The sequence below is a fragment of the Diachasma alloeum genome, unplaced genomic scaffold, assembly GCF_001412515.2.
Source record: "Diachasma alloeum isolate Michigan unplaced genomic scaffold, Dall2.0 Dall_scaffold_00419, whole genome shotgun sequence".
In the NCBI taxonomy this organism is placed as follows: Eukaryota; Metazoa; Arthropoda; class Insecta; order Hymenoptera; family Braconidae; genus Diachasma; species Diachasma alloeum.
Window position 1 is genome coordinate 57,577 of NW_021680558.1, and position 72,089 is coordinate 129,665.

A 72,089-nucleotide genomic window follows, 5' to 3' on the forward strand; every position below is an offset into this window, starting at 1 on the left:
CTAGAATTTTCGAGATGTGTAAATCAGTTTTTAAGCTTGAAAACATTATCCTCACACACTTGTCCATCTACTTTGTTTCGACCAGTCAACTAGCCAAGCCATTCTATCTTAAATTCTCAAAAATTCAAGTGTATCAAGAAGCTATGGACTATATTTCCAACAATAATCCTCAGTTGTATATTACGAAGGTACTCATAGCTCATCAAGGATAGCAGAATAAGGACGGGAAATGCCGTTTTTGAATTATATTAAGCCTGTGCTAACAGATTCTGGTCACATTAGGACTATCGGTCGGACTGATTTTTGCATGTTTGTTGACACTCGCAGTAAGTATATGAAAATGACCAGGGTTTAACCAAGAACTGAATATGCAAAAATTTGATGGTGATTAGCACGCGCCGTTGTCTGGGTAAAATTAAAAATATGGCGACCACGACGAGGGGAGGAAGAAGGGACTGAGGATGAGTGATTTCAGAATAGCTCCATGGTTTCTGACGAAGATTTACTCCCTGGACAAGGACTTGAAGAAGTAATGGAGGACGTAGACATTGACGATATTGAGATGGAGAATTCAGAACGCGAGGAAGATGGAGATAATTCGGAAGAAATGGATGTGGTGGAAATGGAGGGAGAGGAGGATGTAGAGGAGGAGGGGGAGTTGTAATATCTTCGTAAACAATTATGCCCATCACGAGAATGCATCCATTAAATTATGTGATACTGAAACGAAAATAATTAAAGCCTTTTTCATTTTTTGGATTTATCCTCCGAATCTAAAAAACCCCAGATTTGTCACCGGTCGATAATGTGGCATTTCGTGTCACCGAATGAGATTGTCAAAACACCAGATTTAGTGACAAAATCACCGAAATGGCAACACTGCTACTGAGTCTCATAATTCATCCTAATGGTCTCAGGTTTTCCAATATTTATGTGCATTCAAAGTCCTTCAATCAACCCAAATATCAATTTTTACCAAATTTACTGGCAGGTCTGCATGACATGAAGTATTATGCATTCTCAGAGAATGAGGAAGTTGTCTCGGTAGATAATGCAAAAGAGCATTCACTGTTCATATTCGACCATGTGGCATGTGAGAAACAAAATAATATCAAGGCATATTTTTGTATGGGAAGACATAAAAATGTTGACAGTTTTTATTTGTGTCAGTCATATGCTCGCATCACAAAACATTTGGTGCATGACAATGTCAATTTTATCGTATTATTTAAACAGAACAAAATGAATTTGAGACATATTTATAATGATCATGTGAACACAGATATGTCATTCGAGAAATTCAAAAATTGTGCTCAGCCTGTTGAAAAGACAATTATACTTTTCCAGTTATCGATAAAGACAGTGACATTGATGGGGGTCGATATAGGAAAAATTTCGATTGTTTCATTCGAATAAATAACAATTGTGAGAGAAAGAAGTAAACAGTTGTGAGACAGATTCCAGCGAGTCAACATTCCTCCCCACAAGGGTGAATTGTCCAAACAACAAGAGCTTTTACGTCAAATTTCCAATGTACGAAAAGCTATTCAACGAAAACATAACCTGTTGAAATTAGGCACAGAGAATGTCGATGAAGCAATGAATGAAATTCTCAAACCCATTGTGAGACCGCTTCAGCAATTAGTCGCTCGAAATGTGAACTCATTCGATGACAATAGACATTAACTTGAATTGCCTGATGATAGAAAGCAATCCATTGATTACAAGAATCAACGAAAACTCAAATATAGGAGTACCCCAAAGACAACAAAGCAGATGTTATCGAGTAGAGATGCCTCTGAAGACAGTTATGGGACTACAGCTGACGATTCTTCATTTGCTTACACTTTGAATGAGACTATCATTCCATCCTTAGGAAATTCACATGATGCTACTATACTTCCAGCCATTGGCAGCTCACGGATTCTGAGTAAAAGTTCAAAGGCCAGCACTGAAGGATAGATACAGAAGAAGATGCCAACACTCTTGCAGGGAAATATTTGGCACAAATCAACACAACAAAATGGGACAACTCAAATTCGCAAACTTACACATAATTTTATAATTGGACTCTCCCATATTTTTTGAGGATGAATTTATGAAAGTGAAAACAATGAAATACACTTGTGCTGAGGGATTATTGGAGCTTCTCTTAATGAAAAATCCTGATAACACTCTAATTAGTGAGAGTAATATTGATGCATATAAGAATATCATACTTGCAACTAATGGGTACCAAAAAAATTATAAATCTCGCGGAGGCATCCGAGAACTGAAGGGTGAGAAATAAGATAAATATATTTCACATTTTGCTGGATCAAAGTACTCTGGCATGGGGCTTCTACCTACCTTCATGAGAGCTTAGCGACCCAGCACAGTGGACTACATTTATTGGGATGATCCAAATGAACTTGTGGTCTTCGATTACTAGTCGCATCACAAAGAGCTGGAAATTGGAGTCATGATAATGAAATTATATCAATTATCGAGGAACTGCGTGAGGCTGGAATTATATATTAGAGTAAGCCCATTGCCATCTGTTGTCATTTGCAAAATGAGTGTTGACGTGTTCGGTCGTCACTTAACCTCCGATAGTGGCTCCTACAAACGAGGCCCACCCGGCGTTGGTTATAAACTAACTGCAGATGGCAATTATAATCTTCAGGATAAAAGACTGAGTAATGTTGCAACACCAGTGGACCCACACGATGCTATAACACTAGAGACTCTAAATACAAAAATTAACAAATTGCAAATTGATGTAAAACGTGAGCGGATATAAATAGACGAATTGGTAGATTAATGAGAATACTGGAAAGAACACCAAGCGATTCCACAAATGTCGGAGAATAAATTGGATGTTATGGCCGAATTACATCGTCCAGCACGAAGAAATTATCCTCAGCGATGAGTCAACATTCATGATCTGGATGAAACATGGCAGGCAGATTTGGTTGATATGACCACTTACGCAAAAAGCAATAATGGAAATAGATTTTTGCTCAATGTAATCGATATTTTTTCCAAGTTTGCTTGGACTGAGCCGATAAAAAGAAAAAATTCTCAGGATGTTACGAGAGCTATGAGTTCTATTCTTCAACGGGGGCATGTACCGAAACATTTGTGTGTTGATGGGGGGAAAGAATGCTACAATTCTGAATTTCAAACATTAATGAGGAAATATAATAACAATTTATATTCCACATTTAGTAATTTGAAGGCATCTACAGGGTGTCCCATAGGAATGTGTGAAAATTAAACTCATCTGCCGACTCATCCAAAATAACCTTGACTCTCTACGTTTGTGTTAGGTTTACTAGGGGCCAGTCAGTTTTATTCTAACTGTGGCAGGAGCCTTAGTTTATTGTCAGTAATGAGTGATTTGACAATTCAAGAAAAAAGATATTTCATCGAGTGCTTCTATTCGACAGGGAATAAATACTGTGAAGCTTTTAGGGGGTTTCGTACTAAATTTGGATCCAAACGAGTTGCTAGCGAAACCACTTTGAAGAGGTTGGAATAAATTTTGTTTCATACTGATTGTGTGACACAACAAAACACATTACAGATTTTCGTAGAAATCCCGTTGCTTTCTAGTTATAATAATATTCTTTTTCTAGAATAATTGAAAATTTCGAGGAATACGACACTTTGGATGATCGTAGAGCTACTCTTCCAGGTTCCTCATTCTCTGCTGCAACAGAGGAGAAGGTCGATGTAGTTGGACAGTATTTCAAGGCAAATCCCAACTCGTTCATTCGGAGAGCCGCTCAAGATTTGAAATTGACCAAATAAATGTTGCATCGCATCCTCCACGTTTTCTTTGAAACTTCATCCATATAAAATATTGATGTGTCAGCGTTTGACAGAGGAGGCGATTCTGAGATGAAAGGAATTTTGTGAAAGAATGACACAAATGTTCGAAAATGGCGAGCTGCATGAAACAACAATTGTTTTTTCTGATGAGGCACACTTTTGGCTAGACAACTACGTGAACAAAAATAATTTGAGTGTTTGAGGATGTGAAAAACCCAATTTTTTTGTTGCGAAATCTGCTCATCCACAGAAAGTCACTGTTTGGGCTGCTCTCTCCATGAAGGATGTCTATCTACATTTTTTCGAATTTACCGTTACCGGGAATGAGTACAAAAGAATGTTAGAAACAAAATTCTTCCCTCATGCGAGAAAAAGAGGGCTTGTCAATGGGTTTTATTTTATGCAGGATGGAGCAGTTCCCCACCGTACTCACGAAGTTTTTGAAATTCTTAATACAGTTTATCGCGGTCGAGTTCTTGGTTTCGGATATCCAAAATTTTGTGGAGGGAAAATGGATTGGCCACCCTATTTACCAAATTTGAATCCGTGTCATTATTTTCTGTGGGGTAACATAAAAGATTCTTGTTACGCAAGCAAGCCAAAAACAATCAAAAAATTTGATAAACAACATTAAAAAGACTGTTCACGGTATTCCACGGGAAACATTAGAACGTGTATTGCACGGTTTTAGGAAACGTTTGGATTATTGCGCCAGTGTTGATGGCTCTCATTTCGAAAACATTTACTATTAATCGCACTTGTCACCTACAATTTTTGTAAGCTACTATTTTTGTTGGGTGAATTACATGTTTCAATAATGAATATACGGTGAAATAAAAATGATAACTCTCCTCTATCAGGAACTGCATTCCTTCTCTTTTCCCCTGTTTCCAGTAAAAAAAAATAATCAAACAGTTTTCACACATTCCCACGGGACAGCCTGTATATGTGAACGATACAATCGAACATTGAAGAGTAAAATGTGGCTAGAGTTACGTTTGCGTGGAAATTACAAGTGGATTGATATGTTACCAGAGCTCATACGTGAATATAACAATAGAAAACATCGAACTATTGGTATAAAGCCTGCTGATGTAACAACAGAAAATGCAAAAAAATACGACTTATTTACACCGACTTTCCTGCAAACAGTAGAAGACCGAAATTTCGCGTGGGTGATAAAGTTCGTATAAGCAAAGCAAAATATGTTTGCGAGAAAGGATATACCCCCAATTGGGCTACGGACATATTCACTATTCGAGAAATTAATTACACCAATCCGATCACATATAAGCTAAAGGATTATAAAAATGAATTAATTAGTGACAGTTTCTATAAGGAAGAATTACTGAAGACGAAACATCCAGATGTATATCTGGTGGAAAAAGTCTTGAAAAAAAATGGAAACAGTCATTATGTTAAATGGCTGGGATTCGATAGCAGTCATAACAGTTGGATAAAAATTGAACAATAAAAAAAATGGGGGGGGATAGCGAGAGCTATATCAGCCTTCGCTCATCTTCAAAATCATCAGTTTAGTGTATTTGTTGAGCTAGACAATATGATTGGGAAGGCTATTATGTTACAAGTCCTTGCAGTGACTCTCTGTCAGGTTGGGGATTTCTTGAACACGGAAATTCATAGCCAAAGCGGTTTGCATTATGAAGTGGCACTATTGCAGAGTGGCGTCTTGCAACCTACATTGAATTGAGAAAATTCATTTCTCAGAGACCGTTGGTAATACGAGAAATGCTTGAAAACATGAATCAAATATGTAAATACCATGCTGAGGATGAAAAATGTGTCACCGTTCTCCAAGCGGAAAATCTGTTGATGAAAGAGGAGAATGCGGGAAAATAAATCAACCAATTCCTCTTTTTCATGAATGAATCGATGAATGAGAAGAAATATGTACCCTCAGGATTCCTTAGGATCATATCAGAGTCTTTCTTTAGATCATTGAATGAAACTCAACTTGATTATGGACAAATAATAAATAAAACAAATGATAATTCTCGACCACATATAATTCAAGCAGGATTGCACCATCTGCATCATGAACTTGATGAAATGAACAACCGGAAGGCAGTAAGTCTCACAGCTCTTCATGATGCTCTCAAGTTAATTGAGGAGTTAGCCGAAAACGGAACTTTTCATGGTCAACCATATTATACTATGATGAATCCAATGAGAGATTGGTCTGATCATTTGATAATGGAGCTGGATAATTATCAATATACTTTGCAGACAATCATCGACGCTGTCTATTTAGCAAAGGCGGGAGTGGTTCACCCGGAATTATTCACATACGAGATACTTGAGAATGCTATCAATCATTTCATCACAACAAATTAGGATCGATCATTGGTTTTTCCTCTGTCGAGTGAACAATTGCACTCTGAAAAATTAATGAAAATTTCCAAGACAAATGTTGGTTTTGAGGAGGGAAAAGTGATAGTAGTTCTGAATATTCCATTATTGAAGCCAACAGTTTACTACCTCTACAAAATGTATCCATATCCTACGGCTCAAGTGTTCAGCCACCGCCAAAGGTCAGCGTACATTCAACCTCGGGGCGACTACCTGCTGCTTAACCAATAGCATTATACCATGGCACGCTCCAAAGACATTGCCGAATGCTTGACCACAGATGATCATCAGTAGATTTGTAAACTGAAGCACCCATTCTATGATGCTACTTCTCAACCAATTTGTGAGGCTGCAAAGTTTATGACTGATAGACAACTTTCACCTCTTGCTAATTGTAGTATCAAACTGAGTTCTACCTTTGCGTCATATTGGAAGCAAACTGAAAAGGGGTGGCTATACTCAGTACCCGAGAAAGAGGAGGTTAATTTTTCATGTGGAGGTGAATGGAGAGATGCAATGGATATCTCAGGCACAGGTATTCTTTAAGTCAAGATAGGATGTGAGGCTTATACATCATATGCAACCATGATTGGATATCAACCATTTGTAGAGATATCAGCGGAATATATCACTGTTAGATATCTCAATGTTACCCAGATGGTGCAAAAATACGTTGAATTTCTCCCACAATATTATTTACTACTAGATGAGTTTTTATATGAGTGTAAAAAAGATGAGCAATCATCCGTTGCTATAGTATTTTCAGCAACAGCACTGGCAATATTCGTTATTTGGCTTATTGCACTATTCTTTTTTCTAGTAACAAAAGAATATGGAACTGGTAGTGTAATCGTTGGGTGGATTAAGAAGACACATGCATGAGAAATTTTCTTGAATAAAAAAATATTTTTTTCGAAAAAAAAAATTTTTATTTTTATTTTCTCACCTTTTCTCCGTTACAAGTTATTTATAATATCACTATTTTTTAATCCATAAGGAAAAATATCCGTTGTATTTGGCAGGAGAATGCGCTTATCATCATACCAACTCAGAGGTAGTTTTGTTTGATTAATTGTGAACACATCATGTTTGATGGATCTGATCATATTTTGCGACATCCGAACATTTTTATGCTGGTCCAGGCAGGCATTATAGTCGTCAAATGTGATACGCTTCAACGTTGATTTTTTCACTCCTTTGGCCCGCGATTTTCCCGATCTTCACCAGACACGTTAAAGCTGTACATTTTCGCGCGAAGACCCACGAACCCAGTCATGACTTTACCATGATTCTCGTCTTTCATTAAACCTAATTTCTTGTTATTCTTTAGAAGTATATTATATACATTATTTATTGTATAATTTGAAGTGTCGAATTTATCGATATCATTTTTCAGAATTTCATAAATATCCTCCACTTTAAAATGATAAATAAGACTATCAGTGTCTGTGTACAATAGTTTTTCATTATCCTTGAAAGTATTTTTTATATAATTATAGTGAAAATCGTAAATGTACGTTTTAGAAATCTCTAGTTTTACATCCAGATGTTTCCTAACGTTCTCCATTGTTTTTCCAAAAACGGAATTATTCATTAATTTAGAAAAAAAAATTTCAAAGTCATTCTGGGAATTTTTCCAGTAAGTTGTATTTAAATCAATATATTTTTTTAACCATGAGCTCTGAGAGAACTTCAAGATTCTATCAATTCTAGTAATGTTCAAGCCCAAACTACAATGTTGTTTTAAATTCGTATAATGAATGACGTAATTTTTTTTTGAGTTTAACGTCGTCAATAATTTTGGTAACTTTGATTGACCGATTTGGGGGGATTATATGCTCTGGGCACAATGGTAAATCTTTATGCTCTTCATGCAATTCCTCTGGGTACTCCAAATCAACTTCCAAAATGTATCCAGCCTTTGAGACATCTGGAATCGTCAGGACGTTGAGGGATGACCAATCTTCCATCCAACAGAAGTTCCCATTCGGCAAACAATGACTCATTGCTGCTCCATATAAGTTATTGGCATCCAGATACATGAAATACGATTTTTCTTCTTCAGAGTTATACTCATCAGCTCTCATGTAGTGGTTATTTGCCCTTGCATATCGGTTTGAACACTGCGACAGTCCCCCTCTAATGCCTTTCTCAATGAAAAGGAGCATCTCAGGATCTGAAAATAATTCCAATTGAACTTCAGTATTTTTTTAACATTTCATCAAACGCCAACCCTGGCGCTGTATAATAATGAAGGGGATCCAAGTTGTATGAGGCGAAATAACTCCATCGAAATTTCTCGAAAATATCGGCCAGCAATAAGACGACAGTTTTCAGATATAAATCCGCGTATTCACCGAGTGTCTTGATGCGAAAATTCTCCATACATCACATGCATGATTGTAATCTATATCTGATATATTCTCATCATTCAATCGAGAATAAAAGTCTTCTTTCCGAGGTAATTGGCGTTCACTTAATTTCTCCCATGTATCTAAGTATTCGTATGGGAAAAATCCTTTGTGTGTAACGAGTTCGAATTGTCGTTTTTGGGGGTAATGACTGGCTGTGATTCTCTTTTTTTCATCCTCTAAATATGACGAAAGTTTATCAATGCTGCTTGCCATAAAACGGAATGAGTCAATGAATATCAAGTGGACCCGTGTCAATTTAACCGATTTCGTAACGGGAATATATTTCTCTTTATTAATTGGGAGTGATATCACTGAGCCATTGAATTGTTTCGCAAGAGATGTAATAAAAAAATGTGAATCATAACCTGACAAATTGTGAAAAACTACTGGGATTACACACGATTCCGTGTAATTCGGAATACAACCGGGATGAGCAGCACCACGATGTTTGCCTGTGAAGTGGCAATGATCCCGATGTTTCACTGCTTTTTTGGTGAATGCTCTGTCACAAACATAACAATTTTTAGCTGCATTAAATGGTCGCTCCATTTCGCTCCTATTCATTTTCACTCTTTCATACGCATCCTCCAATGACCTCAATAATCTTATACACGCGTTAGGATCCATGTTATTCACAATAAAGACACTAAAGAACCAGTGGAAAATCAAGGTGAACTTTGTTTATAGAGATACATATGTGGGTGTGCCTACGCTTGTACACTCTGTAAAATTTTACGTGATTAGTTGAAAAAGAATCATGTGATCATGGAAAATTATTAACAAAATAGCAACATTTTTTGTTCGTGGGAAAAAAAATCTGAAAAATGTACTCGATAACATTGCATCTTTGCGGTGCGATAAGACATCAAACGGTCCGAAAACTCTGCTCCAGTTTGTCAAACATCATGTTCTTAGGGATGTGAGTACAGGTGCGTTCCCAGACAAACCGAGAAAGTCTATGTAAACAAAAGATTGCGTTTGGACAGCTTCCAATGCATTTTCCATCCTTATCAGTTTGCAGCAGATGAGGATTTTTCGGAAACTCTGCTCCAGTTTGTCAAACATCATGTTCTTAGGGTTGTGAGTACACGTGCCTTCCCAGGTAAAGCGAGAAAGTCTATGTAAACAAAAGATTGCGTTAAGACATGTCCCAATGCATTTCCATCCCGGTCAGTTTGCAGCAGATGAAGATTTTTCGGAAACTCCTCCTACTACAACGTGTGCTATTTGTCGAGGACTATGCCAAATTGGTGAGGGTACCTAAGTTTTTGGATGACTGATCCTCTACCTTTGCAGACACAGTGCTATCATCAATAAAGTGAAGAACATCTCCAAAAAATCTATTAAGATGGATCTTGACCGTGAAGAGATTTTGTAATGGTGCAAGGGGGTTATGTGGCTGTGACACAAAATAAGTGGTGTCCTTGGGAGTGGGTTCAGCGAGGTGGTACTGCATGGGTATTGGCCCAGGTCTCGCGTGCAATAGCCCAATATTATTTGGATGCCCACATACGGAGGACTGGAGCAGACCACTTCATTGCTCTCAACCTGCAGCCGGTGGGATATCTTGTTGTTGAAGATCCGGTGAATAGACACATCTTCCTCCTGAGTGATCATTTTTTTGGAGCTGCGACCCGGGCCATTATGATGATCCACTTGGCCCCTGAGATGATTGACTTGACCGTCAATTGAGAGCCTCCTGCCCTCCTCATCCCAAATGATGATTACTATTGGTTCCGGAGAGAAGAATAGGATGTGGCTCCTATTAAAGGATCATTGTATGCAACGTGTAAAAAAAATGTTGCAAATACAAGTTCAGTGCCATTTAAAATCAGCGCTTGTTTAGTTCAAGTGTATGTATTGCTTTTTGGTTCCCTTTAAAACGTGAATCACCCGCGAGCCGCCCATTAATTAACCCTTCCATGGAGGTGCATTGACCAGGTCGTCGATAGAGTCCCATTTGAACGGAAAACCGCGAATTAAGTTAATTGGCCCGCGAATTAATCAATCGATCCGCGAATTAAATGCGACCCTCGGATCACACCGCGAATGACACGGTGACCCGCGAAGTAATCAACCCTTTCACCCACTCCCTTGTGGGGGTTGATTGACAAGTCATCAATCGAGCCTCATTTGATTGAAAAAAACCGCGAATCAAATTAATTGACCCGCTAATCACACCGCAAATTAAATTAATTGACTCGCGAATTAAAACCGCGGGTCCGCGAATTAATCAACCACCCATACACCCACTTTCATCTGACCCCCCTACTGGACCCAACGACCAGGTCTCCGCTAAAACGTTGCCCAAGAACTGGCATTATCTGTCTACATGCGCTAAGATGTATATTTCCAAGATGACTAGAGATTTTTTCAAGAAGGTTCTAATTTTTAATGATTATCCCATCAATTTCATAAATCGGGTTGTAACCCAAAGAGTGAATGACATGATGGCTTCTTCCAGACTAATACCTAGAGATGATTTTGCTGAGGGGATTAACCTAAAAAAAACAGTATTTTTACTATATTCACAAGGCTTGTCCTCCAAAATGAAACGCACCTGTGATAAATATGATATTAAGACTATTCCCACTGTAGACGATAAATTGAGCAAAGTGGTCGGCTCAACTAAGGATAAGTTATCAATTGATAACATGTCTAGCGTTATTTATAAAATACCATGTGATAACTGTGAGAAGTGCTATATAGGGCAAACAAAGGGGTTTTTCGGTGAACGAAAGAAGGAACACATAAATAGTGAAAAAAATGCAAAAAGTTATTAAACTGATCTTGCTAAACATGTAGATAAATTCAGACACGTCATAAATTCAATTTCAATGGTTCCCGAATTTTAGGTACAGGACAACTAATCCATGTAAGAGGGAAATTCTTGGGATGATTTAGATTAAGAAGTTTAACGATGTCACAGTGAACTTTATGAACGCTTGCTCAAAGTTGAGTGATGTTTATGATCAGGTGATCAAGTTTCACTAGGTTTGAGGGATGGGGGGGGGGCGGGTAGTTCAAACCTTCCGCTTGACTTTTATAACCTTCAGGTTAGTTAGTGCTGTTGTGTTCTGAAGGTTTTTTTATTATTTTTTCGCACTCATTCATTAATGCATCACCCACTTGGATTTTTGAGTGTCGATCCTTTAAATACCGACAATGAACTTATAACATGCTAGTTTGAATTTGACTGGCGTGTTCCCTCTTTTGACGCTATTTTGAATTAGAACTAGGGTTTTCCCTCTTTTGACGTTTTTAATGCTCGGGACATAATTCCGAGGATTTTTTAGCCTTGGCAAATGGGTACCTTTCTGGCCTCACTTCGCCGCGATCTCAATGATACTAGGTTTGTTCATCTTCTGACTTTTCACAAACTTACAATTTCACTGGACTAACTATTTATTTATATCGCTCGATATGTCGTTTTCGCGTTTTTCATATGGGGAAGACCTTGGTTTTGTTTTTGCCCTCGGGACACATCAGCAAGCGGACATTGTGCCTATAGTTTAGTGCGCACGATGTGATGGATCTGTTGTGCAATTTAGAGTAGGTTTTATTTTTTCTTTTAGCGTGATGAATTAAGGTACGATTGTCAAAACAATTTTTTTCATATATTCCAATAGTTATTGCAATAGTTTTTCATTGTTTGCTATATGTATTATTTCGTTTTTCTAGAGCAAATATATGAAGCACCTGAAGAGGAGTGCCTTGAGCGCTTGCAACTTTATGCAATTTGTCCACATAATAAAGTTATTTTGATTATTGTTTATTATTTTCATCCTCATCTGACCGACTGTGGCTGAAAACCGTCACAGAAATTGGATCGCCCTAGTCTTCTCAAAAACCAAGATGCCACCGCTCAAACGGCTGACAATCCCACGGTTAGAACTCACTGCCACTCTTCTTCTTGCTAAATTCGTCAAGTATGTTCAGGATCAACTCAACCGAATGAATGTTTCCACCTATCTCTCACGGATCGCAATCTGTCGAAGTTTAATCGCTCTGCTCAGGAGAGTTTCGAACTTTTCTCTCCATTATCGACTCACTCTTGGTAATCTTGAAAAGGCCCGCATTATCTGGATCAAGCTCACTAAGGCCGCTCACCTCAAAGACGAACTCAGGACCATCTCGCGAGGTGAGAGATTCACCGAATCTGACCCTCTCACCAAGCTCACACCCTTACTTGATCACCAAGAGGACTTAAGAGTTGCAGGTCGACTCAAGTTCGCTCACATCAACCCAGAGAGCAGAAATTAGGCAATCCTTCCGAAAGAATCTCAACTAGCTCAATTAATTATCGGACAAGCTCATCTTCGAACGCTCCATGGAGGCACTCAACTCACGCTCAGTCAGCTCAGGAGGAGCTACTAGATACTCGGAGGCCGGGCAACAGTGCGCTCCTTCATTTTCAGGTGCGTGACATGCGCTCGTCAACGTGGAGCACGTGCTCAACACCTCATGTGTCAGCTGCCATCAGCTAAACTCACCCCCGCTCACGCTTTTCTCAACAAGGGAGTCGACTATGCAGGCCCAGTGTCACTCAAGTCATGGAAAGGGCGGCGTCACAAATTGTACATGGGCTGGCTGATAATCTTCGTCTGCATGGCCACCTCAGCGGTCCATCTCGAAGTCATGTCAGACTGCTCAGCGGAAGAATTCATCGCAGTCTATCGCCGGGTTACCAGCCGTCGTCGGATCTGTAAATCCTTGTTCAGCGATTGTGGGACCAACTTCCTCGGCGCGGACAAGGAAATCGAATGGCTTTTCTCTCTAGGATCATCAGAATCAAGACAGCTCCCCCTCCTCATCAATGATGGCAATCAGCGGCTCTTCAACCCTCCCGAAGCACCACATTTCGGGGGGAAATGGGAAGTGGCGGTCGAACATCATCTCACCCGAACAATCGGTGAAGATCTGCTCACATTCGAGGAACTCACGACTTTACTGGCCCAAATCGACGCTATTCTCAATTCTCGGCCACTGAAACCGCTCACTGATGATCCTGATGACTGCTCAGCCTTGACACCAGGATATTTTCTCATCGGTCCGGCTCCCACAACTCTTCCAGAACCATCACTGGAGCAGCTCAACGTCTCTCGACTCTCCAGGTGGCAGTTCATTCAACAAAGACTTCAAGGATTCTGGAAGAGGTGGTCTACTGGATATCTTTAACAGCTGCCATCAATATCCAAATGGCATCACTTATCTCATCGAATCAAGATCGGCTCACTGGTTCTACTCACTGACGAGAGATTCACACCAACCAAATGCCCTCTCGCTCGAGTGACTGCTCTTCACCCAGGCCAGGACGGACTCACCAGGGTTTTCTCCATCAAGAAAGCTCAGACGACGCTGACGAGATCCATTGCCAAACTGGCTCTCTTACCCATCTCATCTGTGAGGATATTTTCCCGGGTTGTTCACCCAGAAAAAATCCAAACTACTATTTGCCGTCTCTATCGCTCTTATGTTGGGCGCCAGCCGAACTTTCCCGGGAGGTTCGACAAAAACCGGCCCCTGAGGCTAACTCGTCTACCCAAGGGAATTCTCGGGCTGGACAATGGGTTGCCCAGCTAATATCGGCGTGATACGATAAAGTGGGCGAGGTCCACCAGGAGTATAACCACCACATCTGTACGGGCCTTTGCAAGCCGTGGATTATCCCTCGCAGCATAATTCCCATAATGAATTAACATCATACTTCCTCCGGAGGATCTTTCGACCCCTCCGGCATACTTTCTCTTCCCGAGTATTTCTACTCTGGAGAGTTTCAGAGTTATCTGCGAATCTGCCGGGCCTCCGCAGAGCCGGGGACGTTGAGAGGCTGATCTGACCAGGATGAAACTACGTTACCCACACTACGACCACCCACACTCTCGACCACCAGTTACCGCTTCGATCATCGTGCGTCACTGCCTCCGGGTAGTATTAAACTGTCGGGGCATGGTCGGGTCGATAGGAGGATTTCTCTACGCCGAGACTAGATAACGCCAGACACAACAAAGTCGTCACTTCGCGTTCCGAATAAATAATAAATAGTCTGGATATCTCGGCGACGATAGGTCATTCCGTTACCCTATCCCCACCAATCAACCCGAGGGGATCACGGAGCTGCCAACCCTTTCACCTGGCTACGTTGGTCCCTAGCCTACCCCGACACAGCCTTTAGAGTCGCCCAGTTGGAACGCCTGTACGTCCGGCCACTTTCCCCTAAATACACCTGGGCGAGTTTTAAAAGAGCAAAAGTCTAGTAACGTCCTCTAGACTTCCAGGGGTCGCGGTTCCACCCAAAAACCGCTATGCCTTCAGCGTTTTATCGATCTGTCGCTCTTCTCATCCAGTCGCGGCTCGTTCAGCCGCCTCTAGATGTCTCCTTCTGTCTCTTTTCAGAAATTTTTAAGAGATCAGATACTTTTTTAAGCGGACTGCAACCCGTAAAAAGAAAATCTCGTAACACATCATACAAAAAGTAGAATCAGGTCAGCTCACCGACGAAGGCCCAAGAACCTTCACATCTGGATCTCACCAACCGCCATGGATTTACGCCCCAGAACAACGGATGACGTTCGGAAGATGAGGAGATCCGAGTTCGGACAGGATTTACGACCCTTATGAACCTGGAGATTCTCATGCTTGGCCAGCTACCGATCAGCGGACAGCTCAATGGGTAAATAAAGTAAAGCATTATAGGGAACCTTTGATCTTTTCTTTATGTTACAGCTCACCTTCATAGGTCATCTCATCAGCCAACCACGGTTGGTGATAGTGGAAAAGAATGTTTGAAATCGGTCGATATACCTGGGCCACTACGTTCAGTTCAGCTCGGGGTAATATTGGCGCGGTGGTAGCACCTGACGGGATGACTGACCGTTACCGACCGATCCCACACATCTACGCATTTCACACCTCATGGTCACTATCGTTCCGGGAGTGTTACCGTACACCACGCGTATATTTTACCGCTCGGTTACATAACCTGTTGGCCGCTCAATTGGTTTATCACTTATGGTTTGGCTCAATATAATTTCGTTGTGCTCAGCTCAATATTCAATCTAATTATTGTACTTCATTTTGAATCTGAAAAAATTTACTAGGGACAATATATTGTGTTTCATAGAAACCACGTGCGTGGAGTGATTTATTAGACGCGGTCACCCACTCCCGAAAATCCATTATTATTTCATCCATCTCATATTCTACCATTTCCAAATCTCTCAGTAAACAGATTGCATTCCTCGGCTTCACCTCGGTCTGCAAACCTCGCACTCGTCAGAATAATATATGTCAATATGAGTGAGGAGGAATATTTTCAAGTGTGAAGTTGGGGGCCCGAGACGATGTCGAGAACTTTCAATCACACGAGCTGAGAATTTCCGTCTGACATGTGTCGAATAATATTTTTTTACTGTGATGTTACGTTCAACGAGTGCCCGAACTGTGCCTTTTTCGTTTACACATAAACGAAAAGGCATATTATTTATACTGTGACATAATTTCGAGAGGTTCACGGAAACCCTCTTTCCATTACGTAGCCATTTAACGCACAGCTTACCCGAAATATAGTGTATGTTGAGGTCATTAGTCCTCAGAATGACCACTGGAAACCAAAACTTCAACTGGAAATGTGACTAGGTAGACGAAATAACAAAACTAAATATCTGTCAGGAAACTTAAATTTAATTCAAAATTTTCTCAGACTCGATACATGTTGGAAAAAGAGGTCGCCAGCACCCGACTCTCCAAACCACGTGATATAGACTTTTACTCTGCGCATGCGCGCACCTCCCCTGCTACTAGTTACACACAGAGTGTTCATTCCGTTGTGGTCGTTTGATGAGACAAGTTATTATCAAAACGTTCTGTTCTAATAAACTTAAACTATTTCTGTAATACACGGCGTCAATTTCATTTGCCGACATTCCCCAATAATCCCAACAGGTTATTGGCCTACAGCACACTTACTGCGCAATTTTGTAACGCGTAGTGATTCATAATTGAGAATAAAAGTGATTCACGAAGAAAAAAAAACAGGAGAGAAAATTGACGTCATGGTGAAAATCGACGAGAAATCTGAGAACAGAGAAAAGGAAGAAGATTCTCCAGGCTGTAAGTAAAGAAATTATTTATTTGGTGAAATAAAAGTGGCAAACTGAATTTGCGAAAAGAAATCAAATAAAAATAAATAAAAATAAAATAATCAAGCCACGGGGAAAAACGTGGTCGGCAGGGGACGCAAAAATGGCGGACAAGGGCGCGTGGTTGCCTCGTGATTTGTGGGGCCGGGAAAAATTGATGAAATAAAAGAAAGAGGATTGAAATTTTCGGACATTGAAATCGCGCAAGGAATAATTGAGATTAATATTCCAAAAAGGAAAAGATTTTGAAGCCCTAAAGTAAATTTATTGAATAATACATTGTGGAAAAAGAATTAAACAAGCTTGAGCGTGCAAAGAGAAAGAGAGAGTGATAGTGTACGAATGAAAAGAATAATGTCCCGCTGGCGGTTACTCGACGTGCGTGCGCGCACATCGTATTCAAACTCGGTGGGAACAAGAGAAATTGGTTAGAAAAAGAGGGTCGATGGGAATGAGAGATTTTTACGAGAGTTAAACGAATAATATTCACACAAAATTGAATATACCTGCACGGTAAAATAAGAAATTTCTAAATATAATAAAATAAATTAAATTAAACACAGGTGATGACCTGCAGGAGTTATGGAAGAAGTTAAACACGGAATTCTTCCTTAACACAATACACAAGGCACAGGAGGCTGTCCTTGAGATGTTGGGAGAAAAACTAAACATTGAAGTTGGCAAACAACATGTTTATAAGGCCGGTGAGTTTCGATGAGAATAAATGTCTGAAAGAAATATGCATAAAAGAAAAGTGCAGTTGTCAATATTAGCTAGCAAATATTGCAACATACTATTAATTTAAATTTGCACTTTATCTCATTAAAACTTTTTCAAGTTTAAAAATTCTAAACTAGTTTGAAATAGCTCCAAAGAGTTACTCGGCGGAAATTATACTTGTGTTCGGTATAACGGAAACTGATTAGCTATAACAAATATAGGAAAAAAAAATTTTGTGTTCATATTTTGACTATATTTGTTCAATTCTGGGAATCGGCCATATTTGTGTTCGGTCAACCGATTTCCAGAAAAGATTCTTACAAGGAAAATTAATTATTAAGTGCTAAGAATTAATAATTGTCCCTACAGATGAAGAGATGATGACGGAGAATCAATGGCAAGCACTGAAAATTTGGATAAATAAAAAGATCCAAAAAACAATGAAACTCCAATTATTCCCAGAATCATTCTGGAGTAATCTCCAGTCACTGCAGGGGTGAGGACGGATGAGAAGAATAAAGAAGCAGGCACTGGTGAGAACGAGAGACATAAGAAAGAGGATGAGACGGTGGGAACGAGAGTCGATGAGTTGGCCAAAGGGAGTGATTCTGCAGAGACTGGACAATCACAAACAGTCACAGGCAAACCTGCTGTGATTAGTAATGTGCCTACAGAAGCGAATGATGTCATTGTGGAAAAATCAACCGACATAAAAACAAATCACAATAAAAACATAGTCAACAAACAAAATTCCAGCAATGTCACAGACTCGAACAGACTGGACAAAGTCTGTGAAAAACTAGATCTCATGGCTGACGTCATGAAGAAGATGATCGACGTCCAGAAGGATACCAACTCCTGGATGTTCGATAGCATGAAGGGCATTAAAGCTCAGCTGGAAAAGGCCGAGGATCGAGCCTGCAAATCAGACACAATTGAGCACACTCTGTCTAAGTTGATGATTGATGGAGATAACGAGAGTCAGGTGAGTGCAGATGGTATCAGGGTAGAAAATAATTTAGATAACGGTGGGATAAATATCGATGAATAAGTAGCTAAAGCAATTAAAAATGAATTAGCTAATCTGGACCTAACTGGTATTACACAGAACAAAGAAAGCCCAAGTAATAGCAAAGATAAAATTGTGGCTGAAGAGACAAGGGTAGAGTATCAAGACAAAGGATTATCCATCAAAAGAAATTACATGTTAGATGATAAAGTCAGATTCGAGCAATTTTATGAGCTGTTCAAGTGTGAGGTGAGAAACCATAAGTTAACTCACGTTATCGATGAAAAGATTAAATTCAATGGTGATGAGAAAACACTTGAGGAACATAAGTTCAAAGTGAAAGACATTTTGGTCAATCACGTCGAGAGAAGCTATCATTCTAAAGTTATGCATCTAGATGATCCACTTGAGATCATGAAGAAATTACGAGAGATAAAGAAATTTGGACCAAAAATATCATATTTTTGCTGTCAGAAAAGAAATAGCTAATATGATATACAACAAAAATAATACTAGTGCGGTAGATTTTCTTGAGAAGTTTGAAGAAGCTATTCGTACGTATGAAAATTCAACTGATGCTACTCCCCTGTAGAACGGTGAAAAGAGAGATGCATTTTATAATGCTATCATGCTAGCCGTACCGATGGCTCAATACCTTGAATCCACTGCAAAGATTAAAGGTGAGGCTCCCCCTACATTTGAACAATTAAAACTTGTAGTTATGCAGGAGAAAAATAACAGAAAAGCTCATGCCAAAGAAAAGACTGAGATGAGGGCAGCCAACATGACCGGAGTTTCACCCAGATGTTATGAGTGTGGAGACACGGGACATCTTGGGAAAAAGTGCATCAACAAAGGAAAAGGGAAACTGTGTTACAATTGTACCAACTTTGGTCACATATTGGCTGAGTGTCCAGAGAAAGCAGGAGGAAGTGGTGAACGAGGTAAAAGATCCTATGATAAACCTAAGGGGAATAATTAGACTCATAGTCGAGGAAATAAGAGTCTGAAAAGAAGGTACAATTATAACGGTAGGCATGAGAGTAGAGGTGGGAAAAGGGGAAGATTTGTAGTAAATAAATCAAGATCATACTACAACACTTCAAGATCGAAGAGTAATGTAAAGTCAGGGTCCAACTCAGAGGAAAAGTGAAAACCTACTGGAGACGACAAGAGGAATCAAAGTAAGTTTAATCAGAACGAATTGAAAGTAGAATCCGAGGATTGCATGTTGATTAATGATGATACGAGTGTAAAAAAAGCAATGTTTATGAGTTCCTTGAATTGTAGTAGGGATGAATTCATTACTAGAGTCTTAGCAGATTCCGGTGCTACAGAACATTTGACAAATTCTAAGCTAATTTTTAAAATTATCGATGAGTCAACCACAGGCGTGATTAAATGTGCGAACAAAAATGAAACAGCGGACTTCAAAACGGAGGGAGTAGGAACGGTTAGAATTCAAGTAACGGATGGAGAGATATTTGAAATTGATGAGGTAATATTTGCGGAAGCTCTTCAAGCAAATCTATTGTTAAGGAAATTTGCTGAAATGGGAGTAGGCATTTACTTGGACGATAAACAAATTGACATTTTCGATCCTGAATCAAATGAAACATTTATCTCAGGTGTATTTCAAAAGCCATATTGGATAATAGATATTGAGATAGATAGATCGAACTCTGCAAGTAATGAAGGGTCAAAATACTTTAGTCGAAAGGTAATTGCGAATGTAGCTGAAGTCGAGTCAATAGGTAAACAACATATAACACGAAGTGTTACGGGTAAATTAACTGAAAAATCACTTGAAAATATTTCAACCAAAAACACAGAGAAGACAATTCCGGTAGAAACTAGTCAAATTAGAGAAGCAACAATAAAAACAGATGAGACTAAAGTCAACGACGAGAAAAAAAAACAAACTATAGATCATTTAATGCAGTCAAATTTTGATGTTTCAATCTGGGATCGAAAATTCACTAATGTAGATGAGATTCAGTCAGAAGAGACAAGAGAAAATTTCAATTTATTTGATCAAAAGGATCAGAAATTTCAGAAAATAATAAAGCCATGTTATGACATGTCAGACTTGGACATGCTTCAGTCACGTATTTAAATGCATTACAAGTCAAGTATCCAGAAATTAAAGACCTAAATGATGCGAGTTTTGATGAGTCAATATTGGACTGTGAAGTGTGCTTGGCTTCACGGTTCAGTAAATTACCATTTCCTCAGCTCCGTACTCGAGCAAGAAGTCTGAATTTGTTCAAATTCTGAATTTGAAATGACGATTATCGGTGAGCCTAAAGAGTTTCTTAGTATTTCCATTGAAAGAGACAGAGAGAATAAAATAATCAAACTGAGTCAAAAAAATTATACAAATAAAATTCCAACAAAGTACTGTTTCGAGAACTCTCATCCACAAAGGACTCCAATACTCACTACGGAGGTGTCCAATCATGAGCGAAGAGAATCAGACGTTGACGGTGAGATTTACAATGGACCTGATGGGAAACTGAATTGTCCATTTAGAAAAGTTGTAGGAAGTCTGCTGTACCTGGCAGGGACAAAAAGACCAGACATATCTTACACAGTCAATGTCCTAAGCAGACATCAGATCAATCCTACCGAAGAGGATTGGCTTATGGTTAAACGAGTGTTCAGGTACTTGAGAGGAACAACAAACTAAGGTTTGAGATACACCAGTGAGACTGACGATGTTCTGAGCTATTCTGATGCTAGCTTTGCTGACTGCAAGGGCTCATTCACTCCTTGCGGGTATTTGATTAAATTATTTGGTGATTCAATATCGTGGAGAACTCGCAAACAATCGTATGTGGCATTGTCAACCTGCAAAGCTGAGTGTGTCAAGTGGACAAAATAATGAATGAGAATATTTAATATTTTATTTATATATTTAGGAAAGAAGAAGTAGTGAGGGGAGCATCTTTGGCGAGGAAAAAAATCAGGAGAGACGAGACTCGGATGCTGTCGGGAGGGAGTGTTGGAAAAGGAGGTCGCCAGCTCCCGACTCTCCAAACCACATGATATAGACTTTTAGCTTGCGCATGCGCGCAACTCCCCTGCTACTAGTTGCATACAAAGTGTTCATTCCGTTGTGGTCGTTTGACGAGACAAGTTATTTTTTTTTTACGGCCTCGGAGTCCCTTTTCGAGGCCCATTCGTCAATCTATCCAACCCTATGCATGCTGCTGTGGATTCCACACTATACCGCATTCGCACTCCTATAGAACATGGAAGTAGCATGAGGAAATCACAGAAAACCCATGCCGGTACAGGCGGTTCCTCTATTAGCAACCTCCCGCTCGCCGGAGCCTTCCGTTGAAAAATTCGGTTCCACGGGGAATCGAACTCACAACCTTTCGAACACTAGACTTGCGTCTAATCTACTCGGCCACCGACGTCGGTCCAAACAAGTTATCATCAAAACGTTTTGTTCTAATAAAGTATTTCTTTAATACACGACGTCATTTTCATTTGCCGACATTCCCCAATAATCCCAAAAATACAAAACAAATAAATTAATTAATTCTCTAGAGTCCCTTTTTCAGTTTAGCTTATCGTTCTAGATATTAATTACGATTACATTTATTGACAAGTACCACATTCATTAAATCGAATAGATTAAGAAAAGAAAAAGAAACCATAGTCACAATAAGTCAAAGAAAAATAATGAAATATCAAAGGTCAGAATCAAAATAAAATTCGAAATAATTCATATGAGACAAGATATCGAAAGGACGGCTAAAAATAAATTGCCTATGTGATAAGGGGAGCTGGCGAATGAACAATATGTAAACATCCCAACTGGGAAGAAAAGCCAGCGAAACCCCAACAAGGTGACAGGACCCGTAAATTCTAGAAATTCAATGTCCTACAATTGTACCGATAGCGAGAGCGTTCGTCTAACTCGAAATCCCGTTAAACGTAACACCAACATTTATTCAAAATTATCCAATAATAAATCAAAAGTTACAGGAAGACTCGATACATTCCAAAATTACCCATATCACGAAACAGATAGAAATGATCGGGTTCAGAAGAATCAAAATATATCAGACCCAAAATATAATCGAACGAGAGAGAGAGAGAGAGAGAGAGAGAGAGAGAGNGAGAGAGAGAGAGAGAGAGAGAGAGAGAGAGAGAGAGAGAGAGAGAGAGAGAGCCAAATAACCGGGCCAGGGTTTCATTCGGTAATTCACTCCGAAAAACTCCTGTCCACGACACACAGAACAAAAGAATGCACGGAAAATCAGCCACCACGCTCACCGCTGGTTGAAGTCCAGATCACGGAAAAAAAACTCTCAGGACACTCCAATGACTCGATTTACCCTCAACAGACTTTCCAGGCCTCCAAAATCATCCTCCGGATCACGCCAAAGGCCCAAACGGTATTACAGATGGCAACCACCCAAGGAACCCAAGAAACCACCCACGAAACTGGTCAGACGTACGTTACCACAAACTACCAAACGGGAAGTGAAGCTCATTCCCCCGTAACACGCCACGCTGCTTCCAAAACGCGGTAACGAATCTCATTGATTCTCGTTCCACACAACTCCTCCAATAAAACTCCAAATTACTAAGTTTCCCTAGCAAGTAATCAGCACATGGCACATCCCATTTCTCTGGCGCATGCGCAACGTAACATCATTCTCATTTTCAATCCAGTTAAACATAATTTAACATAATTCCAAATCGACAGACTTATATCATTATCTTAAATAATCTCCCAGGGATCCAATCCATCCCTCAAGCATGTGACGCAACAATAATTATTTTCCTTGGTGTGATGTCTAAAACCATGCGTTCTCAGGTACAGCTGGGTCTCTACATCACTTCCTTCCTCAATGTCATCCAGGAAGTGACTCCCTCTTGGCGATCCGAAGACCCAACAGGCTCACCTGAAGGCTCCGAAGATGTCCCGATGTCTCTCGATCCTCCTCGGTTATTCGATGTATCCCGATGTAGATGGCTCCACCCAGATGAACGTGGAAGCGCGATATTCGATTCAAAATGAATCAAAATAAATGAAAACAAATTACCCAAGCTCTCTCAAAACACTCGCTATCCGTTGGTGACTTCCCATCTGGTGATTTTTCAGTTAAAACAAACACACGCGTAACGATCGCCAACGAACCATTACCTGCGACGAATTTATCCCGTCACAATACATAATTGAATGAAATTGACACATCACATTTGAAGAAACCATCAGAAAGCTCACTTTCAGAGAAATTCATGGAAAATTCGAAAAAATTTCAACAATCTTCTTAGAAATCAAATCACCCAATATAGCTATCATAATCATCTTTTCACTCCGACTTAATAGCATTAGAACAAACATTCTAAGCTATAACTGAATTCATTTAAACCATGATATCCAAACATATCCCGGGAATTCTCATTTTCAAAAAATACTGAATTTTTGCAAATTTTCAAATATTAGGTGTGTGAGTTAATTTTTACAGATTTATTCTTTGAGCTTAAAATTATATTTAAAATAGAAATATATTCGCGGTCTTTTCTGGTTTTGAAAGGATCGGACAAAAGGTTTCAGAACACGGAAAGACAATTCTATGTAAGTTACATAACCTTTCAGAATAGCAGAGTTTACGATGGCAACTGATGAACAGCACATTCGGCACTGCATTTTATACGAATTCCAACAAGGAAAAAATGCTTCTGAGGCACGGGAATCAATGTGTAGTGTTCTTGGTGCCGACGTTGTATTTTATGAAACGTGAAATTATTGGTGCAAACGTTTTAGAAGTGGTGATTTCGATCTGAGGGACCAGCCGCGTCCTGGACAGCCTCGAAAGTTTACAGATGCGGAATTGCAAGCTCTACTGGATGAAGACGCAACGCAAACCCAACAAGAGCTTACAGCTCAGTTAGGGGTCACCCGAACAGCTACTTCTAAGCATTTGCTACAAATGGGAAAAATAAAAAAACTTGGAAGGTGGGTCCCACATGTGTTGGCCGAACACAACTTAGATCAACGTATGAACACGTGCCTTTCACTGCTTGCCCGGCAACAAAAAAAGGACTTCTTGTGGACAATTGTGACGGGTGATGAAAAGGATATTTTTTACAAGAATCCCAATCATAAAACGTCGTGGGTAGATCCCGGACAATCCATCACATCGACGCCGAAACAAAACATCCACTTAAAGAAGATTCTTCTGTCTATCGGGTGGGACATGAAGGATATTCTTTATTATGAACTCCTGGAAACAGGTCAGACGGTGACTGCGGAACGCTGCAGCCGACAATTGAACAAACTGAGCGAAGAAATTGATCGGAAAAGGCCATTTACTGGGCAAGAAAGTAGGCAAGTCATACAGCTGCATGACAATGCTCGACCTCTCGTTGCTCGCGCGACTCACAAGGAACACTACCCAGGTGTCCCCCTCCGATTCCGATGAAACTTAAATATGTTACAGGGGACCCAAAACTAAGGGACACATTTTTTTTTCAGCTGCCCATATTGGGTTTTAGGGGGTGAAAGTGCTCTCTGAAGTTGACCAGCTCTCGGGCTCATTTTTCGATTGCACACATAAGGAAGCTTTTTGAACAACTCTTTCGCAGAGTATCATGAAGGTCACAAGGAATGATGAAAATTCAAATTAGAACCGTCTCCGGGGGGTGAAATATGGAAGGTAAACTACCCTTGTGAAAATTCATTTTTCTCATAGAAAAAAACTTTTGATGGAAATCCCATGGAATAAATTCCATTTGAAAAAGTAGAAAAAAATACAGAATACCTGCTTTGATTTTTTTTTTAATCGAAATTTAAAACTTAAAAAAATCGATTTTTCGTGAATTGCGAAATTTCAAACTTTTTCCTGTACAAAACGAAGCTTACGGTTAATGATGAGGAAAACCATTGGGACAGGATCCAGGAGTGGTGTCGGGGAGGTTAACCACCCTTGGGAGGGGTGGGGGAATGCTTTTAATAAGGGTGAAAAAATATCGATGAGAATTTTACGAAACACATTTCGTTCGAAAGCATGAGAAAATTTAAAGCACATATTTAGGATTTTTTCCGCAAATTAGAATTTGAAGATAAGAAACATCGATTCTTTAAAAAATTATGGGTTTTAAATTGTTTGTTATAATAGACTGATCTCACACCGAATGATAAGTGAAACAATTGNGGGGATTTTTTTTAATGAGGGAGAAAAAATATCGATGAGAATTTTACGAAACACATTTCGTTCGAAAGCATGAGAAAATTTAAAGCACATATTTAGGATTTTTTCCGCAAATTAGAATTTGAAGATAAGAAACATCGATTCTTTAAAAAATTATGGGTTTTAAATTGTTTGTTATAATAGACTGATCTCACACCGAATGATAAGTGAAACAATTGAAATAGTCTTCGGGAGTGAAACTTGAGGGTTTAACAATCCTCGTGGTATTTTATCGGATCGATCGGACAAACCTCATTTATTTTCAAAAGGAATCAGTAATGACCATGAATCTAAAAAATTTCACCAAAGGCCAGAGTAGAGATTCCATTAAATGGCTTCCATTTCCAATTTGAAAAAATGAGTTATGATGAAATATTTTGAGAAATTCAAATTTTCATCTGTATATGAACGTGGATGGGTGGTGCAAAGAAGAGCCGATGATTTTGTATAGTAAATAATGTATCGATGATAAAATGTATTTCGGTTGCTCTTATCGCTTCGATGTGATATCGTTTTCAATGAGACGTAAATGGCGACATATGACAATACCATTCTGTTTGATAATGCAGAACCACAACTGAAGAATATTCGGGAGTTGTAAACATATTGATGCAAATGGCTCATTTGTTATCTGAGGATGAAATTACTCTGATCAATATAACTTATACGATATCAATGTTTTTCATTTCCATCCATCTTGTGAATTACAATCAGTCTGTGAACATACATCGAAGAGAAAAGTAGTTTTTCGGTGAGTGTCGTGATCTATACTTGTTCTACCATGAAAGTTAATCCGATCAACGTTATCCGACTTCTGATGGCAACATTTGAAGTTCTCAATCTTGCTGAAACACCCGTGAACAACGAGGAACGTGAATTAGCAGACACGTTCGAAAGGATATTGATTCAATCAATGGAGGAATATAATGGAGTTGAAATGATCGAAGAAACATCCCTGGATTTTCAAGAGCCTTATAAAGATATCGAAATGATAGCGGTCGAGGATAAAGAATTTCAACCACATACAGAAGAATCACCTGACAGTTGTTCGGAGGATGAGGAACCTGTCGATTTCGAATATGAAAAGAATGCCGTTGACTTCTGGAGAAGTGGAAAAAAGAAGAAGAATCTCTCTATAGTAACTGTTTCCCATCGATTCAGGAAGGTGAAATCGCGTAGACAGTTACGACGCTGGGCGAATCAAATCAATAAAGGAGGGACATACATGGAGAAGTTGAAACGCATTTCGGAGTACACATTAAAGAATATGAAGAATGCTATCGATGCAGGTTTGATCGTCCACGATACTGACCTCCGAAGGTGGGCCCTGCAAGCCCGGAAGGAAATTGGCTTCGAAGACGTTCGTTTTACAGCTTCGTCCAGGTGGTTGCATTATTTCAAACGAGCACACCGCATAACATCCCGGAAGATTAACAAATTCATCACCAGATAAACATTAGAGACTCGGGAAGAGTTACAAAAAGAAGCGGACGAATTCCTCCTGAAAGTTCGGTCGTATTGGGATACGTATGGCCCAGAAAACATTTATAATACTGATCAAAGTGGTTTCCAATTGGAAATTCATTCAGGGCAAACGTTAGCTGAAGAAGGTACTAAACAAGTAGCGTGTGTCGTACAATCGATAACTTCAACGAGACATAGTAATACAACACAATTGCTGATTTCTGCTGATGGAAAATTACTTTCACCTCTCTTTCTGGTTTTGACTGAACCTTCTGGAACTTTCGGTCCAATAGTGGAGCAAAATCTCTTCAAACCTGCGAATGTGTTCATCACCTCTTCAAAATCGGGAAAACTCACTTCACGTATGACAATATTTAAGACCTAGCAAACATGATATGTTCTATACAATAATTAGGATTATCATCTAGTACTTGATTTTTCAGAGCATTTCAAAACCTGGTTGAAGGAAGTCTTTTTCCCAAACGTGGGTCCTAGAAGTCTACTGTTAATCGATTCCTGAAGCGGACACTGTCCTCAAGTCGTGAAAGAAATTACTCCTCCGGATAAAGAATTATTAACTATGTTGATACCAAAGGGGACTCCTGGAAAAATTCAACCCCTTGACGTATATGATTTTAGGATATGGAAGAATTATGTTCATCATTTTTCGGATAGTGTCGTCCTAATGGACTATGATATTAATTTACATTTGCGAAACAATATCATAAAGTTACAGTCTTTAGTCCATAATGAATTATCATCACCAAGGTATCAAAATTTATTTCGTTATGCTTGGTTTCAGAGTGGTTACATTTCTAAAAAACCAGATGAATTCTAAAAAACCAGATGAATCTTATGGTGCAAAAAATCACTTTGTTTGCTGCATTTTTTTGAAGAATATCATTTTTGTACGCATTACGTCTCCTAATACTACCTATACTGTAGATTGATCGCAACAAAAAGTATGCTGATTGAGAACATAATATNCGTATATGATTTTAGGATATGGAAGAATTATGTTCATCATTTTTCGGATAGTGTCGTCCTAATGGACTATGATATTAATTTACATTTGCGAAACAATATCATAAAGTTACAGTCTTTAGTCCATAATGAATTATCATCACCAAGGTATCAAAATTTATTTCGTTATGCTTGGTTTCAGAGTGGTTACATTTCTAAAAAACCAGATGAATTCTAAAAAACCAGATGAATCTTATGGTGCAAAAAATCACTTTGTTTGCTGCATTTTTTTGAAGAATATCATTTTTGTACGCATTACGTCTCCTAATACTACCTATACTGTAGATTGATCGCAACAAAAAGTATACTGATTGAGAACATAATATTAGAAGGAATAAATGGTCTGAGCTTCTATAATAATATCAATATATATTCTGAATTCCATCATTTGGGGATTACTACAATCATTGTTTCCTTTCCATATCGGATCTTCATTCAATCCTTACCATTTAGTTCGGACTATGGTACTGTGATACAAGTAGACGGATAATTAAAAGGTTGTAATTCATATATAAATAGCAATGGACATTTTCATGGATTCAAATTTGGATATTTCTTATTATTCTTTACTCTTTCAAATGAATTCTGTTCACTAATATAATTAAATGTAACTCCCAGAAAGGTTATTTAGCCTCCAAGTGTTACTTCCAGAGACTCATCACTCATCTTTTTTATGTACCAAAAAATCGAAGACTTGTATGTAATAAAAAAAAATTATTTTACTTTCAATTTTAATTTGGGGAAAAGAATCGCAGGATGTGCTTTGAATAATCTCATGCTTTCGAACGAAATGTATTTCGTAAAATTCTCACCGATATTTTTTCTCCCGTATTAAAAACAATTCTCTTCCCGCCCCGCATAGGGTAGTTGACCTCCCCGACATCACTCCTCGATCCTGTCCCAATGGTTTCCCTCATAATTAGCCGTAAGCATCGTTTTGAACAGGAAAAAGTTAGAAATTTCGCAATTCACGAAAAATCTATTTTTTAAGTTTTAAATTTCGATTAAAAAAAAAACAAAACAGGTATTCTGTATTTTTTTCTACTTTTTCAAATGGAATTTATCCCGTGGGATTTCTATCAAAATTTTTTTCTCTATGAGAAAAATGAATTTTCACAAGGGTAGTTTACCCTCCATATTTCACCCCCCCGGAGACGGTTTTAATTCGCATTTTCATCATTCCTTGTGACCTTCATGATACACTGCGAACGAGTTTTTCAAAAAGCTTCCTTATGTGTGCAATCAAAAATGACGCCGAGAGGTTGTCAACTTCAGAGAGCACTTTCACCCATTAAAACCTAATATAGGCAGCTAAAAAAAAATACGTGTCCCTTAGTTTTGGGTCCCCTATAACATATTTATGTTCCATCGAAATCGGAGGGGGACACCTACGTAGTGTTCCTTGTCAGAAGACCCTCTTAAACTTGGGATAGGAAGTTCTCCCGCACGCGGCATATTCACCAGACTTGGCCCCATCCGACTTTCACTTGTTCCGGTCCATGCAGCACGCCTTAGTGGATAAACAGTTTAAAACGCTGGACGATGTGCGTAAATTCATCTATGATTTTATCGCCTCGAAGCCTGCAAGTTTCTTTCGCGATGGCATTCGAATATTACCTGAGAGATGGCGCAACATCATTGAAAATGATGGACAATATTTCCAAGATTAAGTTCGTTGTTCTCTATTTTTTTATATTAAATAAATTTACTGCAAAATCTATAAAAAATAAGTCACGCACCTAATAAATCATAATAACGATTATTGCTATCGCCGTCAGCTTCGATCTCGGTCAAAAGGACATCCAACCAAATTTTTGAAGCATCATTGAATCCATTCAGCAGATTTATTTTTTACTTATCGGGAATAAAACATTTTTTTGACAAATTAAAGAAATGTTCTGAATTAATAAATTAATTGAATTTGCATTAATGGCGATTGATGGGGCGCAACAATACCTATATTTAAGAGAAAAGAATATTGAATTTCATCGAAGTATTAGCAAACAATCGAAGAAAAATTTGTTCACATACATACGCACATCGAGATACACAGTAGCGAAAAGTTTTGACCGACTGAGCAAAACATCAGGCCGAGCGCACCGTGTATCTATATACGATAGATCTTCCCCCTCCACTACCTCTAAATGATTTACATTCGGTATAATGAAAACGGGAGAACAAATCAGGAAAGTGTCGTTAGTTACATTCTATAAATCTCTTATGAACTTTTCAACGGTGCAACTATGGTATTTTTTGGATTAATAGTAGAAAAGATATGCACATAGCAACGGGTTGATATTCACATTTCCGCGATTCACGCGATTCACATTATAAAGTCGGAGAATCAAGTTATAACATTGGCAGCGCCGGTCCAACTGAGCCTCATATCCAACGTTGAAGTGTTGCCACCAGTGCATTCGAATGTGGGTTGTGATGTTGTTATGGAGAACCACGGGAAATGTTCTTCTTCACGTTAAATCACTTATTAGAATGAAACGGAAAATCGACTCGCTGTTCTATTGTGTTTTTTCTCGTCGAAATTTCGAATTTCATCTCACCATATCTATATTCATATGTGGACCTCGGACATAAAGGTAGTTTATGCACTGTTTGTGAGGTTATCGGTTTATGTTTGGAAATGTGATAAAAGTGATATGCGTCGAAAATATTGTATGATCAATTATTAAATGTCCGTGAATAGTTAAATTCGAAAAGAAAATATTTATTTTTCTTCGAGTGCAACAGAAAATGTTTTCATTCCGTGCAAAAAAACTCTCTAAATTAACTGACAGTGAAATGCGAACAATTTTGTGATTATTTAGGAAAAATTAGTAGGAGACGGTGGGATTAAACGGACACTTTGAACCCTTTTCAAAATGATGATGTCTTATTGAAGTGTTGATGATATAGATTTTTTCTTAAAATTAAAGTACAGTCAGCCCCTTTGTAATAAGCTTAGACTGAGCTCAATCGATAAATTTGTTCCTTGGTTATATATATTGAAACAAGAAGTCAGAACAGTTCATTCCACCCAATATTTCCCTAATATTGTTAACAAAAAAAAAAAACCGATGTTTTCAAAAAGAATTCTTTGTGAACATTTTGTTCGAATATTCCTTTAAGGAAACCAATTCATCTCTCCCAGAAATACACTCCACATAGGAATGGCGCGGAGTTTTTCAACTCACTGTCTGTATCAATCTAATCCTCCATCCATTGATCCGCGCCAAGGACGTTGGTCCTGTTCCTGTTGATTTTTTATTTCATGGGNTAACAAAAAAAAAAAACCGATGTTTTCAAAAAGAATTCTTTGTGAACATTTTGTTCGAATATTCCTTTAAGGAAACCAATTCATCTCTCCCAGAAATACACTCCACATAGGAATGGCGCGGAGTTTTTCAACTCACTGTCTGTATCAATCTAATCCTCCATCCATTGATCCGCGCCAAGGACGTTGGTCCTGTTCCTATTGATTTTTTATTTCATGGGGAATTTTTTTAGAATACTTATTACATTGAGAACTATTTTTCTTATAGAAACCTCATTGTGCACTATCACCATTTATTCAAAATTCCTGACTTGGCTTCCTTTTTTATTTCTATGTATCTTTCAAATACTTTGACTTCCCAGTAGGAATCAAACAAAACTTTTTCTTGGCCCAGTTTTTTTACAAAAACATTTGTTTTTGTATTTTTAGGTACATACATACCTACGGATACGGCCGAAAAATTGCATTTTCAGATTTTTTGGATCATAATGTATTAATATAACCCGAAAAATCCAAAACTTGAACATGAACGATTACAATGCTTTCATTCGGAGGCCAACAAGTAGAGTTGTGAGGCGGTTCGACAGGAGCGACAGAGCGTTATTTTATTCGTTATTAGTCCTTTTGATTTGCCTCCCTCTACCAATTTCATTGGTAATAAGTTTCCGAATGAATCGATCGCAATGAATCTATCTTAAATCTTAAATACCCCTGAAAATCTTTCTTGCGAAATTTCTTCCATTTTTTTCTTCCGAATGGAATCTTTGTAATCGTCGATTTTTATGATCTTCTAATTTTGCTTGGAAATGATGTACAATGTCATGTAACGTCAAGATATGATGTTTTTAGAGAATGTGTGTATATGTCAGAAACAAGCAGGGGTTCGAACCTATCCGACAGAAGACGTGCGACGGTTACTTTTTGTCTTATTAGTCTTTCTCTTCCTTTTATTACTATCAATTCCATTGGTAGTAAACTTCCGAATGGATCCGTATAAATTACCTATTCTTAAGACAGGCATACATACGCAACCACATTAATTCTGTTTTTATGAAACAATCGGTCCTTTTCCGTTATTTACACTCCGTGATCTCTCACAGCTATTTTTTTTGTGGTATTTTAGTCAACCTTACCATGATTTTCGAAGTCCATTGATAAATAACTTACTACTTGACGTTCGAAAATCATCGAAATAAAATTCCATTTGTTTCTGGTACATACAATTCCATACGGGAATTTCAAATGGTAATGACAATTGTAACGTCCGTTGAAAAATGCATTAAACTACATTTTTCATTATTAAACTACATTTTTCATCATAAAACACTTGTGACGTTAAATTTAACGGGTAAAATTGACATGTACACTTTAGTTTTCAATTCAGAAATAACTACCCTGTTGAAACTTTATTCAATCAAAACCCAAGTAATTTGAAAATTCAGGAAAATGGTTTATTTTAACCCCGTTAACTCGAAAATAATAAAATATCTCAAACCCTGAGGGAATGGGTCTTTAAAATAAAAATAAAAATATTTTAAGTTTAAAGTGATCCATGAGGTCTATGAATAGTAAAAACGTTCTCAAAATGATTACAAATGTTTACAAAGAAATCTTAATGACTTACTCGTTCTTGAAGTTAAAATAAATAATTAGTCCAAAATATGGCTGCCACTCCAGGAATAATATAAGTTGAATTTCACAAGTGAAATAATTACAGACACAAACTGAAGCTAATATAAATTCACAATAAAATTGATTCTAAAACTAATTCAAATTGAATTACAATAAAATGGGAATGAGACCCAAACTTAAAGAGCCGCTAGACTTGAAAAAGACTTGGAAGTCTAAATGAAAACTCGCTTAATAAGGTCGATAAAAATAGCACTTTGGCTAAAATAGAACTGAGGTCACAAACAACGCGCAAGTAGTTTTGTAACCTCAGTCTGAGGGCGCGACCTCAGATGCAGGGAGGGAAAACTCGGGGACCAATGGTTCACGACCTTGGCCCAGAATTTCCCACTTCGAGCACTCTGGATCCGCATCGAGATGTTGAGGCGTGGGTGGTCTTTTCCACCCCAACATCCAATGAAAATGTTTGAGGAAGGCCCAGAATTTCCTTCTACATTTTATCCTCAAAATTATTTATTGAAATAAAATTAACCTGAAAATTTATCTTAAAAGAAAAATTCTTTAATTTAAAAAAAAAATATTCAATTTCATTTGAATTGTGACGTCCGCCGAAAAATACATTTTGTATGAATCATCGGTTTATTTAGTTACAACTGGAGATGACTAAATAGTTTCTCTTATTTCAATATTTTTCTCACGGACTCCAAAGTTTATTTTTCCCATGTTTCAAAAGTGCAGCTGCACAAAATACATTATCTAGAGTACACAATTTTTGAGTAAACGTCCGGGAAAATTCATAAAATGAAAAAACAAAGTTTCCAACGATAAGCCACCAAACATTCTTCAAATGTTTGTCTCTGGCAATCTTTTGTACATTTTACGACTTGCAGGCGGCTGCATGTCGCCGACCAAAGGTCGAAGGTTTGTTTCCAAACTCCCTAATCTCCAAAATTTTCCGTTGCACATTGGATTTTTCCCATGCGCCTACGCCCTATGCATTAGGTAGACAGAACTTCCAAAGTAACAAGTATTTTTATTTCCGAATTTTTGTAAACGATTCCGCACTATGTAATGGGATCATGTGATTTTTTCCGAAATTTTTAACTCATATTTTCAGATAGCATAAAGCTTTTGAAATGCTTATTGAGTTTTTGCTGTAGCAAGGTCGATAAAATTAAAAATTGTCATTTTACCACCGAATTATTTACTTTATCAAAATCCATTGCCTGAATCCGCTTATCAGGAGGACGACGAACGAATCAAGATTTTTTTTGCGCTTTTGGAATTATTTGTTACTGAATAAAAAATAGGATTTTCGCGCAAAATTGAGGTTTTCAGGAAGCTCTAAACACATCTTAAAATGGACTAATTGAGTTAGAATTCTGTCAAATGATTGTTCAACTATCGCACTAGAACCTCTAGAACGGAAAAATTTATTCTGTCATTATAAATGCACGAAAAATGCAAAAGAAAATTGTCGGATTTCTGTGAGGTGACAAGTGCACGGATCACTCAGTGCTTTGATGGCGGCCATATACCTGAAATGGTGAGGGTCAACCGGTCCTTTCCTCCGACCGGTCTAATCCTTTTATTGCCTCAACATCGGACTCTCTTTTTCCCATAATTTTTCCATAATCTCAATGAAAAACAAAATGATTGAATTCTCGATTTCATCAGGATTCAAACAAAATTTGATTGGTGGAAATATCTTAATTAGGAGTAAAACTCGTAGTTTAATTTTCAGCGTAATTGTATTAAAAACTGAAAATGCAATTGTTTCGCATGAATGTCGTGCAATTTTGACAAAACCTTTGAATATTGTCACAGGTAAAGAAAACCCAAATAGTTGATTCAAATAATTTATTGGCAGTTGCAATTATTGTCAACAAGAATAATAATAAAATCAATTTCGAAATTCTCGTTTACGCCAGTTTAACTATTAATATGTTGATCTTTCAATGAATCTAGCAAAGAAAATTTCAAGTCTTGCCTTGTACAATCCGGAGACAATTCTCGTAATTTTTGGACAATGAGCATTAAACACTGTTTGCTATCCTCATCTTTCGTGAGTAAGTCATTATACTCACTCACAAGAGATACTGCTCTTTCGGCAATATCGTTAGTTACATGGAGAGATTTGGCAATTTTACATGCAATTAAAAAGTCGTCTCTTTCCTCCGATGTTGCTGGATCACTGTTCAAAAAATTGGAATCGATCCTCAAAATCTCAAGAAATTTCATCGTATTGTTAGTAACGAAGCAATCCAAAGTCAAATCTCCATACACTTGCAGATTTTTTATTCCGGTTTTCCTATTTTGTCTTTTATTATTGAGGGCAGGACAAGATTTTATAGCCTGACACATCTTCTTCTTACAGTCGGCACTCACATTCTCATCGGAGAAAGGGAGTGCGACCAACTCCTCCGATAGGTACCAAAGATGATTAACGGATTTGTTGAATGCAGCCGTGCAAATTTCCGAGAAGACACCATGAGAACCAGTTGCATTTACTGCTAATTTTTTTAAAAGTAACAAATCATTATTTGGCGTGTGACGGTGTGCGATGCTGTGAACTACGCTTTTTGGTAGATAAGGACAATAAAAATACACATATTTCTCAGACTTGATTCTTCTTCCGGCTTTAAGTTAAATTGCGTCCTGAATAAAAAAATGTTGAGTGAGTAAATCGCTTTGGACATCCACCTAGCATGCTGAATTGGACCCAAAGCTCGGAAAGAATTTCCTCCGGGTAAATTCCCACCCAGGAAGATTATCACCAATTCCAGGAATTCTTTGTAGTTAGAACGATTGGATTTATTCTGTGAGCAGAAAAATAAAAATATTCATGACTTAGTCGTTGCCTGCAATTATTACGAAAATGAAAACTTTAAATGTATCATATTTTTCATTGAATTATCATTTAATTTACCTGTAATTCTTTTTCGGAGAACGCCAGAATATCTGCTGAATCATGATGAACTGCATCTTTCACTTTTTCATCTTGTATTTCAGGTGAAAATTTTTTTACATCTATGTTTTTCCAATTTTCTTGGAATTTTTTGAAAATGGAAACGTCAGGACTGGAAATATCCCCCATTGACGTTTGCAAAGCTATTTTGAGCAAGAGTTCAAGAATGTGGTGACAGCACGCTAAATGCAGAAGATCACGATCGTCAACTCTTCAAGTAATATGCAAGCACCATTTGCACTTCCCGTATTACTTGAAGTTGTATCAAACACCATAGCGCATACATCGTTGGTTATAGCCCATTCCTCCAAATAATTATAGATCGCTTTTGCTTGTTCTCTTTCTGTTCCTCTTTGTAGTTTGGCAACACCGAGTACTTGATGCCACTCATCCCCTGATACTAAAACTGGAACTTTGTCAATTTTTTCAAATTTATTTTCTGGTGCTGACTGTTGCTTTCCATCCCAGTGCACGGTGAGGACATGGCACGGTCTTCTCGATGGATTCTTTCGAATTATATCAGTCAGGGTCTCTCGATGTATATGTCGATTCATGCGGATACTTTCATGACTCAAATATACATCTTGAAGACTTATTCCGATACGTGTTAAAGTAGCAGCTATCACACGTGCCGCATCCAGTTTACTGATTTTGGCTCTATCCAAGATGGCTGTCATATTCGGGTCTAAAGGCCTAAACTTGTTTGCCTGTGAACGTGGGATTTTGGCCTCATAGTCTATTTCTTCATTGTCGTCCATTTCCTCTAACACTTCCAGAATATCTTCAAGCTCATAGAAAAGATAATTGGCACCATTCGCAGCGATTCCACTGGGTCCAGCTAGAAGGAGACATGCATGGAATGGATTAATTATGGACTCCCCCATGATTTATCTCTCAAATATCGATTACAGAGCAGGCAATAGTTTTTATTCCTATCATGAAATTTTTCTCCGTAGAACTTTGTTTCCAACGCGATTCTACAGACGGATATTTTCTATGTTTGCTTCTCTCTCTGATTCATTGAAGGAAAATCGATAAAAAATAGTTCGGAGAACGTAGAATATGTGCGTCATGTGAGTTCTTTCAGAGACAAATGAATAGACAAACTTCAATTCATCTCTATTGAAAATTTTTTTGACTTAATTTTTCTTTGGGAAACAATAAAATCCCTTAACGAACATCTCTGGATTTCTCTTAATTCTTCTAGTCGTAAATTGATGTCAAATAGACCCAAATTTTTATATGCAAACAGGGTGAAAAGCAACCAATACTGTTGGTAAATTACCCTTGGAATTTCTAGTCAAAAATCTAGAAAATTTTTACAATGATAAAATTGTATGAAATTTATGAATGCTTCTTCATTGAATAATGGCGGAATTTTGAATTTTTTGGTCAATCGGAAACTGGAAAATATTGAAAATCGGGAAAAGTTAGACAACAATTTATCTAAATTATGTATTTAGTGGAAATTAAATCGTATCTAATGCTCAATTCTCACAAAGCGTTTGGAAATTGATGCTCTCATTGAAATTTCAATAATCGCTTAACACGAAAATTTTTCTTAAATTTTCCAGATGAATAAAAAATTTTATGCACGATTCCATGATAAATTACATCTCAATTCTCATGATATCGATACCTTAGATGTTAATGCGACGGAAATTTCAATAAAATTTTAACAGAATTATTTTCTGAAATATACCTTGTTTGGATGGCTGTGATGTTTTTTTCGTTTCTAATAGTTTCGACGCACTGTGAGCAACATGTTTCCCCGTATCGATGGTCTCGGTCAAACGTACCTCTTCTTCGGTTTTCTTTTTTAAATGAAAATTCAGTAGATCTTTTGCTGGTCCATCTCTCATGACACTAACTTTTTTCCGATGAGAAATATTGAAAAATCGCCTTAGCATACATTTGAAATCAATTGTTTTCTCCATAGCGCTAATATTTTTTCTTCATAGCGCCGTACTTCAAAACAGTTTTGTAATTGTTCACCAATTTTGTCATCATCTTCGTAGCATGAGATTTATCCACGATTGGAATCCCTGCATAATTCCAGAAGACAGTGCACTTCCGTACTACGCACAGCGCAGCTTCCCGAGCTGAGAGTTTTGGAATACTGTGTCCCGTATAATATAAATAACACTCCAAAACATCTTGATTCTAAGGCAATTGTTCTCCACACATTTCCGGTTTCGCGTAACCCACCAACGGAATCTCCATAGTTTTTCGAGTTTTCGGCATGTTAGACCGTTTATTCGCGAATGTTAACAATAGCGAAGAGTTGGAAATAATAATTATGCTAATGCAGACTCTTAGGAAGTCTCTTTTCGACTGACCTCCAGGTTGCTGACGAAAATTGTGAGAAGTTGTTTCATTAGAAGGACAAATAGGTGAGAACTACCTCCCCTATATACCTGGACAAGGGACGAACGAACAATTCGATTTCTTATTTCGTAAGTAACGTGATAATGAGTCATCGATGACCTCCTAATAGCTATGGTAATATTCATCCGGCCAACACCGACCGGCCTGAGGACCACAAAATTTCAGATTTTCCGTTTACATGAGGAAAATGGCCGAAATTTTTGAACTTATCATTTCGAACACATTTTCGGATTTTACTTTTTCATGAAGATACCCTTAACTTGATTAGAGAAAAAAAAAGAAGAGCTTGAAGAAAATTGCAATTTTTTTTTCCAAAATCGAATTTAATTAGCAAATTTTTCATGTATAACTTGAAAATTATATTAAAAAGATTCAATGCAGATTGGAGAAATTTAGAAGAACGATTCTTCTCTTCGTTTCAATTACAAATTTTGACCGCAACAGCCTGGCTTTTTCTGAATTTGTTTATTATTTCCGGCGTTATCCTGAATAATAGTTGTAAGGAGAAAATAATTGAAAATAAGAATTTTCATTCGTCTTAAAAGGAAGATAATATTGTCATTTGTCATATGCTTCAATCCAGGTATAGTCCTGCTAACAAGAGAATGGTCGTGGCTAGGTACTCTCACTCTTGAATTGAGGTATGGCTCAGTATCCTCCACCACTCAAATGTAAGACCATTCTCTCCTGTGTAGCAATATAGCTTGGAAGCGGGCCCTGGGAGACTTCGGCTGTATGACCTGGAAAGCCCACTGCACCGCTCCAGCGTCTGCTACCTGACTAGAGATTGTCATAAAATCATTTGACTTTTCACCAACCTCCATAAGGACGTACTGCCAGTGGGTCAAATTTTTATCCAAATTTTTGAATTGTTTATGCCGCCCGAACATATAAGTTAGAAATTCAGGAAAAAATCACATGATCCCATCACACGGTGCGGAATCGGTTACAAAAATTCGGAAATCAAAATATCTGTAACTTAAGACGTTCTGTCTACCGACTCTGCATCCATCCGGCAGATAATGCAGATAAACAGGAAATTCCAACGGTCGAGAGACTTGTGTGTACCCTCGACTGGAATTTCAACTGATAAATAAAACTGAAAATATTTTCAACATGAACAATATATTTTTCTTTTAAATATCGTCTTTCTTAATTTAACAATTGAGTGAATTGAGAATTACGACGAAATTCTCAAATCGGAGAATTTCGAATAATATAATTTGACAATTAATTGAAATAGATTTTCAACAGAATAAAATCCCAATTCATCCAATTGCACATAATTGAATTTAATATCAAGTGAATTAAAATAAAATAATTGATCATCTCAAGATCCTCAATTTGGAGAATCTTGAATGATCAACTCAATGATTAATTAATCAATTAAATCTAATAATTCAAACGTTTGAATAAAGTTCAGATAGAGACGACACACAAAATAAATTATGAATAATAAGAAATAATTATTGATAATGATAGAATTATTTTTAACAATTTAATTAGTTAAATTATGTAAATGAGAGATTATAGAGGGAGAAAATTCGGACTCCTGAAACAAAATCTCATTGGTTAGTTGGGGGTGGAAAAATACGCCCACACCCCAACGAAAAATTCAGAAACTCAATGTGGAAGGGATGGAGTAACTCTGAAACAGTGGGCCTGATGAACTTGGAGTGGGAAACTCTGACCCAAGGTTACACACCATTGGCTCCGAGTTTTCCCTCCCGAAATCTTGAGGTCACACCCTTAGTGTGGTTGATAAAACCACTTGCACTTCGGGTTTTTCCTCAGTTTCCCCTTCAATTCCCGAAGGAATTTTCACATCGACCCTCTGGGCGATTTCCTTCAAGAGTTTTTCATAACTCTTTTTAGTAGAGTTTTCGTGACTCGAGTTTCATTCAGTCCTTTGAGACTTATTTTTTTATAAAATCATTTCTTTATTTTTGTTTCGAATTGTGAAAATAGTTGTCAAATTATTTTTTTAAAAATTGTATGGAATCAATTTAGTTTGTTTTTGAAGTTAAAATTGTGTAAAATCAAACCCGGCAATTTGTGTAATAGTTCTAATAGTCCTTAAGTGAACCCAATAAGGATTAAGAATCTATAACAATTGTAAGTCATACAAATTCATCCTTGTATTCCTTTTCCCAAAGTTTTGTTTAAAATACAGACTCGAAAGAGTCAGTTTAAATTGAAATTCCTTTATTTTCATTTTTTTTCCACCTCGTTTCTTCCTCGTTAAAATTTTTCCTGGAATAGTTTTATACTAAACATGTTGTTATTTGAATTGGTTAGTTGTTCCAATCATCGAGTTTTAATTAGAAAATTAAAATTAAAATTAAATTGAATTAAATTAAAATTAAAATTCTTTTAAGTAATACGGTCTAAAAAAAATCTCCTTATTCAAGTTCAGGTTTTTGAATCATTTGGTTTTCTAGTTTATGTCGGGAATAATTCTCGTTGAATAAATTTTTCATTAATAATTTCATTAAATTTGAACTCCTCCTGACATAACAGAATTAAAAAAAAAATCTTTGACAATATTTTGTTGACAAGCTACTTCGACTTAATTAAAAGATGAATCGATAATATCTATTTATTGCGAAATAATGGGTTACGCGCAATTGAGGGGATGATTATTCCTCGTAATATTATCCTAAAACTAATCTTAAAGTGTAACCCATGATATAATTATCGTTTCTAACTATAACGAATAATTACTCATAATAATAACCACAAATTCATAATTATGCATAATTATTCGTTATTCTATTAATATTTAAAGAATACTAGAGCTTTGATAGTCCAAAAATAATAGTTTGGATTATCATACAGAGATAATTTTTACATTAAAATACTCGTCGTATTATTTGGAATTTAATGAAAGTAGAATTTCAAAGTTTATAAATGATTTTTCAAATAATTGTGAAAATTGGCAACGGAAATTTATGACTTCCGGTTAAGGAGGAAACTTCAAATATCCCCTCGTAATTTTTTTTTTAAAAAAAAGGAAACTCGATTTAGGGTTTATGCGGGTCTGAATCCTGCAGAGAAACAGACCCCATGCCCCGATACGAGAAAATTTTCAGTTTCACTAAGTGCACTCGCCCACCGGACACGTCACTGGAATGTCAGTAGACAAAGGGATAGAGAGAGATAGACTGGGCGTGCACTTGAGAAAATATTTGACGCGGCAAGAGCCTAATCCAAGTTTATTACTCTACAACCGAATTTTCTGAGAAAATTTAGTTTCGAACATGTTTGAAAATGATTTTATTGCTGACAGCTGGCTTCGGGCCCGTCATAATTAAGAAACTTGCAGGCTTAGACGCGACACAATCATCAACGAATGTACATCGTCCGAATGCACATCGTCCAGCCTTTTGAAGTGTTTATCCACTAAGGCGTGCTGCAGTGACCGAAACAAGCGATAGTCGGATGGGGTCAAGTCTGGTGAATATGCCGCGTGCCGGGAACTGCCCATCCCAACTTTCAGAAGGTCTTCTGCGTCGCGCGAGCAACGTGAGGTCGAGCATTGTCATGCAGCAGTATGACTTGCCTGCTTCCTTGCCCAGTAAATGGCTTTTTCCAATTAAGTTCTTCACTTAGTTTGTTCAATTGTCGGCTGTAGCGTTCCGCAGTCACCGTCTGACCAGTTACCAAGAGTTCGTAATAAAGCACATCCTTCATGTCCACAGATATACAGGGTAATCTTCTTTAAGTGGATGTTCTGTTTCGGCGTCGATGTACTGGGTTGCCCGAGGTCTACTCACGAATTTTTCACGTTTGGGATTCTCGTAAACAATATACTTCTCATCACCCGTCACAATTGTCCACAAAAAGTCCTTTTTTTGTTGCCGGGCAAGCATTGAAAGGCACGTATTCATTCGTTGACCTAATTTGTGTTCGGTCAACACATGTGGGACCCACCTTCCAAGTTTTTTGATTTTCCCCATTTTGTGCAAACATGTGGAAATCGCTGTTTCGGTGACTCCTAACTGAGCTGCAAGCTCTTGTTGCGTTTGGATTGAGTCTTCATCTAGTACAGCTCGCAATTCCGCATCTTCAAACTCTCGAGGCCGTCCAGGGCGCGGCTGGTCAGTAATGTCGAGATCACCACTTCTAAAACGTTCGTACCAATAATTATACGTTTCATAAAACATAACGTCGGCACCAACAACACTACATATTGATTCCCGTGCTTTAGAAGCATTTTTTCCTTGTTAGAATTTGAGAATGAAGTGCCGAATGTGCTGTTTATCAGTTACCATCGTAAACTCTGCTATTCTGAGCGGTTATGTAGCTCATGTAGACTTGTCGTTCGGTGTTCTGAAACCTTTTGTTCGATCCTTTCAAAACTACAAAAGACCGCGTAAATATTTCTGTTTCAACTGGAAAGCGGGAACATCCAAAATGTTTCCAATGTGACCGCTCTTCCTCCTAATACTAAAGGTGTTTTGGAGGCTTCTTTAACCACTTTAGGTTGGCTATTCGCCACTAAAACTCTTCTGGGTGAGTTTCTCCTCGTGCTGAGGCCTAGGTTGCTCAGCAGCTTGATTCCCGCCTCTCCGGCGGAAGTGCGGGATGCTTCCGAGTCTACTAGACCACAGATCTTTCTCCCGTGGATTTCAATGTCCACGTGAAAAGCAAATGTTGTGCTGTTCACATAAATATTGAAATTCACGGGCAATCCGCTTGAGTTGTATTCAGGCGAGACTAGTTTCAAGGAATCCATCATGGATTTTAGAGAGAGGGTGTCACTCCTAGTTCCATGCCTAGAGTCTTGCTTAACTGTGTCAGGGGTCCTTCACTCCCCTTCCCCAATTTTCTCAACAGTGTCTTGAATTTCCACTGAGATCGTTTCCGTTCCAGATTCTTGCGACCGCAATTTCCGAGTTTCGCGGCGGCGTAGACGTTCGTGTATCGCTTACGCTGCCGGCTCGGTGTTACCTGGATTGCACTTCGAGCATTTCGAGAAATGCACATTCTTTCTGCTATATACGTGTCAGGAAACTGTCCTGGATCCAGTGAAGATACGCCAGGAGTGTTCTCTCTGGTGGCAATTATAGCACAAAATGCCGAGAGGATTTGAGCAACTGGCGCCAGGTCTGACGTAGCCAGTATCTTCATCCCTTCCTGAAGAGGCACCACGTCCTTGCAAGGCGTGTGCCACTTCTAACTCCTCGAAGAAAATGCTTTCCTTGTGATCTCTCCCTGTAGGCTCCGGATCGTCTTTTGCTGGGATCGGTGCCTTTAGGGCTGTACTTTGCGGGGTCTTTTGAGCCTTGCGGCTTCGATAGGGGAAGCTAGGGCATAACGATTCCTCTGGCTGCCTAGGTGGCTGCCACTTCTTCGCATTTGCGTACAGGGTTTTCTGCCGCATTGCATGCGTCTCCAATGCCTTCAGTGTTGCGTCCGCACTGACAAGGCACACTAGGGAGGTGTCCGAGCCCGATTTTGATGAAATTTATATATGTTATGTAGGACTCAATACTAATTGCCACGTATTTCTTTCATCGGCCCGCACGCGGATGTACGGTGAAACTGCTCTCCAAAGTTGACCACCTCTTGGGGTAGTTTTTCAATTGCGCACATAAGGAGAATGTTCAGATAAATGTTTTGCAATATAACAGAAAGCTCATGAAGAATAATGAAAATAGAAATTTAAATGATCTCCGAGGGATGAAATTTGGGGGGTATACTACCACTATGAAGAGTCATTTTTTCAATTAAAAAAAACTATTATTCCGAATTTCATGAAACAAATCACTATTTCATTTGAAAGTGCATGGGAAAATATAACCTACGTCTTTTTGCAGTTTTTTTAAATTGCAATTTGAAGACAAAAAAGGTCTATTTCCTGCAAGTTGATCACTTCGACATTTTGTGCAGTATAAAACAAAGCTCGTCGGGAATGAAAAAAACAATTTAAATCGTCTCCAGAGGGTGAAATTTTGTCATGTCGGGACATCGTAGAAGATTTTTTTTTAAATTCTAATTAAAAATTTCCGATTTCAAAACTAAAAAAAAGCCTCGAATTCATTGATAGGGATTGATACCGATTGTCTTACACCCGGTAAGACAATGAGCGGCTTAAAACCCGAGATCAGTGGGGGCACACTGCGTATCTCGCAATCCTTTCTTATTTGGCTGAGCTGTGATTGGTCGAATGCGGATTAGCAAGGCGAAGGCCGCTAACCTGTGACGAAAAAATTCCACTCGAAATCACTAGATCACAAAGAGCCAATGGGAAGCCTTGCAGTATTTTCATTCGTATTTCAAACTGAACATGAGTTACCGCACACCGCGGATGATGAAAAAATGAATATTAGGGAATATAAGGTTAATAAAAGAGGCATAATGATGGTTATTAATCACTTACCTATGTTCATGCAGTTAAATGATGCCAGTTATGTACGAAAATTAATTGAATTGAGATAAATTCATGCAATTTCGTGGATGACGAAAATCGTGAAATATCATCAATTGTTCATACCTGAATAACAAGTGCCTTACTGTAATAGGAAGTAATAATAAGGAAAGAAAACATCTGAAAATAATTCTCCGAGGAATCCAATTCCTGAGAAAATCACTCACGAAATTTTTTATAAAATCACCGAAAATTTTGTTAATATTATGTGATTATTTTTTAAACATAGCTAAAACGGGTGAGTTGAGGAAAGAATGTAATATATATGAATATTATTGTGGGGAAATTAATAGTTTACAAAAAGAAAGGTTTGAGATTTTCCTATAATTATCTCGTAGGGAAGTAGTAAAAAGAATGATTTAAAAAATCGATTTCTCGATAATCCCGCAATAAGGTAGCGGAGGCAGTTTCTGATCAGTTAAGCTCGCCGGGCTCAGGTTAAGGTGAAAAATGAGAAAACAGCAAATAAAAACGGAGTGAACCTTCTTTTAAAGTGTAAAACAGACATTTACCATCAATTAAAAATCCACTTTTGAGTTACAAATATCAAATAATTAATAAAAAATTAACATTAAGAAAATTTCGCCTTGGCGGTAGTTTATGATAACGATTTAGTCGCATGAGGTAGTTTTTGATCACGAGTGGAGGCAGTTTCTGATCATTGGGATGAGGAGAATAATGACTTAATTTTCTACTTTTTTCCTCTCCAACTGATCTTTAAATTATTTTTTTTATTATTAATAAATAATCAAAGGCAGTTTTTAGCCTAAATTTCACATTTATTCAATGAAAATCAACTCGTGGCATCCCACCAATTTTCGATACTATTTTCATCGTTACAACAACGATAATTACCACCATGAGGGAAAGATAAGGTGAATATTTACATTGACAGATTATTAAACTAACATTTTCTTAAAAAACTGTCACTTGGCCTCAATTAATCCGAGCTGACAACTCATGAATCCTCCGATCAACAAATACCGACAGGTTAGAATTCAGGCGACAGTTATTGATCACCACAGTAATTATTGAAAATAATTTTTTTATCTATTTTTTATCATTCTGAGTTGTTCTCCTATGATTTAACTTGAGATTAATATCATATTTATGATCATTCGGTACTTACATGGTAAAATTTGAGTGCTGAAGCTTCAGGTACACACTTAGCTCATTCCACAAGCAAACGGCGAAAATGGCCGTTTCCCGCGTTCGCGCGCTTTTACCACTTATTTTTGACAGTTTACAGTGGTACCACTGCCACAATTGAGATCACTAGCGAAAGCAGGGATTTTATTCTTTGCACTGTGGGTTTTACCTTCTTGATCAATTCAACTCAAACTTCGCACTTAATAAATAAATAGTCGAGTGATCAAGTACTACCTACTGATCAGAAACTGCCTCCGCTACCTTATTTAATATATGACTGAGTATATGGCAAAATGTGTTAGGAAACTTTTATTGTAAGGGATTCATTTTTCCTCTGAACATGATATGGTATGGCATTCCTCTCTAAACCTGCTACCTTTCTAGATATCTGCAAACCACTTATGTGGAATAAAGAGCGACTAAAATATATATTAATATCTTCTGAACCAGCGGTTTTAGTGGAAAATTTTAGAATGCCTTTCATGTTGCCAGACGAATTTCCTTTCAAAATTCCTTCGATTTAAAGTTATGTAGTAAATAATGGGGAAAAAGTGCTCAACCTCGTCTGAACTGCAAATACGAATGATTTCATCACTTTCTTCTTTAAAATTTCCATTCAAACACTGAATGTTAATTGACTCTCTTACTGTTTTGTTTCAGGAAATGTCCTAGTTTATTTACCGAAACGTTAGTCTTATCATTCATTTTCACTTTCATTCATTAAATCAATTTTTATGATTTTAAGGTCTCCAATTGAATTTAAATTATGTTCTCCTAATACTTTTCTATCGCACTAAATGGTTCCCATCAAGTAATAAAATATTTGAATGATCATTCGATTAACTCTGATAAATAGTAGTGAAGAATGTCGATGATTCGTTAAGTCCTAAAAGTAAAATGACAGATTAATGCTTATAAATACAATACTATGTACAATAAGTGTGGAAATTTATGAAGAAGCAAATGGGGACTTCCTCTTCAGATTGAGCTGGGAATAATCTCACAGGTTGATCGAAAATGGGTAATATGATAACATAGGAGGCTCCTCAAATCGAAAAAAATTATATTTTATTTTAACCTATTTTAACCTAATTTATAACTACTTAATTCCCAAACAACACACAATGGGGAGTAGAACACAGAGAACCACACTTCGAGACAAGTAGAGTAAAAATTATTTCAAGACTTTCTCGGAATGACCAACTAAAATTATTGTGGATTATTTGGAAATTGCATCAGGTTTAGTTATTATCCAGGGCCACGACGTGGACGTACTGATGCCGACCCCAAAAGAAGAGCCTAAGCATCAACCATAAAACGTCCAAGGGCAATAGATTGAGGAATAGGTTCTATTATACCTCCGCCTTCCACCAAAGGAAATTGATAATATTCAATAATATTTAATGAGATGATCAAAATTAATTAAAAATAAATAATGACAAATGACACTGTTGATCCAACATTATTAGTTGGACTCAACTAATAGACAATATTCGTCTGGAACAACCAATTCTGAAACAACAACCGCCAAACAATAGACTATTTGTATTAATCTAACCGCGATCTTCTAAATTAATTTCATAAGGATTATAGGGTAACGTGAGGTAATAAGGGCTCTTCCGTATAACTAATTACTTTGTATAATTTTGGGTTATTTGGACCTAATTAAAATAGCAGACGTGGAAACTTTGGGGCGGACTCAATAAATTCGCATTTCAGCACAAAAATTGATGTGGAAGGAGTAACTATTGTTTCACAAGTGGTATTTTAGTTCACTTTCATAGTAAATTTAATCGTTGGAAATGGATCTCGCAGATCTTTATCGTATTTCTTTCGATGACGAGCTTATTATTGAACATCTTAGAGACACGGGTGTACTGAAATCTCATACTCATTGCACCGAGTGTGGTGAGCTGATGTACACAGATTATGCTCTCAAATTATTTCGGTGCCAAAAAACACTTGTCACAATTGATAATAAGAGCGGGAAGATTCGTAAGAAATGCAATAGTAAAGTGAGCATTTTTATTGGTTCCGTGCTGTCTGGGATTAAGATGCCGCTCAGGAAGTTATTTACCCTTATGTTTTCATACATTCACAATGATAAAATCACCTTACAGTGTTTGTGTTTCGAATCCAAGCTGTGCATGGCAACAGTGCGTAATTGGGTTGGAAGGATGAACGGTGTTTTGACACAGTGGGACAACGATAGCCGGGCTGATAGACTGGGTGGGGTGGGGATGGTAGTAGAAATCGACGAACTAAGTTATGGGGGGAGAAAAACTAAGCTTGGTCGTACACCGAAAGTGAAGGAATGGATCGTGGGTTTATACGACAGGGAAACTGGACGATTGGTAATCGACAGGGTCCCTGACCGTTCGGCCGCGACTCTAACTTCACTGGTGAAAAAGTATGTGATGTTTGATACTACAGTGTATATTGACTGTTGGGCGGGATACTCAGGACTATCCGCACATTATGTGCATCTATGTGTGAATCACAGTGTCACACACGTGAATTACACCAATGGAGCCCATATTCAGGCAATAGAAAGGATCTGGAGAGAATTCAGGAGCTTATACCCAAAGTATGGAGTGAGGACGAGCGGCATCGACGACAAATTGAGTAAGTTTGTTTTCATGCACGCCGTCCAAAAACCAGAGCGGGTAAACACCTTTCTTGGAATCCTCGGTAACTACTATAATCCTTATGAAATTAATCTAGAAGATCGCGGTTAGATGAATACAAATAGTCTATTGTTTGGCGGTTGTTGTTTCAGAATTGGTTGTTCCAGACGAATAGTAATACTAATAATATTGGATCAACAGTGTCATTTGTCATTATTTATTTTTAATTAATTTTAATCATCTCATTAAATATCATTGATTATTATCAATTGCCTTTGGTGGACGGCGGAGGTATAATAGAACCTATTCCTCAATCTATTGCCCTTGAACGTTTTATGGTTGATGCTTAGGTTCTTCTTTTGGGGTCGGCATCAGTACGTCCACGTCGTGGCCCTGGATAATAACTAAACCTGATGCAATTTCCAAATAATCCACAATAATTTTGGTTGGTCATTCCGAGAAATTCTTGAAATAATTTTTACTTTACTTGTCTCGAAGTGTGGTTCTCAGTGTTCTACTCCGCATTGTGTATTGTTTGGGAATTAAGTAGTTATAAATTAGGTTAAAATAGGCTAAAATAAAAGATAAATTGTTTAGATTTGAGGAGCCTCCTATTTGATCATATTACCGATTATAGTAGTTACCGAGGATTCTAAGAACGGTGTTTACCCGCTCTGGTTTTTGGACGGCGTGCATGAAAACAAACTTACTCAATTTGTCATCGATGCCGTTCGTTCTCACTCCATACTTTGGGTATAAGCTCTTGAATTCTCTCCAGATCCTTTCTATTCCCTGAGTATGGGCGCCATTGGTGTAATTCACGTGTGCGACACTGTGATTCACACGTAGATGCACATAATGTGCGGATAGTCTTGAGCATCCCGCCCAACAGTCAGTATACACTGTACTATCAAACGTCACATACTTTTTCACCAGTGAAGTTAGAGTCGCGGCCGAACGGTCAGGGACCCTGTCGATTACCAATCGTCCAGTTTCCCTGTCGTATAAACCCACGATCCATTCCTTCACTTTCGGTGTACGACCAAGCTTAGTTTTTCTCCCCCCATAACTTAGTTCGTCGATTTCTACTACCATCCTCACCCCACCCAGTCTATCAGCCCGGCTATCGTTGTCCCACTGTGTCAAAACACCGTTCATCCTTCCAACCCAATTACGCACTGTTGCCATGCACAGCTTGGATTCGAAACACAAACACTGTAACGTGATTTTATCATTATGAATGTATGAAAACATAAGGGTAAATAACTTCCTGAGCGGCATCGTAATCCCAGACAGCACGGAACCATTAAAAAAGCTCACTTTACTATTGCATTTCTTACGAATTTTCCTGCTCTTATTCTCAATTGTGACAAGTGTTTTTTGGCACCGAAACAATTTGAGAGCATAATCTGTGTACATCAGCTCACCACAGTCGGTGCAATGAGTATGTGATTTCAGTACACCCGCGTCTCTAAGATGTTCAATAATAAGCTCGTCATCGAAAGAAATACGATAAAGATATGCGAGATCCATTTCCAACGATTAAATTTACTATGAAAGTGAACTAAAATACCACTTGTGAAACAATAGTTACTCCTTCCACATCAATTTTTGTGCTGAAATTCGAATTTATCGAGTCCGCCCCAAAGTTTCCACGTCTATTATTTTAATTAGGTCCAAACAACCCAAAATTATACAAATTAATTAGTTATACGGTAGAGCCCTTATTACCTCACATTACCCGAAAATGTATTAAGTTTAATCTTCTCGAGCAAGGCGAAAGAAGATATTGGAAAGAATATGCATCGATGTAACAGAAACGTCTTAAAAAATAATTGATAGATCGTCCATATGGTCATTCGAGTATGTGCTGTTTTATTATAGTTGGAAGCCGGACGGGAGCGATTTTAGGTTAGAAATAACACTTCAAATTAATTACAAGTTTTAAAGTGTATTTAACAAAGTATGAGCCTGTTTACATAATTCGATGTTTTGATAATATTTATGAGAAATATAGTTCATCAACTCTTAACGTTTTAATGAAGGTTGTTGAATCACTGGGGGAGAGTCAAGGTAGGAAAAAAAAGAGGGAAATCAAAAATGGGAGGAGGTGTGACTGGAAGGTGTCGCCAGTCAGCGGAGAGAATATTAACGACTGAATTTAACGTGAATATTCAAATCAATTTCTCAACATTCTCCCGCCTTGTCGATCTTGGTATTGACAACTTCCTTCACATTTGGTTGATCCTCATTATCATCTGATGTATCAATTTGTAAAGGGCATAGTTTCACGATAGGACGTGTCAAACTCGATGTTGCTGGCTTTACCGTTGCCCCACGACATAATCCATCATCACCCAGATGAATATCAGTAATTCTGCCGAGTGCCCACTTAGCTGGAGGGTATCTTTCATCAATAATGTGCACGAGAGCCCCTTTCTTCATGTTTTCAGCACTCTTGCCCCACTTGTTGTACTTCTGTCGACTCTGAATGTACTCAGTCGACCATCTCTTCCAAAATCCGTCCAACATGAGTTTAATTAGTTGATATCTTGATAATCTCGAAACTGTTTCATGGTCGAGAGATGGTTCAGGAACAACTGTTAATGCAGATCCAACCAGAAAATGACCTGGTGTCAATGGCTGCAGGTCCTCTGGGTCTTCAGACATAGGACAAAGTGGACGAGAATTCAGAACAGCTTCAATCTGAATTAGAAGTGTAGAGAACTCTTCATAACTGAGCGTAGAATCCCCAATGACTCGTCGTAGATGAAACTTCACCGATTTAACGGCGGACTCCCATTTCCCACCGAAATGAGGGGCTCCTGGAGGATTAAAAATCCACTTGCTTCCATCACGAGCGATTTGTTGAGCAATGATTTTACCCTCATGGGTTGCTAAATCGAAAAGTTCTTCCAACTGTCTCTGTGCTCCAACAAAGTTCGTTCCTCGATCACAAGAGAGTGTAGCACAGATTCCTCTCCTAGATGCAAACCTGCGATAAGCAGCAATAAAACCATCTGTACTATAATCTGTAGCTAACTCCAGGTGAATAGCTGAAGTTGACAAACATACAAATACCATAGGAAACCCCGTGTACGTCTTAGCTCCTCGATGTTTCCTTGTGAGTATAGTGAGTGGTCCTGCGTAATCGACCCCAGTATGTAAAAAAGCACGAGAAGGTGTCACTCTTCGTCTGGATAACTGTCCCATAAGTTGTTGAGCTGGAGTCCCACGATATCCAGCACATTGTACACAGCGATTAATGTAACTCTTGACTGGCTGTCTCCCGCCAATCACCCAATATTTACACCTCAAAACAGAGAGCATTAACTGAGCTCCCCCATGTAATGTTTTCTCATGAACTTCCTGGAAAACTAACTCGGTGAAACAGGATTTTCGTGGTAAAACAATCGGCTGTTTAGCTTCATGATCGATGTAAGACTTCTGCAATCTTCCACGTAGACGAATAATACCTTGCTGATCGATATTTGGTGCTAATCGAACAAGACTACTCTTGGATGACACATAGCCATCTCGTTGAACTACTTCGATTTCTCTAGTAAAGAATTCCGTTTGAGTTTGTTTTACCCAATAAATACGAGCATCCTCCAATTTGGAAAAAGACAACACTCGATTTTCAATCTCCTTGAACTTCTCCAGTTTCGAATGCCGAATTTTATACACAGTAAATACTCGTTTACACCACACAGTCATAGCCAAAAAATTTCTGAGTGGACTGTAACACTGAATCAAGTCCCAACCATCAGGATGAGACTCTGCACCGGTAGCAGTAGCCACGTGAATTCTTTTCTCCTCAAGATTAATATCAACAGTTGGCAATGGAACGTGTATTGGCCAGCAACTCTTGTCATTCATCAACCAACCTGGTCCAGACCACCAGAGCTCACTCTTTGAGAGTTTCGTTACTGAAACACCTCTAGACACTAAATCTGCAGGATTATCTGGTCCAGGTACATGTCTCCACTTAGCCTCAGGTAATCTCGTCTGAATATCCTCAACACGATTTTTTATGAATTGCTCATATCTCGAGGCTTCAGAATAAATCCAGTAGAGTGCTGCTGACGAATCTGTCCACAGAAAAATAGGCATATTAGTGAATTCTAATGCGGTACTCACTGAAGCAGCATGACGAGCCAATAACGAGGCAGCTGTGAGCTCCAGTCGAAGTATGGTGACTTTGATAGCACTACTCTTCTTCCCAGACCTCGTGTCTTTTGGTATTGGCGCTAACGTTGATTTTAATGCCACCAGGTTGACATGAATTCCACCACGCTCATTCTCAACTCTTAGGTAAATTACAGTACCATAAGCCAAAAGTGAGGAGTCAGAAAATCGATGAAGCTCGATGGATTTTGCTGAATCAGATGTTCCAAAATGTCGTGGAACTTTTATAACCCCTAAATCAGGTATCTCGTTCAAATATGAAGTCCATTTTTTGACAAATTCCTCAGGGAGACACTCGTCCCATCCATACCTTGCTGTCCATGTGTCTCGAATTATTAACTTGCCTCTAACAGTGACAGGCGAAATCCAACCAAGGGGATCATACAACTGAGCAACCTAGGAGAGTATGGTACGTTTGGCGCTAGCCTCTGGAGGCTCTCTAGCTATCTTTGGCACGAAGAAGAAGTAATCACTCTCTGAATCCCAATTCAACCACAAGATACGATGAGCTCGTTGGGAATCAATGAGATGAATGTTGGACTGGTCTCGAGAGTGCTCCATAATTTCACTAAGTAAAGCAGCGTGATTTGCATTCCATTTTAATAAAGGAAATCCTCCTGATGAGAAGAGAGTATCAACTTGACTCATCAGATTTTTACATCCTTCTAGAGTAGAAGCTCCTCCATAAGTGTAATCCACATAAGTACCTTTGAGTATGACTTCACATGCCTCTGAATAACAGTCCTCAGCATCATATGCCAACTGTTGCAGTGCTCTAATAGCTAGGTAAGGAGCAGGTCTCGTTCCATATGTCACCGTGTTAAGCTGATACACAACAATTTTCCTCGAATCATCAATCCACAAAATCTGGTAATCACGATCATCCGGATGTACAAGAATCTGACGAAATATTTTCGTAACATCAGCCGAAAAAACATACCGATGCCTTCTCCAGCGAGAGAGAATGTCCACGATGTTCACCTGAAGCTTTGGACCCTCATGAAGTAAATTGTTCAAAGAAATTCCAGATGACGTTCTTGCTGAACCATTAAACACGACTCGTAACTTTGTGGTGAGACTAGATTCACGAACCACTGCATGATGTGGAAGATAATAGACAGTAGTCTCTGAACTGGGGAACTCAACACGTGACATGTGCCCAAGTGCCTCATAATCTTGTAAAAACTAACGATATTGACGATAAAGCTCTGGACCCTTCTCAAAACGGCCAATCATTCTATTGAGCATTCTCATGGCAATTGAACGAGATTCCCCGAACTTAGTAACTGATGACTTGAATGGCAATCTCACCACATATCGACCTTCTTCATTTCGCCGATAAGTACTCTTGAAGTAATCCTCACATTGACCATCCTCGGATGACTCTGACGAAGTAATAAAAAACTCCTCCTGAAGCCAAAATCCCTTTACCAACTCATTGAGTTCTGTGTCCAGAGCGACATGGTAACTTGAACGTGAACCTTCTCTCAGTGAAACTGAAGGAGCAACGTTCCCTGATAGGATCTATCCGAATGACGTTTGCTGTGCTACAGGTTCATCAGCTTCTCCTTTAATTAGCCCTGCATGTAGAACCTTCATGAAGACTCCTACCCCAAGAATCATATCAATAACTCTAGGCTTATTAAATTCAGGATCGGCGAGTGACAACCCATCCAGATGCTTCCAACGAAATGTACTCGAGAATTCTGCGACGTAATCAGAAACCCTTGGTAACACTACAGCCTCTGTCTCCATAACAAAATGTCCCCAACGATAAAACAACTCTAGAACAATTGCTCCGTGTGAAACTTGACATTTCGAACCTCCAACTCCATAGATTTCTCTCCTACTGTGACACCGAAGTAAACGAAGCAATTGTGTAAGTCTCTCAGACACGAGGGACACTTGGGATCCTTGATCTAGCAAAACTCGTACCTCAACTAATTCTCCAGATTTAGCTTTAACTTTGATGAGTGCAGTAGCAAGAAAAGCAACTGGAACCTGTGCTATCTGCCCTTGAACAACAGAGTGCGTTGTAGCTGAAACAGGTACAGATGGATCTGAAGGACTCTCCGTGGTGGAAAATGACTGTGCAAGTGTACCATCTGCATTCCTCTCCATGTGGATCGTAGTGTTATGCTTTCTCTTGCAGGTAGAACACTTTCCCGTGGACTTACAATCCTTTGCAGGATGATGACCAAGACAGTTGAAACAGAGTCGAAGCTGCTTCACCTTCTCAATTCTCTGATTACCTGGTAACTGCAGGTACTGAGGACAACTCGTAATATAATGCTCACCTTGACAAGAAGAACAAGAATGAGTAGAACTCCTTGACTTGACATGATGTGATCTAGCATTATCTGACCTTGACTTTGATGAATTAGCCACTGTAGACTCCTCAGATTGTATACCCTGAGCCGGAACCTTTTGATAAGACTGTAGAGACCTGGTCCTTGCAAGCAAAAAACTGTTCAAGTCTTTGAACTTAGGCGGTGTCGTTAATGATCCACGTACTCTCTCCCACTCCTTTATTGACTCTCTGTCAAGTTTCTTTACGACAAAGTATACCAAACTGTCATCCCATTGATCTACAGGACGACCCAAAGCCTCCCGAGCAGTCAATGCTTGCGTAATACTTGAATATAATTTATCCAACTCTTAACTAGACTCCTGTGCGATTGAAGCAATCTCAAATAATAATGAAAGATATGCACTGACTAGGGCTCGTTTATTATCATAGTAGTCCATCAATGTATCCCAGGCGACTTGAAAATTATCACCAGATAAGCTCAGATTCTGCAGTTGCTTCGAAGCATTTCCTTTCAGATGATTTTTAAGATAGTAGAGCTGTTGCACCGACGAGAGTGAAGTGTTCGTTACAATCAATGACACAAAGATATCCCGAAAATTTATCCATGCGGTGAAATCTCCATCAAAATCGGGAATCTCCATTCTAGGTAACCTAACCATCGATTGCTGGTGTGGAACTCCATGATTCACTGTATGATTTAGCTGATCATTATATCCTGGGACAATTTCACCTATTTCCTCTTGGAGTACGAGCATTCTCTCGAGGGTAGACAAATAAAGTTTCTTTGCCTGTCTGTATACTTTATTCCTGAAATATGTCGTCTCTACTAAAGCGTTGCGAGGTATTGCTGGTAATTTATATTTTTGGTCCCATAACAAACTATGATTGACCTTAAACCGCTCCCATCGACTGTCGTTGGCCTCGATACGAGTCTGAATCCTCATACGTGTGATATTCTCCTCAATTAACTCATCATATGACTCAGTAATCATTTGAAGAAGCTCTGCTTGTTCATCAAGCAGCTCCTGATAACTTGGAATTGACATGGTGAGAAAATATAACTCAATATGTATCCAGACAATATAAAAACAATACTCAACTGTCAGGACAATATTCAACGATCCACAAACTGCGCAGCTTTACTCGAAGAGATGAACATCACTCAAGTGACCCGTCAAGACAGAATGTCACACAATAGTGACCCAAGCCACGCTGAATTCAAACTGATGACCGTTGAATGACCAATGCTTCCAGAACATTCACGTTTGACCTCACTTCAACAGCCAACTGACACTCCTCAACTCGATTATGCTCCACAACAGCTCTTCACTCCAATGGTCGAATTTCTCTTTTCCACTTTTAATTACCTCCCTATCCGGCTCGAAGGACCAAAATGTTTTATTATAGTTGGAAGCCGGACGGGAGAGATTTTAGGTTAGAAATAACACTTCAAATTAATTACAAGTTTTAAAGTGTATTTAACAAAGTATGAGCCTGTTTACATAATTCGATGTTTTGATAATATTTATGAGAGATATAGTTCATCAACTCTTAACGTTTTAATGAAGGTTGTTGAATCACTGGTTAATTACAAGATAAGAGAAACGTGGTCAATGACAGGCAGTTTTACACTCACACCATTGGGGGGAGAGTTAAGGTGGGAAAAAAAAGAGGGAAATCAAAAATGGGAGGAGGTGTGACTGGAAGGTGTCGCCAGTCAGCGGAGAGAATATTAACGACTGAATTTAACTTGGATATTCAAATCAATTTCTCACAATAGGTATCCTCAATATCTTAAAAAAACGCCGTATCCATCGTCTGCACACAAACCTAAGTGATCGATGAAAATTCCACATATGTACAATTCTGCGCAGCAACGTTAAGGATAAACTATTTACAAAAATACTATTGACAATTGATTACCCATACATACAAATCTGGAAGTGATGGATCCTAAGCGATAGATAACAATCCCTTATATGTACAATTATTTTAATATACGTTGAGGATCAACCCTATACTATAATAATAATTAAAAAAAAATTATTTACCGCTATATACACATATTCAATCGATGGAGTTGATGATAATTTTTGAACACGTAGAATCATTCATGAGGCTTGAAGATTATACTACTGAATCTTGCATTAATAAATTAATATGTGGATACAACAGTTATGGAAAACATTCAAAGGGGAATAGGCGATTGAGAAAGGTAATGTTTTCTTCCAGTTGAAGGGAGGAGATGTGAATGGCATTTCTTCTGATGTAGAATAGAAACGTGTTTCATATGAGGAATTTAGAAGGATCTAACTGGGAAGGCCATGGAGATTTCATAAATTCTGTCGTGTTCTGAAATGGAAAGAAATGGTAAGACGGTTAATGAAAGAGTTGAAAGAGTCAATGGTGCCAGGATAATGACGTACCACTTAGCCCGACCAGTTAGTTGTGCTATTTTCAAGGCATTAGCCGATTTCTTCTCGTAGTATTTAAATTTATCGTTCTGTTTCTTGCATTCTATGTTAATCAAGATCTCTGTCAGGAATTCCAGCAGCTTATTAGAAACCTCACTCTCGTGTGTCTTACACTGTAGCCAATGAAGATTACATGTCATGCACATAATGCACGAATCACCGGATTTCGCATGATGTAGTCCATTATCTCACTGCCGAATACATCTGTAGCCTCTTTCACTGTGTCGATCAATTGTTGCAAGGGACGAATGCCAGACGAAGTTGCTTCAAATGGATCTGTCGCACAGCCATTATCCAGGCTGGGCTGATAAAGGTCAGACAGTCATTGGGGGCACTGAGATTTTCCCAAGATATTTTCTGCAACATGAGATGCCAGAGTTTCAGGGGATCTATCTACATGGCTGCTCAATTCCTCTTCCAGAGGTTCCTCATTTTCCGTGTCCACCCAGATAATTTTGACATCATCATCACGAATATGCAGCATGTTAGTGTCATCATCAGTCGCCTGAATATCCATTCGGTCGGTCATTTGATTGAGTGAAGTCATGTGATTCAGAGATATTGAAGAGTCATCTGGCGAGTTCTCATCGATATTGTGGACAAGATCACGTAGATCTGATAACAGATGACCTCCATCTTTCTGGCAGTTGGATCCTCTAGAGTGAGGTGCTGATAGCCCATTAATGATGATGGTCTTGAATGCTCCTATGAAGTGAGTGACTGTCAGATTGCAGTTAGTGGGACTGAGTTCGCGTAAAAGACCGAACAAATTTTCCAAGGCATCTTGGTTTAGCTGACGCAAGTTCAACGTGGTGAATCCCACTTCATCTCGTAGAAATATCCACAAATCTTGGAGAGCTGACAGGGTATTGACCAGGCCATCTAAACATCGAGTGTTGATCTTCTTTCCACTCCAACCTTTGAAAATTACTTCACTCACTTTTCTCCGGAAGTTGTCCCACGTCTCCAGATGCTTGGAAGAAAGGGTGACGTTAGTCCTTCGACCTTTCTTCCCATCTCTCTTATTCGCAGCACTATTGAGATAATCAAACATATCGTCAATCACGTGAGCTGTTGTTTTCAAAGCTGCTGACTCAAGTGCGTTGTGAGTAGACATGCAACGAATGAGTTTTGAGACAGAACCACTCAGTGTTTCCGCCGCATACTTCACTCGCATCTTGGCGTTGGAGGTGGGAAACAGGTGAATAGGTTTGAGTTTCGTCATGCCAAGTCGATGGATTCGATTGAACTGATAAGCCTTGATTACATGGTTCCAGCAGGCGACATACTGAAATGACTTCCCTTTCTTCCCCCAGGCAAGCATACTTCCGGGATACATTGATTTCTTCAAGGTAGGGTTGTTCTTCAGCCACTGCTCATAATTTCCAATGAAATTGTTGCGCATGGATTTGAAGAGGTGGAGAACATCGTACATATTGTATATTTTCTTGTCACCGACTTTGAAATCAGATCCCGGGATGTCAGTGGGTTTCCTCGTCTCCTCCTGCAATACCTTCAACGCAATACAATTTGTTGCACCCTGGTCACATACTGTAGCAACGACATTCAGCGCAGTTTGATTTACTGTTTCCACTGCGTGTTGAATGATGTCCTTCAGCCGCTTCGTAAATGTTGTCCCTTTGACGAAATAAAATCCGATCGGTTGCTTCCATCGTTTTGGACCAACGCCTTGGAGCATCAAAACGAGTGTGTGATCCGCGATGTTGAGAGTACGATTAGCGTTACCAAAATGCTTGTATCCTTCAACTGTTCGTTTGTCCTTATTATAATGCATCCTCTTCTTTAGAGATACTTCATCAAACATGAAAACGCATTGACGATTCTGAACGGTCATGTAGTCGCAGATCTTTTCAGGTGGGCAAGAATATAGGGATTGAGGCCAGTATCCACTGGGATGCACGCTAGTAACCTGGTGATTGTCTTCTCCGATGGCAACGGGATCAGATACGACAGGTATCGATAGGCTTTCGGTCCACGTTTATACAGGGATAAGGCCATGAGCTTATTTTGCAAGGTCCAGCGACGACCCTTTGGTCGTCTCCCTCTATTTCGGAGATTGGATTCCAATATTTCTTTCAAAGTTAGTGACTCTAAATCCTCGAGAAATGAAGAATATTCATTGTCAGTAGCTAACTTCTCCAGGGCATCTTTCCCCTTCTCCTACTGGCGTATTTGTCTTTCATATTCCCGTTCTTTTATTCGCACGGCCTCCAGAATTTTCTTCTTTCGAGGAGTGACAGGTTCCCCAGTCAATCCAACTTCTTCCATTTGTTTTTTAACAGTCACTCGCTGCATAGCAACTGTAGGAATGGCATGCAATGGATGTTAAGAAGGGTTATTGGTATGGTCGATGGTGGAATGAGCAATGTAAAGAGACGATCAAGAAAACACGAGTGATGAGCTTTGCTACAATAGGGGAGAGTGGGGCAACATGAACCATGGTCACAAGAGGCTGGTCTCATTTAATGAGGGTCAAATTTTACGAGAGTCAAACATCATGAGAGCCCTGAACGCCAAACATTACGAGAGCCACGAGGGTCACGAGAGGATTGTCAAATCTCCTAAGGGTCGAACGTCACGAGGGTCACGAAGGGGAGCCACAATGCAATGATTAAATTTCACGAGGGTTGAATGTGAATGAAATTTTGTAATATCCAAAATTTTGTACTAGAAATTTTAAGACTAGAATAATTTTATGTGAAATCATTAAGAACCAAACCAATAATTGTAAACTAAATTGAGTGCATTTCATCACTTGAACTCCATTAAAAATTCCAAAGACATTGGAATCGAGTTCAAAAGTGATGAAATGGCACACTCAGCATGCCCCAATTACCCAATACTAAGATTCGCACGCAAAGGAACGATTGAAAACCGATTAATTGAAACCTCAAAAACCGAATGAACTACTTCCCCATAAAAATCAAAAGAGTGGGAAAAGTCATACGACATTTTCCACCAATTAAAAATGGACTCGTTGGAGCCCATGTGACAAGTGACCCCAAAATTCATATAAAAATGTCAGAAAAACCAAAATTAAGCAGTCTTGAAGCAGCGACGGAGCAGTAACAATTCTGGTGGAAATAGTTCATTTAATCGGTCCGATTTTTCAATCCTTCCTTCGATTACGTGGGATAGTACTGAATTAATAGTAAGTTACGAACAATTGAAATTATCCGGGAATCAAATTTCTTTAACCGAGAGTGGTGACATTTCTTGCAAATAAGGAATTCGTTTATTGTGATGCGTTGTGGACAGTCTCAACCAAACTCTTAAAATCTTCAAATTCAACTGCCAAAAATTCATTAAAATATCAACGAGTAGAAGAAAGTGTTTCCGTGAAAGTATCCATAATAGCCTTTAGCGCGACTAATTGCTGGTCATGAAATTACGGATTTACCCAGGGATCTACAAATACATCGAATAATTTATAAATAACAGACCGAATTGTGAGTAACAAAATTTGTAAACCCAACTTTGAATCCTGCAGATCATTCCGGGGATAGGAATTTTAGCTACATAGATTTCTGTAAAATCACGCTTATGTTTTTGTAAACCGAGTAGTTATACAAAATATATTTAAATTCAAATTTGATTCCCATTACAACTCCAAATTTCTTGATTAGAAATTAGTCTCAACTCAAGCCCTATCCCTAAATCAAACCCTTTTCCTTTATATTTTAGAAAAAGGTAAAAGTATAAAACTTTGCGTCGTCCAATAATTTAAAAAATTCAATAATTTTCGCTTTGATTTTAATGTGACAATTAAAACATGCCCATTCGACGCTAAAATCTTTCTCTGGACATAACAATTTCAACAAGGGTTGAATGAATGACACCCTTGTGACCCTCGTGAAGTTTGAATATCCGCTTATAAATTCCGTGACCCTCGTGAGATTTGATCATCCCCTTGTGACCCTCGTGATGATCGACTGTCGTGGCGTTTCACCATTGCATCAATCAACCTCCGTGAAATTTAATCATTCTCTTGTGAACCTCGTTACGTCAGACCTTCGTAAAAATTGGTGAATTCCTTTGTGACCATTATGAAGTTCGCTTGTATCATATCGCGGGGGTAGAAAACGTAAATTTTTTGGTAGGCGCGCCGCATGTTCATTTTCTCCCGGATGGGAAATTATTTTGCTCGTCAGTACTCTCAATAATAAAAAAAAGTTGATGAACAGCAAAAAGTTAACAAATAAAAAAAAGTGGGCTGAATTGTGTCGAATAGTCGTTTTTCGATTGTTTCCTTTTGTCCCGGTGTCTCATTTTGCCCCTCTCTCCTCTACATGTAGAACAAATAGACAAGCATATGTTGATTCCTAAGCTAAAGCGATTCCCGCAAGTTCGAAAAACTCAAAGCTCCTTCTCCCAACGATGGAAAAAAATTAGCCTGGTTGTCAAACTAATTTTTTCCACTGTATTCCCAAAGCCCCCTTTCACGTGACGATTTAGGTCGGTGATGCGATGGAATATATCATTATCATGCATAAATTGAAACCGAATTATTTGAGATGAATGACAGAAATTTGAGAATTTGTGATAAGATTTGTGAAACAATGGGCGATTATGGAAGAGCAAGTGATGTGGTGATTCGTGAGGACCCGTGCCAGTAGATTGGTTGTGATAATGTAAAATTACGAGGGATGTGGGATCGGAACAGCAATATGGAAATTAATAGGGTTCCTATGTACCATTCCACAGGCAATATAGAGGGGAACATGAAGCTATCAGTACTTCGTTAATTGAATCCGAAATAAGACTGCAGAGACGCAATGAAATACCTTTACATCGACACGCAATTGTTGCTGTCCATTCTCTATATATATTATGCTCCAATCATGATTTCATATATCTGTCTTTGAACTTCTTTATGGCTACAATATAATTAATGACGAGTGAAACCGAAAAGAAAGCATTAAATGGACGAGGGTATTGGAACTCGTCAATGAAATAACTTGAGGTAAAGTTCAGAAGAAATACAATTCATATGGATCATAATGATTCTCCAGTGATTAATGGGGAATCACAAATGTGATAGGAGTTAATCGTCTTTTAGGAATTCTTAAGTTACTTGAGGAAAGAATTCCACAATAGTTTACCTTTATTTGATTAGAATCCTGAAATTTGTGTCAAATACTGCACTATGTGAAACAAGAATCAACTATCTATAATAATGTCAGCCATTAATGAATGATTTCGTGCAATAGTGTCTCCAATTATCTTTGCAATGAACAAGGCATTATTATGCCAGTATGCCGCATTATATACACTTTCCTTGAACGAACAATGAGCAAACCCCAGACATTATTGGTGAAAGGGTCGCTTATCGCATTGTTAAAATATCACTATTTGTAAACTAAAGTAGTACTATTCACTGACATCTTCATATTTCTGACGGGTGGAATCGCGAATGCTTTCAAATATATCTACTCCAGCGTTGTACTTGATAACTTAACATTACTCGACGAGAGTTTTCTCAAACTAAGTATGCTTTGTGACTTGAAATTATTCCCTGATAGAGTTTTGTAAATCAATATTGAGAAGTTTTAATTGATTCCAATGTGATAGTGGAAATTCCATTTGAGTGAATTTCGGAGAATAATGCTTTTCTGTTATCCTCCACAAATTTAACGTCAAATTCTTCTGCAGCAAATGTACTAAACTGCACTGAACGAACTTACCGGACGGACGATATCGTTTATTAACACCTTTATGAGGTACTTGAGTGGCTTCGTTTGAACTGGAACTAACTTCCATTGGCTCATCTACATGGATGTCTCCCGGTCTCTCGTTAGGTTGCGCACTTACTGTAGAAACGTAAAAAGTGCTCAGTCAACGACGTTGATAAATTCATAAGACATAATCACAAGTAGAAATGGTTCAGCTCCTAATCACACGCATGAAAGAAAACTTATGTTAGCATTAACTTCTCGCGAGATGGGGGCTGTACGGAGACCGAAAAATTGAAACATGTCATGAATTTTTGAGGGTCCAATCATCGTAATCGAGTTATCTAAAAATTTAAATGATTCTCAGGATGAAAACGGCCTTATTATCCAATCATTTGATATGTCATATGAGCTGAACGGTCGAATAATGTTATCTGCAAAAAAGTCTTACGCGTGTAGTTGGAATATCTGTAACAGTAAAGTTTAATTTCTGAATAAGCCAATCGTCAACGTCATTCCAATTTTGGGATAGTGACGGTTCAACTCTTATGATCCGTTCACCCGGGGGTTGCCCGATGGATACGGTGAGCTAACCGAGAGAATGGCCGATTGCGGTACTCAGTCTAAATCTTAAAAAAATCCCAAAAGTGAATCACGTGACGATCCAATGTTGCAATTATTATAACTCTCAAGGGCCAAACAATAGAGGGAATGTGGACAATCTTAAAGGTCGAACGATCGCGCGAGCCGAGTTGAGGAAATGAAATACTTCACGTAGAATATTTGACGAATAATTTTGGATTTTAGATGTACGAAAGGTAAAATACTGTACGTATAATACGGGACTTCTCAGATGTAGTTATACCATGTTTTACGACAATTTAGGGTGTACAGCGCAGTCTGTTCAAATCGTGTGAGTTCAATATACATCGGCATGACTCATTTGAGTTCAATATACATCGGCATGACTCGTGATTCGCCTTTCTACTATCGCCGTTATGAACTAATGAGTGCTTAAAATGAAGTTAATAAGTGAATGATGATGGTTGGATAACTTTCATCGGACATCGCGAGATTCACACAAGTCAAAAGGGAATAGAACGCATCAGTGGTCCTTAAGTCACCTGGAACAATTTCAGACTCTGAATTGTACACTGGTTGAAAAAGAATGGAATTTCATGGACAGTTAAATACTACTTTTCAGCACAGTGCCATCGAATGCGATTTGGGAAGAAAAAATCAGAAAATTTCAGGTTTCACTGGTAATTTACTGAAATTCTAGTATTTTAGGCCGCATGAAGCAGAGAATTCATCAATTTATTCAAATTTCCACTGAAATATGAGTATTCAGTGCCAAATTACACTGAATTGTCAGTGAACTCTCGAATTTGATGATTTCTTCCCCACTAAATCGCATTCAGTCTCACTGGGCTGAAAGTTCAAATATATATTTCCACGATTTTTCTGGTTTCCCCTTGATTTGCACAGACAGATGAAACTGAAATTGTTAGTTATCACTCATTTTTCGGGTTATTTCTGACTTTGCAGTGGCGAAATCCCTTGACATTTCATGGGGAAAAAAAATGCGATGAAAATTTCGGAAAAAGTGCCGGAAACTTCCTACAAAAAATTCTAACTGTGTAAGAATAATTGTGGTGTTCATAATTCAGCTTTATCGAATTTTGAGCATGAGATGAGACGAGACGAGACTTTAAACAGTCTCGTCTCAGTTTCCAAAAAAAAAAAAAACAAAATTTTCAGTATCGTCTCGGTCTCGATTCAGAGGGAATCATTTCGTTTCGGTTTCGTTTCGATCTCGTGAGTGTAACAATTATAATTATAAAGTAGGATAAATAATTTTCCTTCATAAAGGCACAAAGGGATAGTCATATTTCACGATGGATAAAAAACATGATGGTCACGAGGGCTCCAAAGAGATGATCAAACATCACGAGAGTCACAGGGAAATGATCGAACACCACAATGATCACAAGGGGATGATTAAATTTCACGAGGGTTGAACGTGACACCCTTGCAACCCTCGTCATGCTCATGATTTTTTACCATCCTCTTGTGACCCTCGTGACTCTCGTGATGTTTGACCCTCGTAAAATTGGATGATCCCCTATTGACCCTCGTGATATTTGGCCCTCGATTAATTTGACAATCCCCTTGTGACTCTCGTGATCTTTGACTATCGTGGTTTCTAACTAAAAATACATAATTGCGAGAAAACGAAACTTTCATCCGCGAAAGTATCCACGAAAGTATTCTCAGCTGACCTCAAAAATCGTCAACCCTTTACTTTGCTCGTATTCCCCTTGAGACTTCTGGAAACACGTGACCCATTGTTATCAATCTGTACATGACCCGTTGGTACCCGTTTGACCCCTGACACAGATGAAGACTAAAAATGATTTGACCCAGCATATCATGTAATTACTTGAAACTCAAGATCCCTTGACCATTTAGCTGAAAGATAATTTCTCCCTCGAAGCTCGATTCGTATCCAACGGTGGACCTTTAGCAACTCGCAAATCAGAGCCTACATAACAAATTGCGCCACGGTAATTGAACCATTAATAATTTACAAAATATTCCAATCTTGTCTCCCTGATGAAATATTATATTACAAAAGAACATAGATAATGATAGGATGAAAGGTCAACAACGAGGTCTGAAGGGATATGTACGAACCTGGGGATTTAGTGCTTGGAATTTGTCTAGGAGAAAGAGGCGTGGGCATTGGAGAGAGGGAGTCTGCAAGTAATGTATCACCACGTCTGTCAGTATCTATGATGAACGAAACCAAAAAACAATTAGATTATGTTTATACAGTCATGAAAATATCCAACAAGATGAGTTGGTTGAAACAGGAAATAAACCGCGGTTGATGTTTCACTAGCTAATTAATTTTTCCGCACTTGTTAGGGCTATAAGAATCATTTGTCCTGTTGTCAACTATGGTTGTAGAAATTCCCCAAGCAATCTCTGGGCAGGCAACTAGTTGACATATTTATAGACAAACATCACTCGACCAAGCTGCATCCCTCAACCATCGTCTCCCATCGGTATGAACGGTAGTTAGAATTTCATTGGTATTCAATTGCCCAGAAAAGATGAAATAGAAAATTCGTTGAATTTACCCTCAATGTATTTAAACATTCAATTAAATCTCATTCATGATAACAGCTGCGGTAAATAAGTAAAATTGATCAGGCTTAGAGAATAGCTGTAGAAACCCAGAAGGCTGGGGAGAGCAATGGTCATTGAAGTGAATAATTTTATCGCATAAATTTAAGCTGAATTGTAGTGCTCGCCGATCGTACCGAGAGTGTCAATACATTGAATTATAAAAAATTTCCGACGTTTCGATAATGAGAAGAAACGGATTTGAATTCATTCCAGCATCTCCATTTCGAAAAAGCATCCCATTGAGACCCCTGCGACGTCTGGCTTCTGTGACGTCGATTTACTATTTCCCCTAATAAATAATCATTACTAAATTCAAACCTTTCCGTCTTTTACCTTGCATTGCAGTTGATTCTCTTGACTGAATTGAATATGTCTAAAAAATAGAAATAAACGAATCCTGTCCATGTTCCAAGATGCCTAAGCTATTCAAGAGTGAATGAAAATGGAATTGCTAAATATAATGGAAGGAAATCCAGGAGATTTTTGCAACGTGAAATGGAAAAGACTGGGTCTGTGAAATAAATCTAGGCGGATTGTCTGGATATGTAACTGGAAATTCTAGGATTCACGCTGGGATAGACAAACTTGACAATTATTGAAATTATATTTTATTTATTCACCATGATATGTCTGTCATGGATTTGTAATATCTCTGAAATCTACAGCTAAGGATAGAATCTTTGAAAATCAAGCCACTAACTTTTCAATTCTGATTATTACCGCGAAAATAGCACATCACTTCACTGTTAGCGTTTCACCGCACATAATATCTGATTTTATGGAACCACATGATTATCGAGATACGCGATAGCGTATCGGCAAAGAACAGTTTTGACCGACTGAGCAAAACATCAGGCCGAACGCACCGCGTATCTATACACGAAGCAACTACTTCCTCTACTACCACCAAAAGACATTTATTGAATAAAATGAAAACGTGATACCCTACGAAAAAAATTGCCTTAGTTACATCACATAAATTTGCCATGAGCTCTCCATTGATATCACTATTTTCTTTTTCGACTTAATATTAAGGAAATTACGCGCATAGCAATGGGATTATATCCACATTCTCGCATTTCACATTATCTCTGAGCAGTGTGAGATTTCGTTCTCGAAGTTGGTAGCAGTGCGCTCCCACCTCACGCGCAGAGGAGGGAGATTTGAATAGCGCATTACTCTTTCTCTCTCCATTCTTCAATTCTACTGATTTGCATTTTTTAGACTCATCATCGACTTATTGTAAAAATTAATGAAAAATTGATGAACAAGGTCATATAGCGCTGTATATTGAATAGAAATTGTTTCCCTATCCTCGATTAATTTAGATTTTCAACTCAGTTCGTGAATAACATGTGGGCGAGTTTATTTCTGAGGTTATTTTACGCGGGTAATTTGAACGTTTGATTTTCTCATGAAATTCTCAAATCGAATCGGAGCATGAATTATAAATAAATGTAGGAAAGAAATACCTTTTTTTCTTAGAGCAGAAGTGATTGAAAATAGTTTCTGTTGCGCGGAAAAAAATCAATTCGATTCATACGAAAATGATCGTGTGCTCGTTTTGGAAAAATGACTGAAATCTCCCAAAAAACAAAAACAAATGTTTTTGCAAAAAAACTGCGCCAAGAGAAAGTTTTGTGGGGTCGTTTCTGGGAAGAAGAAACATTTTTTTTCTGGAAACCACAAGTCCCATAGAAATTTTGCAAAAAATAAACAAATAAAAATCAAAGCCAAGTCAAGAAATGTCCAATGGATCATGGAATGTGCTATCAGATTATTATGGGGAGGATAACTCTGAATAGAAGGATTTTCAAAAAAATCTTCATAAAATAAAAAATTCAGTAGAGACAGGATTCAAAGTTCTTGGCGCGGAGTTTTTCAACTCATTGTCTCGTATCAATCTGTATCTTCTGATCCCCGCCAAGAAATTTGAATCCTGTCTCTACTGCATTTTTTATTTTATGAAGATTTTTTTGAAAATTCTTCTATTCAGAGTTATCCTCCCCATAATAATCTGATAGCACATTCCATGATCCATTGGACATTTCTTGACTTGGCTTTGATTTTTATTTGTTTATTTTTTGCAAAATTTCTCTGGGACTTGTGGTTTCCAGAAAAAAATGTTTCTTCTTTTCAGAAACGACCCCACAAAACTTTTTCTTGGCGCAGCTTTTTTGCAAAAACATTCGTTTTTGTTTTTTTTTGCCATATACACGTTTGTGCATAGTTGCCGCCTCATTCACCTCGAAAAAATTCAATAACTACATTGCAAATGAATCACTGATCACACCGTGAATGTATTACCTGTTATCACTAATAACGAAGCACTAACAAACTTTAGAATTCACTGTTGTATACATACCCAAAGGAGCGATCTTAACTGTAGAATTGGAATCTAGTGCAGGAAATAGGACTCTCCTCGTCGAATTCTTTTCAGGCCTCTTCAGAATGTCATTCCTGTCTATGTCTAGAATGACTGGGTTCTCATCTAAACAAAGTTAATATAAATTTTTTGAATTTAATGCATTCAATGGGGCAGATGGAAAAATTCAATGGCATCTGCGTTGACCATAATAAAATTATATGATTGAACGCGATATTGCAATTAAATCTGCCCCTTCGGAATCTATGTGGGAAAAGAACTGGTCTCAATAAACCTTGAAAATATTCAACAAATTTAACTGCATCAGAATAATAAATGGGATAAATTAGAAAGATAAAATAACGTTTAGTACTATGTGAACTCACTGTTCTTCTCAGTTTCTCCAATCCCCTGTAATATTCCAGGACAGTACATATGATCATGCAGGTAAATGGTAAGTTTCTGTTGCTGATATTCATGTGTTTCTACAGGAAAAAAAACCATGACGAACATAATAAACCATGTAATTTTTTTTGGATGAATCAAATCAGTACCGAAGTGGTAAAGGGTAACAGGTTGATTTTTCATGTCTCGTTAAACATTGAATTATCTAATTAATAAATGATTTTAGGAGAAAACATCAGAAAACTTATTTTGTGGGGAATTTTCTTATCTCCAAAAAGCATTGTTTGGTGAGGAGCTAGGTTTAGGGTGGTTGTGGGTGTGTGATCAGAGGTGAGGCCGGAAAATGAATTCTAACACTGTTTCATAAAATCACAGTTTAATTGTGGGATCGAACCACGTCGTAAAATACTATATACACTTTATACACTTGTCACTCAATTTTAGTTCGTTGAGATTCTCAAATGAAAATATTGTCCAAATTGATAATTTACAGTTGAGTCACTATTAAATGTCGTTGATAATTGTCTATCGATAATTGCTGTAACGATTAAATCTAACTTAAATTGTGAGGAACTGTACACGTTGAGAGACGCGTCGATACGCGCCTTCCATTGATCCTACTCTAATGTTTCGATAATTCACTGCTGATGTACTTAATTCGTTGAGAAACTATAATACTTGTTAATTCACTAAATCTACGTTGATTTGACTCTAATGTTGATATTCTATATCATTTCTACTGAGTGGATGAACTGAACTAATAACTGAGTTGATAATCTATTACATGGCTGTTGAACTGCCGAGCGATTATTCTAACGGACCTTTCCGAACTACTACCTTTCCGGGTGATTCGCTGACTCTTGACTGTTGACCCGAAGGGTCCCGATTGATTTCGAAGATTACCGACTTAATTCCCCGCTGAACTGATAGAATGATGACTATGTTTCAAACAAGCATTTTTAATGTTTTCTCCTAAAATCACTCATTATCGATATAATTCAATATTTAATGAGATATGGAAAATCAACTTGTTACCGTTCACCACTTCGCTACTGAAATATTATCATTGAATTCACCTGAACTACGTGACTTTTTGGGTGATGGAGGTCTGAATATTTCATCGCTTAAAGATGAAACATTTCCTGGACAATTTACTGTGAGGATAAAATCAATAGTATTAAATAAAGAAGCAGTAAATAGAATGACGGAATACATTTTCAACTTGATGGAGAAACTCATAATTAAAATAGCAATTACCCAAACTGAATGGCCGTTTGTAGACTGAAGTGCTGGATGTTTGGATTGGTTGGGTGGGCATATCCTGTCTCACATTTCCAGAAATGGGAGCCAACTCGCATGTGAAATTTTCCACAGGATTCACTGTAAAAAAATTGTTCAATAATCCACTAATCGAGCCATTGAACCCAAGCTGTTTGGCGGAAAATTTGCCATACGATTGTTGGGATTTTATTTGAAATTATAGTTCCACTGAAATTCAAGGACATCCGATACGTTTTACAGTTTGGTACAGACTAGGGGATAGATTGAGCTACTTTCAATCGCCAAATTTTTCAATTATATTGTGTGAGAATAATTTGACGAAAAAATCATGAATGTTTAGCATCGTTCCAATTACATTTGGCACAGAATTACCATTTTCTTAAACCATTTCTTCCTTATGGATGAATAATTACAATAGTGTAAATTATTGGAAACCTTATTTTTTTCAGCATGACATCGATTTCTTGTAAAAATCTGAATATGAATAAATTTCTTACGATCCCAGAAAAAAAGAATTTTATGACGTAAAAATGATTGTTCAACAATTATTCATAAAAAATCCTCATGATCTTAAAAAAAGTAAATTGTCTATTATTTTATCAATTGACTTGATAATTCTTTTTCTGATTTTTTACCCGTTTTAAATGCAGAATCAAATTCAGGGCTTCAAAGTTTAAATAATAAAATCATTCTAAAATGTACATATTTTTATTGGAGTATTGAATAACCTACCACATGACCAAGATATTCTTACCTTCCATTGCAATAATTTCTTCATGCATTGACGACTGAATTGGTGCTGATTGAATCTGTCCTCCAAGTTATGAAAGTAGAAGATAAAATGTTTGTAGAGGGTTCCTCTAAGTCTCGATTCATAACAGCACCAATTATCTCAGCAATTAGTAATTCCAAGAATGTCAAAAAACGTTTGCCAATAAATCTTGGGTTAGTTGCCGGAAAATCTTTTAACATTTTCTACTGAAATCATGTTCCCCCGAGATAAATTTACAATTGACATACATATTAACTTATATAGCAATTGACAGTCTTGATTCGTTCAATTATGTATGAATGACAAACTTACTCAGTTGATCCATTGTAGCAGCATCCAGCTTAATTTTCACCGGTCTTGACAAAATTGGATCCAGCTTCAGAGAGAAATTTGCCATCTGAGAGAAATAAAATGGTCATCAAATGTGTCAGGAATGGCATTTCGACTCATCGATTGTTATATTCGAAAAGGACGAAAAAATCGATGAGTCGAAATGCGCAGAACACACATATCTGGAGTTGTTGAGGATCTTGGGAAGGAGGTAAACCAAGTTCTCATTCCCAACAACTCTCACCCACTGTTTACATCGGTCTAGATTAATTGGAAAAGCTTGAAATGTCAAATCCGGGTTGGCGGTGTTGTTATTTCCACAGTTCAGAACACTACACTTTGCACCTTTCGTAATTATTGATCAATTTTAGTTTTCTTTTATTATTATCCACACAAGTTACTTCTCATTTTTATTCCAATATCTCGTAAACTATTAGCT